Genomic DNA, 71,504 nt, shown 5'->3' with positions numbered 1-71,504 from the left:
TTGGCAATATAAGGATTTTCAATGCAATTCACCGCGCAATACATATAAATATTCTCTAGATCAAAATCAAGAACTCGATCAAGATTAAACTTTGGAACACCCTCAGTTATACGTTTCATTTCTTCATAACCCAAAATAAGGCTAAGCTCTTTATGATGCTCAAGGGTAATCAAATTATCACAATGTTTGGACACGACCTAATCATGAAACAAATAGCATTGGAGCTTTAAATGACCATGTTCATTGCAAAGTTCACAAGGGGCACGAAAAATATTGAATCTTTCAGCACATTCATCTAGCTCTTCTTGCAACAATTTAGTTTCTAAGCACTTATGCCTCTTGCAATATCTATCTTCCCTATTTGGTGTGTACTTACAAACCCAATGCACTCCACAAAAATTGACATGTTTATAGGAGACATTTTCATCATAACTAGTGCAATCATCATTAATATCATGGATATTCAAAGAATTCGTACTAACAACATTGCAATCATGCTCATCATTCAAATATTGAGTGCCAAACATTTTATAGATTTCTTCTTCTAGTACTTGAGCACAATTATCCTTTCCATCATACTCACGAAAGATATTAAAAAGGTGTAACGCCCCAGATGTAACTTTCCCTTTTTGTACTCCAACTCTTGTCGTTTCCGGCGTTAAGTTATATTTATTTCTCGGGTTCGGGTCTTTGTCTCCGTGTGTTTTTGTCTTTGTCATGCATCTCATATCATGTCATCATGTGCATTGCATTTGCATACGTGTTCATCTCATGCATTCGAGCATTTTCCCCATTGTCTGTTTTGCATTCCGGCGCTTCGTTCTCCTCCGGTGGTCATTTCTAGCTTTCTTTCGTGTGTGGGGATTAAACATTTCTGGATTGGACCGAGACTTGCCAAGCGGCCTTGGTTTACTACCGGTAGACCTCCTGTCAAGTTTCGTATCATTTGGACTTCGTTTGATACTCCAACGGTTAACCGAGGGACCGAAAAGGCCTCGTGTGTGTTGCAGCCCAACGCCCCTTCAATTTGGCCCAAAACCCACCAAACTCTGCTCCTTGTCCTAGAGCGTTCGATCACGATCGCGTGGCCGAAAACCGCACCTCATTTGGACTCTCCTAGCTCCACTTATGCCTATAAATACACCCCCTTCGTTTTCGGATCTCTCTCTCCCCGAAACCCTACCCCCTAAAAAAAAGAGGATCCCCGCCACCGACGGACACGTCCGCCCCCGGCCGGACGCGTCCGCCGCCGCAGCCCGTCCACCCGCAAGCCGCCACGTGGCGCCTCACCACCACCGCGCCGCCGGCCCGGGCAGGCCCATCGCCGGCCCCCCGAGCCCATCCGCCGCGCGCCCCCGCGCCCTCCTCCTCCCGAGCCGCGTGAGCTCGTCGCCGGAGCCCTCCGCCGCCTCGCCTGCCGCCCTTCGCCGTGGCTGCCGCCTCGCCGTCCGCCCTCGGGCGCGGCTGCCCTCGTCGCCGGCGGGTCCTCCGACGCCGGATCCGCCCGGCCCGGGTTTCCTCCGACTTCCCCGGCGCCTCTCCGGCGAGAGCTCCCGCCGCCGCGCCCCTTTTTTCCGGTGAACCTCGAACAGCTACAGTGCAGCACCGCGCCTCAGTTTCCGTGCGAAACCCTAGATCTGATCCGAGAGGTTGATTTTTTTGCCAAGTCCCTAGATTTTTTACTCCATATGCTCATGTTCGCGGCCCCGTAACTTTGCATCCGTAGCTCCGATTTGGGCATATAACATATCAAAATGTTCGCCTCGACGAGTACATCGTTTCATTCCATTGCATCATTTTCATTTCATCTCATCTTGATGCCCAAAATGCTGTTAGAAGGAGGCTTCGTGAGTTAATTGTCAGATCTGCTAGTTCATCTTAGACTTTTGTCATTTTTGCCATGATTATTGTGTGCATGCTATGCCTGTGAGTCCTCATATGTTTTGTTAAGGATTTTGTCTTATTTCCAGATTCAACCCATGCATTTTTAGGATGTGTGTGGCGACTTGTGCAAGCTTGCAAAGTGAGGCACCCGGTAGATCTGTTTTCAGAGACTTAGTAGTTTTCACTAAGTCTGGGATTATTTAGTTCATGATGCCATATGTTCAGCTTGTTTCCTAGTGATCCGTGCCTCTTTTGAGGATGATCAGTAAAGGAGTTTTGTTAATCATATTATGCTTTATCCATCCATGTCTTTGTTTGCAATTATGGAGCACCCTAGCTTGAGTCAATCGAGCTCTACTTTTGCTTCATGGTGAATCTGGGCAGATCGTCAACTCGTTTGCGATTTTGCCGATGTTATTGTAGTTGGTCCGTGCATGATATGCCATTGTTCTTGCCATTTCTAGCTTGTATTTTGTGCCTTCTTTATGGATGTATGCTTTCCTTGCCATGACTTGCACCGTAGTGAGTGCATCGAGCTCATTTACTTGCCTTCGTGAGTTAACTTTCAGCATGTCTCAGTTTTCACTAAGTCTGAAAACTGATTGTGTTTTAGCTATGTTCGTGTGCTTGTTAGTATATTTTGTGATCCCTTTTGTCCCCAGGTCACTTTGGGACTTTTGTTAAGCTTGTTGAGTAGCTCCAGGCCATGTTCTTACTTGTCTTAATCAGGTCATGTATCATGTTGTTTTGCTACTCCGAAGAGGGCTTCGTGATCTGAAATTTCAGACAAGTGTTAATTTCACCAAGTCTGGAATCTGTTTTGCATTTGCGTTTTTGCCATGCTTGTTTGAACCTCATAATGGATGAATTGGCCATGGCTCAGTGCTAGTCTTTTGTTAAGAATCTTGTGTGCATCCCTGGCATGTATTTTGTTGTCATGTTTGGTGGCTGTAGCATGTTTATTTCGTTGCATTTAGATGCCTACTTGCTGTAAATTGCAGACCGGAGTCATTCTTAAAACGCTTGCCATTTCCAAACCATAACTCCGATTCCGGCGTTCTTTATATCGTTTTCAAGAGATTTCATCTCATCTTTCCAGTGGCACACTTGGAATTCCAAGTTGAGGCCAGGTTCATGCATTTCCTGTCACCTCTTGCATTTTGCATCCCGCATCGCATCCCGCATAGCATATCATCATTTCATCATATTGCTTGGTCTTGCACGTGGTTGATTGTATCCTTGTTGCTTGTTTGTCTTGTTGGGTAGAGCCAGGAGACGAGTTCGCTATCGAGGAGCCCATTGAGTTTGCTTGTGAGGATCCAGTCAACTCTGTCAACTGTGCAGGCAAGATGATCATACCCTCGAAATCACTACTATCTTTGCTATGCTAGTTTGCTCGCTCTTGCTATGCCAATGCTACGATGCCTACCTTTTGCTTGTCAGCCTCCCAATTGCCATGTTGAAACTCTAACCCACCATGTCCTAGCAAACCGTTGATTGGCTATGTTACCGCTTTGCTCAGCCCCTCTTATAGCGTTGCTAGTTGCAGGTGAAGATTGGAGGCCGCTCCTTGTTGGAACATCATTTATTTACTTGTTGGGATATCATTACATTACCATGTTATCTTAATGCATCTATATACTTGGTAAAGGGTGGAAGGCTCGGCCTCTCGCCTAGTGTTTTGTTCCACTCTTGCCGCCCTAGTTTCCGTCATATTGGTGTTATGTTCCCGGATTTTGCGTTCCTTACGCGGTTGGGTTATAATGGGAACCCCTTGATATTTCGCCTTGATTAAAGCTTGTCCAGCAATGCCCAACCTTGGTTTTACCATTTGCCACCTAGCCTTTTATTTCCCTTGGGTTCTGCAGATTCAAGGGTCATCTTATTTTAACCCCCCGGGACAGTGCTCCTCTGAGTGTTGGTCCAAACCGTCAGCCGCCGGTGGCTACCAGGGGCAACTCCGGGCTGGCTGTGACGCCCCCGATTTAATCATACACTAATCATTCACGCAAACGTGTACGATCAAGATCAGGGACTCACGGGAAGATATCACAACACAACTCTACAAATAAAATAAGTCATACAAGCATCATATTACAAGCCAGGGGCCTCGAGGGCTCGTATACAAGAGCTCGATCATAGACGAGTCAGCGGTAGCAACAATATCTGAGTACAGACATAAGTTAAGCAAGTTTGCCTTAAGAAGGCTAGCACAAACTGGGATACAGATCGAAAGAGGCGCAGGCCTCCTGCCTGGGATCCTCCTAGCTACTCCTGGTCGTCATCAGCGGGCATCACGTAGTAGTAGGCACCTCCGGTGTAGTAGGAGTCGTCGTCGACGGTGGCGTCTGGCTCCTAGGCTCCAACATCTGGTTGCGACAACCAGGTAAAAGGGATAGGGGAAAAGAGGGAGAAAGCAACCGTGAGTACTCATCCAAAGTACTCGCAAGCAAGGAGCTATACTACATATGTATGCAATGGTATCAAATGGAATAAGGGTATCATATGTGGACTGAACTGCAGAAAGCCGGAATAAAAGGGGGATAACTAATCCTTTCGAAGACTACGCTTCTGGCAGCCTCCGTCTTGCAACATGTAGAAGAGGGAAGACTGAAGTCCTCCAAGTAGCATCGCATAGCATAATCCTAACCGATGATCCTCCCCTCGTCGCCCTGTGAGAGAGTGACCACCGGTTGTATCTGACACTTGGAAGGGTGTGTTTTATTAAGTATCCGGTTCTAGTTGTCATAAGGTCAAAGTACAACTCCAAATCGTCCTGTTACCGAAGATCACGGCTATTCGAATAGATTAACTTCCCTGCAGGGGTGCACCACATACCCCAACACGCTCGATCCCATTTGGCCGGACACACTTTCCTGGGTCATGCCCGGCCTCGGAAGATCAACACGTCGCAGCCCCACCTAGACCAACAGAGAGGTCAGCACGCCGGTCTAAACCTAAGCGCCCAGGGGTCTGGGCCCATCGCCCTTAGCACACCTGCACGTTGCGAACGCGGCCTTAAGCAGACCTAGCCTAGTGGCCTTCCAGTCCAATCCGGCGCGCGCCACTCAGTCGCTGACGTCACGAAGGCTTCGGCTGATACCACGACGCCGGGATACCCATAACTACTCCCGCGTAGATGGTTAGTGCGTATAGACCAAATGGCCAGACTCAGATCAAATACCAAGATCTCGTTAAACGTGTTAAATATCCGCGAACGCCGACCAGGGCCAGGCCCACCTCTCTCCTAGGTGGTCTGAACCTGCCCTGTCGCTCCGCCTCAAAGTAACAATCGGGGGCCGTCGGGAACCCAGGCCCACCTCTACCGGGATGGAGCCACCTGCCCCTTCAGCCCCCATGTCCGAACAGTATCACAGGTAATGTATCAATGTAGAGTATATAGTATATGCCCGTGATCACCTCCCGAAGTGATCACGGCCCAGTAGTATAGCATGGCAGACGGACAAGAGTGTAGGGCCACTGATGGAACACTAGCATCCTATACTAAGCAGTAGGATAGCAGGTAATGGTAACAAAAGTAGTAGCAAGGACAGGCTATGCATCAGGATAGGAATAACGGAAAGCAGTAACATGCTACACTACTCTAATGCAAGCAGTATAGAGAAGAATAGGCGATATCTGGTGATCAAAGGGGGGGCTTGCCTGGTTGCTCTGGCAAGAGAGAGGGGTCGTCAACACCGTAGTCGTACGGGGTAGCAGCGGCGTCGGTCTCGGTGTCTAGAGAGAGAAGAGGGGGAAGAAACAATAAATATAATGCAAGCATATGCATAGTGATGCATGACATGACAAGTTACGGCGTTAGAGGTGCCCTAACGCGGTAGTAGGTGATACCGGTGAAGGGGGATAACATCCGGGAAAGTATCCCCGGTGTTTCGCGTTTTCGGACCGGTGAACCGGAGGGGGAAAGTTGCGAGTTTGATAGGTTAGGGATGCGTGGCGGACGAACGGGCTGCGTATCCGAATTCGTCTTGTCGTTCTGAGCAACTTTCATGTTGAAAATATTTTAATCCGAGTTAGGGATTAAAAGATATGATTTTCTAAAGATTTTATTAATTTCTAAGATTTAATTAATTATTTAATTAATTCGAAAATGATTTAATGACATCAGCATGATGTCATGCTGACATCGGCAGTCAACAGAGTTGACTTGGTCAACCTGACATGTGGGTCCAGGGGGGCCCACCTGTCATCCTCTAATTAGGTTAATTAGGGTTTAGGTTAATCTAATTACAGTTTAATTAAACTTAACTAGTTAATTAAATTAATTAAACCGGATTAATTAACTTAACTAATTTCTTAATTAATTAATTAATTAATTAATAATTTTATTAAATCATTTTTATTTCTATTAATTATATTTATTTTATTTTTATCTTTATTTTAATTCCTTTTTTTTAATAAAACGTTCTGGGCACGAGGCCCATCTGTCATAGGCCCCAGGGGCCAATCGGGCAAACGGGCGGGCGGGCGCACAAGTGTGGTGCCCGTGCCCGAGTCCAACCACGGGCGCGGCCGCGGAGTGGCCGGCCGGCCGGTGCTGCGCCCTGCAGCGGCGAGCCGAGGCGGTGGCCGGACGTGGGAGGACGGCGCATGTGCGCGGCGAACGGCGGGGAGAGCGGCCGCAGGGGTGGGCGCGGCCTGGCGCCGGCGCGGGCGCCGGAGGTGGAGCAAGGGCGACTCGGGGGGGGCGACGGCAGAGGGGCGGGCACTGGGACGCGTTGGGAGGCGGCGGTGGCCGGAGCGTGCGGCAAGGCGAGGTCAGAGGCGAGCGGGCGCGGCAGCAGCGCAGCAGCATACGCGCGCGGGGGAGGCGATGCGCCATCGGCGATGGTCGAGCGCGGCCCGCAGGAGGCCGTGGCGGGCGCGGCACGTGCGTGCGCGGGTGGCGGCCGGAGCATGACCGGCGCAGGGAAGGGGGCAGTAGGTGCGGCCGGCCGAGCGCGTGTGCGGCGGAGCGGGGCAGAGGAGGAGGAGCAGCGCTCACGGTGGGGTTGTAGGGGTTCGGGGGCAGCGTGCTCGTGGAGGAAGGTGAGGACGCAACGTGGAGCGGCTCCGGCGAGCGGTGTCCGTCGGCGAGGTCAGGGCGTCCGGCAAGGCGACGGGGATGGGGCGGCTCTTGGCGACGGCGGGGAAGAACCGGGCGGCGTCGGGGTTCGGCGACGAGGGCGGATGTTGACGAGGCGGCGGGGTCGTGCCCCGATCCCGTTCTGGATCGGGAAGGGGGTGAGGACGGGGAGGCGAGCGACGGGGTCAAGGCGGCGATGGCGGCGGGGCCATGGCGCGCAACGGCAGCGGGAGGGGTCGGGGGCGACGGGATCGGGGCGTCGGTTGCCCCCAATCCAGATCCACGAGAGAGGGGGGGAACGAGAGGGAGACGTGGGGGCGAGTGGGTGGCGGCTAGGGTTCCGCTGGGGGTGGGGGGATAAGGGGAGGGAGTGGCCGGCTGGGCCGGGGGGGGGGGGGGGGGGGGCGGCCCGTTCGGTCGGCTGAGGCCAGTTGGGCCACTTGGCCCAGCGGGGGGGGGGGCTTTCTCTTTTTTTTTAGTTTAGCTTTTTTTTTCTTTTATTTATTTTCCTTTTATGTCTTTATTTATTTTAAAATACTTAGGCAGTCTATAAAATTGTGTTTATTACACCATAATGACCTATGTAAAATATGGCATCTCCCGAACACTTCTGTTTTAAATTTTGAAAAACTTTTATTGTTTGCTTTGATTTTGAAATTTGAATTCGAATGGGATTGAATCATCGCGAGGTTTACAACAGTAAGAGTGGTGACGAGGCATCATTAGCAGAGGTTACTGTAGCTTAATTACCCGGGCGTCACACTGGCCTACCGGAAGTTTAGACAATCTGAGTGTGCCCTCAGAAAGAGATATGTGCAGCTCCTATCGGGATTTGTTGGCACATTCGGGCGGTGTTGCTGGTCTTGTTTTAACCTGTCGAAGTGTCTTGAGTTACCGAGATACCGAGTCTGATCGGAACGTCTTGGGAGGAGGTCTATTCCTTCATTGACCGTGAGAGCTTGTCATGGGCTAAGTTGGGACTCCCCTGCAGGGATTGAACTTTCGAAAGCCGCGCCCGCAGTTATGGGCAGATGGGAATTTGTTAATATCCGGTTGTAGATAACTTGAACCTTAATTAAATTAAAATGAATCAACTGAGTGTGTTACCGTGATGGCCTCTTCTCGGCGGAGTCCGGGAAGTGGACACGGTGTTGGAGTAATGTTTGCGCAGGTTGTTCCTCTAGATTCTCGCTCATGCTTCGCTTTCTCTTCTCGCTCTCTTTTGCGAATAAGTTAGCCACCATATATGCTAGTCGCTTGCTGCAGCTCCACATATACATTTGCCTTACCCTTCCTATAAGCTTAAATTGTCTTGATCGCGAGGGTGCGAGATTGCTGGGTCCCTGTGGCTCACAGATTACTATAACTCCAGATGCAGGTCCAGGTGATTCCGCTCCATGTGACGATTACGAGCTCAAGTGGGAGTTCGACGAGGACTCTCAGCGTTATTATGTTTCCTTTCCCGATGATCAGTAGTGGTGCCTAGTTGGGGATTCGATTCAGGGCCTTGTCGCATGTTGGGTTTTCATCTATTTTGGCACCGTAGTCGGGCCATGAGTGTTTGTATGATGGATGTTATTCATGTACTTTGATGTGACGTGGCGAGTGTAAGCCAACTATGTATCTTCCCCTCTTATTATATATTACATGGGATGTTGTAATGATTGCCTGACTTGCGACATTGCTTTCCATGCGGTTATGTCTCTAAGTCGTGCCTCGACACGTGGGAGCTATAGCCGCATCGAGGGCGTTACAAAAGGTCAAGCGTGTGAGACAAACTCAATTCCATTTTTTATAGTTTTCTTTTATAAACTAAACTAGTGACAAAACAAGAAACTAAAAGATTTGATTGCAAGATCTAAAGATATACCTTCAAGCACTCACCTCCCCGGCAACGGCGCCAGAAAAGAGCTTGATGTCTACTACACAACCTTCTTCTTATAGACGTTGTTGGGCCTCCAAGTGCAGAGCTTTGTAGGACAGTAGCAAATTTCGCTCAAGTGGATGACCTAAGGTTTATCAATCCGTAGGAGGCGTAGGATGAAGATGGTCTCTCTCAAGCAACCCTGCAACCAAATAACAAAGAGTCTCTTGTGTCCCCAACACACCCAATACAATGGTAAATTGTATAGGTGCACTAGTTCGGCGAAGAGATGGTGATACAAGTGGTATATGGATAGTAGATAAAGGTTTTTGTAATCTGAAAATATAAAAACAGCAAGGTAACTAATGATAAAAGTGAGCGTAAACGGTATTGCAATGTGTTGAAACAAGGCCTAGGGTTCATACTTTCACTAGTGTAAGTCCTCTCAACAATACTAACATAATTGGATCATAAAACTATCCCTCAACATGCAACAAAGAGTCACTCCAAAGTCACTAATAGCGGAGAACGAACGAAGAGATTATGGTAGGGTACGAATCCACCTCAAAGTTATTCTTTCCAATCAATCCGTTGGGCTATTCCTATAAGTGTCACAAACAGCCCTAGAGTTCGTACTAGAATAACACCTTAAGATACAAATCAACCAAAACCCTCATGTCACCTAGATACTCCAATGTCACCTCAAGTATCCGTGGGCATGATTATACGATATGCATCACACAATCTCAGATTCATCTATTCAACCAACACAAAGGACCTCAAAGAGTGCCCCAAAGTTCTACCGGAGAATCACGACGAAAACGTGTGCCAACCCCTATGCATAGGTTCATGGGTGGAACCCGCAAGTTGGTCACCAAAACATACATCAAGTGAATCACGTGATATCCCATTGTCACCACAGATGTCCACGGCAAGACATACATCAAGTGTTCTCAAATCTTTAGAGACTCAATCCGATAAGATTACTTCAAAGGGGAAACTCAATTCATTACAAGAGAGTAGAGGGGGGAAGAAAACATCATAGGATCCAACTATAATAGCAAAGCTCGTGATACATCAAGATCGTATCACCTTAAGAACACGAGAGAGAGAGAGAGATCAAACACATAGCTACTGGTACATACCCTCAGCCCCGAGGGAGAACTACTCCTTCCTCGTCATGGAGAGCACCGGGATGATGAAGATGGCCACCGGAGAAGGATTGCCCCCTCCGGCAGGGTGCCGAAACGGGTCTATATTGGTTTTCGGTGGCTACGGAGGCTTCTGGCGGCGGAACTCCCGATCTAATCTCCGTTTTGGAAGTTTTAGGGTACAACGATATATATGGGTGCAAGAAGTACGTCGGAGGAGCCACGGGGGCCCCACGAGGCAGGGGGGCGTGCCCTAGGGGGGTGGGCGCGCCCCCCACCCTCGTGGGCAGCCCGTGTCTCCCCAGACGTGCACTCCAAGTTCCCTGGGTTGCTTTCCTTCCAAAAATAACTTCTCCACTTGATTTCGTTCCATTTCGACTCTGTTTGATATTCCTTTTTCTCGAAACACTGAAATAGGCATAAAACAGCAAATCTGGGCTGGGCCTCCGGTTAATAGGTTAGTACCAAAAATAATATAAAAGTGGAAAATAAAGCCCAATATTGCCCAAAACAGTAGATAATATAGCATGGAGCAATCAAAAATTATAGATACGTTGAAGACGTATCATCTTCCTGTGATCATCAATGTGATCCCCTGTCTGGTTCCTTCTTTCACCGAACAGGGTATCAGGGGCTACTATCTATACTATGACACTCTTCGGCAACTTATAAAACATACCTCAAAGCCTCTCATAAGGCTGATACAGGCTTCATTCAGTCCACTCTCGGTTGACTGAATCTTCTCAATGACCGCACCCATAAGGGCACGGTGTTCGTCAACAATGGAGGCGTCTCGTAACGCCACCAACAAAGCATCCGACACTTCTGGATGGACAGAGGTCGCCGGCGGAACAGGCACGCCCCTCCAGCCAAAGGAGGCTGCCTTCTTGATTCTGGAGCCGCATAAACCTCTGGAATCGCATCCGATGAGGAGCCAAACTCAGGGTCGCCCCCGCTGTCAGCCCCTATGGGAATCTTTTCCCCCACGTGTCCAGCCCCTATGGTTTGACCTCCAGGCGACGCCTTCACGGTTTCTTCCTTTCCTCCTTGGCCGGGGTCCTTCTGGGACAAAGCCTTGGTGTTATGCACCTGTTTGGAGGAAGGGGCCTTTTGGGGCGTCCCACTCTCCATAGCATTCGAGCTCAGCAGGTCCTCTGATGAGGATTGCTTGGTACGGGACCTCACCGGACTACCAAAAAATATGGCTTAAGGTTAAAATACTAAGCCACGATGAGTCCGGACGCTTAAACATACTCGGATTTTATGTACTTACAAGTTGACCAGGGGCTGGGCCCTGGGATCCCATGCCAGGCCGCTGTTGGCGGCGTCAGTGGACTCCTCCGGAAGAGAAGCCCTTCCCTTTTTGGGCAGTTCAGCCTCCAAGGGTGTGGAGCCCGTCCTCTTCCTCTTTCCCCTGTAGGGGATTCATCTTCCTCCTCCTTTTGATCCTCTTCAGAGGCGGAACGGGCATCAGAGCCTTCGGGTTTGGTGTCCGAAGTACCACGACGACGAAGGTCGCCCCGGGTCTTTTTGGCCTCCTTTTCAGCCGTCTTCTTTGGCACCTTGTAGGGCGCCGGGACCAGCATCTTCGTCAAAAGTGGGATGGCCGGGTCTTCGGGCAATGGGGCCGGACAATGAATCCGCTCCGCCTTCTTTGTCCAGCTCTGGGGGAGTTGAATAAACATGCATTAAGCGCTTCCTTTGGGTCATGCGGATAGAGAAGTTTGAAAAACTCACCGAACTTGCAGGGCGGGATAGTTGGTACCCGCGGTCTTCGGCGGAGTCTGACCATGACTTGCTGGACTTGAAAAGCACCTTCCAAATGTCCTCGTGCGAGGAGCCAAAGAAGCTTCGCAAAGTTTGGTGCCTGGCTGGATCGAAATCCCACAGATTGCAAGTCCGGTGTTGACAAGGCAGTATCCGGCGGACTAACATTACATGGACTACATTGACAAGTTAATGTTCTTATCTCCCATATATTTAACATGCGTTTGAAGCACCGACAGTTCATCGGATGAGGACCAGTCCAGGCCTTTCTTGACCCAGGATGTAAGCCGCAGAGGGGCGCCGGATCGAAACTCGGGAGAGGCGGACCATTCCTTGCCGCACGGCTCAGTGATGTAAAACCACTGCTGAGGGAGTCCTGGATTAGGGGGTATCCTGGATCGAGTTGGTGTGACTTCAGGAACTCCCCGAGGATCAAAATGAGGCACACTGCATAGTGCGGCGATCTAAAGCCTATAAAGTCCATGAGGGAGAGCTTTATAAGAAAAGCACTACCAGAGTCTTTCAAAGGTGCATCTCCGAAAAGGAAGGGCGGAACCTCCTGGCTGAAATTCATGCCGGACTCGGCGGTCATCACGCTGCAGCTCGGTCCCTTGTAAGCAAGGCGTTCCGTACATGCTTTTATTGGCCGACGGCCCGGGCAGACGCCCAGGACTTAGTCCAACGGTGCGTCGGTTGCCAGCTTTTTGCAAACCAAAGCCATATGCCACCCACCGCCCTCCAAACTATCCCCATCACTTGGCCCTTCACGGTCTGGGGGCTTGACATGGTTGGGCCCCTTAAAGGTGGAACCCACAAGAAAAAATACTTACTGGTCATGGTGGATAAGTTCACCAAATGGATAGAAGCCAAGCCTGTTAAGACGTCCGAATCCGGACCGGTGATAGACTTTATATCCGGGGTTGTACACCGTTACGGTGTCCCCCACAGCATAATCACTGATAATGGCACGAACTTTACGGCCGACGAGGTAAAACTCTGGTGCAAAAACATGGGCATCAAGCTCGATTATGCTTCCGTCTATCACCCACAAACTAACGGCCAGGTCGAACATGCAAATGATCTTATCATGAGTGGCATCAAACCCATATTAGTGCGGTCCCTTAAGGAATCTAATACGCACTGGGTAGAGGAGCTCGACTCCGTACTCTGGGGGCTGCGGACCACGCCGAATCGCACCACCGGATACACACCATTCTTCATGGTGTACGGCACAGAGGCAGTTTTGCCCTGCGACATAATTCATGACTCACCTCGAGTGCGCTTGTACGAAGAAAGAGAAGCCGAGCTCGATCGGCAGGATAGTTTGGACGCCTTGGAGGAAGAGCATGACGTGGCAAAAGCCCGTTCCGCATTCTATCAACAGCGGGCTCGAAGATACCAAAGCAGAGAAGTACGGGCCAAAAATTACAACGTTGGCGAATTAATTCTACGCCTGTCGGACAAGAAAAAGGACAAACTCAAGCCCAAGTGGGAAGGTCCCTTCATAATTGACCAAGTCCTGACTGGTGGAGCGTACCGCCTGCGAGATGCATCGGATAACCGACTCGAGCCGAACCCATGGAACGCAACCCGTCTCCGAAGATTCTATGCCTAGCGCCGGACTCTGTGCTCGTCTCCTTCCTCTGTCCATTTTGTATATACTTTCTATCTTACATTTCTCTCCTTCTCCCCTCCCTCTCTCTTATAGCCTTTAAAGGCTCATAAAGTGACGCGCTATCCGCGCTCATTAAACCCGGGGGCTTCTTTAAAGAGAAGCTTATTTATACGGGCTTCATGCCCAACACATGTGTCACACTTCCGCATGTACCTTTTATTCACCATTATATGCATCGATATGACTTAAGTTTTGGCCAAGCTGGGTTGCCTGACTCCTGTGCTTACCCCTACATTCCCGATTGTTCAGCTAGGTGGTAAAGGGAGCACCTCTGCGATTGTTACTGCCGGGTCAGCCGGATGTGTACCTCAGACTGGGTGAAGCCGAAAGCTAGCGTTCTTAAGGGAATATTCGGTCGGTGAACTAAAGATGATCTTTTTTTCACTTATTTATCTATACGCCCCCAGATGTTTTTCTTGCGTCTCTTTTCACAGAATGGACATGCACTTTAGGGCATGCCTCCCAGGGAAAGGAACCCCTAACGGAACTATTCTCCCTGGAAGATGTTTCTTACTAACCATGTAATATAACATAACTAGTTGGGCACTTGTCTGTTCAAGCACTAATGACCCCTACGCCTGGTCTCCATGCATACCCCGGTTCTTATATAACCGCGAGGGTATTCGGACACACTCCGGACCGTCAGGTCCCGAGGTTGAAGCGAAAAGGTCGGCCATGAAAAACGATCTACAATCCGGCTAGAAGGCATTACACATGTCAATTAAAATTACATAGTCAATCTGACTGATTGTATTCCTCTTCAATACCATCTAACAGGCTGTCTAGTTTATAGTCCTGTTGGGAATACTTTGCGGCCAATTCTACTTGGCTGTATACTAAGCTCACAGGGATCTCCTTCCCATCGGGCCCCACGGGTCCGACCTCGGCCATGTGGTTTGGGTCAGCCTTCGTGTACCGCGTCTTCACCATGGCCCAGGCCTCCCTGGCGCCTTGACGGCAGGTCGACATCTTCCACAATCGGAAGCGCCACCGCGCTCCCTTCAGCTTCTCTACAAGCTCTCCAAGGCCTTCGGGCATGGAGACGGATGGCCACAAGGCCTGGGCGACGCCTTGCATCACCTGCCGAACTCGCTCGTGCAGTTGTGAGAGCTCGGGAAGAAGGTCACCCGTAGAACCGGGCATTTCCTCTACAGGACGACCTGTGAGCATACCTACAGACATTACTCTATTAGTCGACTTCCTCGCCGAACTCTTTTTTCAAAGTTCGTTTAAGCACTTACTAAATATGCCGCGTCGAAGCCGCTGATTCTCCTTAACGGAGTCCAACAGTTGGGCACGAACATCCTTCAGTTCAACGCCCAGCCTGGTGTTGGCATCTTGGAGATCGTTCTTCTCCCGCCTCACCTTTGTCAGCACGCTCTCACCAGCCTTCAGCTGGCGTAGGAGTTGTTGCTTTTCCGGATTTAATCCGGCGCCATCTGCAATTTCATTTCTCAAATTTGCACCCACGCCGCACTTCGCAAAATACTTATCTTTTGAAGCATATATTACCAGAGGGGGTCTCCTTGGGCTCCCCTGCCGCGGCTAGTGCGGCCTTAAGTTGGGCTTTGCACTCTTCCAGCTCCTGGGATAGTAGGGTATTCTTTTCTATAAGAACCTGCATAACAAATGATCCTTAAATCAGTTATTCTAACTGTTTCAAGTCTCGGGGGCTACTGGTATATATATAATCACCAAAATTTTCTTACCCGTATGTCTTTTACATATTGCTCCGTGGCTCTGGCTAGACCATTTTGAGCGGCACAGAGGTACGCATCTCCCGAATTGAAGGCATCCAATGCCTCTTGGGAGAAATAAGCGTCGCGAAGAACTGTCCGGCGACGCCTGTGGTTCATGGCACTCTCCACCTCGGAATTGGTGGCAGACAGCCTGTCCGCATCCTCTGTTGGAGGAGCGTCCAGTGCGCGCCTTGTGTTTGCCTCCGCTTCCGGACCAGGCTTTGGAGCCTGGCTGGTGGAGGCGCGATTGGCAACCTCTTCGGATATAGTCCGGCGAGGTCTCTTCGTCCTGAAGAGAGCACGAGCGTTAATATGCCTTGAAGGAATAACACCTGGGAATAAGATGGTGCGCTATACCTTTGCGTCGGCGTATCAGTCCGGACCGCACTTCTTTTCAGCCCGCGGGGCCTTGCCGCCCCTCGTTGGCTAGTCGCCGCAGGCTCGGCCTCCTGTCTCAAGGACCTCCCCCGCAAAACACGGTTGTCATACGGCAATCGAAAACACGCGAGGATAGATCCCCTGTCAAAGTGCTAGGATTTCGGTCTTAGTTACCTGTGAGGCTGGGAGTAGCCCTGGGTAATCGGCCGTAATGGCCACCCAGGCGTTGTCCTTGCTCAATTGATGAAACACCCCATCAATCAGCTCCACAGATAAGTCCAGATCCTCTTGAGAGGCCGGGTCGAGGGACCATCCCGGATCCTCGGGTTGTGGAGGAGGGCTGTTTATTTCTTTAACAGCCTGGCACAGTTCCTGCGTTGAAGTCGTTTGACTGAATATTTAACGATGGGAATATAAAACGGATGGGCAAGTAAAAGTGTCCACTTACCCAACTTGGGGGATTGTACATAGAAAATCCACCCTGTGGGTTGACGCGGAGAAATTCCTCCTCTTCTCCCTTGTACAAAGCGGATAAGATCTTTATTAGAGCGGCAGCCGAATTCGTCCCCTTACGGCCGTGGCGGGTGGCGTCGTCCTCCTTGTTGAAGTCCCACATGGGGTGGCCTCTATACTGAAGTGGCTGCACCCCTCGCATGATGCATGCGGCCATGACCCCGATCATGGTCAGTCCAGAATGAGCTAACAATCTTATCCGGCCCATCAGGTAAAGAACGTCCTTGTCGCTTTCCCTCTGAGGGCTCCATGGACGCCAGCTTAGGCGCTTCTTTAGGGGAGCATTGTCGAACTCAGGGAGGCCGATCCGGACAGGATCCGGCAGCGGGATGTCCTCTATATAAAACCATTCCGAAGGCCAGTCCTCGACGCCTTCTTTGGGGTTCCGGATAGATATCCATTCCCGGCGATGCGCCACACTTCGGCTCCGCCCACTTGATATATTGACCCCTTCTGAGAACGGGGCACAAGGCAGAATAGCCTTTTCCACAGCGCGAAATGAGCCTCGCAGCCCAAAAACAACTCGCAAAGGGCTATGAAGCCCACGATATGCAATATGGAGGCAGGCGTGAGGTTGTGCAGCTGGAGGCCATAGAACTCCAGGAGCCCCCGGAGAAACAGATGAATTGGAAATCTGAGCCCTCTTATTAAGTAAGGGACAAGGCATACCCGCTCTCCTTTGGAGGGATTGGGGGCGCTCTCCGCTTGCTCTCCGCCATTATAGGTGGCAAGTCCGGCTCGAACCGGGACCATATAGGCCGGGGGGAGAAATCCCTTGGTCTGGAGCGTCACTAGATCGTTGTGCGGGATGGAGCATCTCTCCCAATCTCCAGGCTGAGGGCTGGAAGGGCGAGAGGAGGAGCTGCGGCGTCCGGCCATGATCGAATGGACCTCTGTCGGATACGCTCTGATGAATACTCGCGGAGGGGAGAAGGTGTGGTTTGGATCTAAATCCTCGTCCCCTTAAATAGGCGGCTCAATCACGCGGCTAGGGGTGTAAATGTAAAAATACCCTGACTTTTCGTATTCGTTTGACACGTGGAAGACGGCCATTATTGGGCGTAGAAGCCAAGGAGCGCTACATTTACAAGAAACCAGACATTATTCAACAGGTACACGGAATTTGGAGGAGAACCCGCCTTGCAATGCCGAAGATAATCTGCGCGCCTGACTCGTCGTCATTGAAGCCTGGTTCGGGGGCTACTAAGGGAGTCCTGGATTAGGGAGTGTCCGGATAGCCGGACTATACCTTCGGCCAGACTCCTGGACTATGAAGATACAAGATTGAAGACTTCGTCTCGTGTCCGGAAGGGACTTTCCTTGGCGTGGAAGGCAAGCTTGGCGATACGGATATGTAGATCTCCTACCATTGTAACCGACTCTGTGTAACCCTAGCCCTCTCCGGTGTCTATATAAACCGGAGGGTTTTAGTCCGTAGGCACAACAATCATACCATAGGCTAGCTTCTAGGGTTTAGCCTCCTTGATCTCGTGGTAGATCTACTCTTGTACTACCCATATCATCAATATTAATCAAGCATGAGTAGGGTTTTACCTCCATCGAGAGGGCCCGAACCTGGGTAAAAACATCGTGTCCCTTGTCTCCTGTTACCATCCGCCTAGACGCACAGTTCGGGACCCCCTACCCGAGATCCACCAGTTTTGACACCGACAACTGTTGTTGCCACTCCTTGACAGAATCATTAAAGGTTCCCGTTGGCCATATGACGTTGGGCATCTTGCTCACCATAGCGCCCCCTCACTCGGCGTGCTCGCTGCCCACCACCTTGGGCTTCACATTAAAAACGTTCAGCCATAAATCAAAGTGCGGCGGAATACGGAGAAAAGCCTCGCACATGACAATGAATGTCGATATGTTGAGGAAGGAGTTAGGGGACATATCGTGAAGATCGATCCCATAATAATACATGATGCCACGGATGAACGGGTGGAGGGGAAACCCTAGCCCGCGGACAAAGTGAGGGAGGAATACAACCCTCTCGCGGGGTTCCGGAGTAGGGACGATCTGTCCCGCCGTCGGGAGACGGTGGCTGATTTTCTTGACCAGATACCCGGCCTTCTGAAGCTTTTTGATATCCTTCTCTCGGACGGTAGAGGCCATCCATTTGCCTCCTGCTCCGGATCCGGACATCTTTGGAAGACCTTTTGTGGGTAGAGAAGGTGAACACTTGGGCTCTGGAGCTTGAGCAGAATTGAATGAATCGGGAAGAAGGCTGATAACCCACAAGTATAGGGGATCGCAACAGCTTTCGAGGGTAGAGTACTCAACCCAAATTTATTGATTCGACACAAGGGGAGCCAAAGAATATTCTCAAGTATTAGCAGCTGAGTTGTCAATTCAACCACATCTGGAAACTTAGTATCTGCAGCAAAGTGTTTAGTAGCAAAGTAATATGATAGTGATGGTAACGGTAACAAAAGAGTAATGAACGCAAAGTAATGTTTTTGGTATTTTGTAGTGATTGTAACAATAGCAACGGGAAAGTAAATATGCCGGATCAATGATGGATAATTATGCTGGATTCGGTTCATCATGTAACAGTCATAACATAGGGTGACACAGAACTAGCTCCAATTCGTCAATGTAATGTAGGCATGTATTCCGAATATAGTCATACGTGCTTATGGAAAAGAACTTGCATGACATCTTTTGTCCTACCCTCCCGTGGCAGCGGGGTCCTAATGGAAACTAAGGGATATTAAGGCCTCCTTTTAATAGAGAACCAGAACAAAGCATTAGCACATAGTGAATACATGAACTCCTCAAACTACGGTCATCACCGGTAAGTATCCCGATTATTGTCACTTCGGGGTTAACGGATCATAACACATAATAGGTGACTATAGACTTGCAATATAGGATCTAGAACTCTCATATATTGATGAAAACATAATAGGTTCAGATCTGAAATCATGGTACTCGGGCCCTAGTGACAAGCATTAATCATAGCAAAGTCATAGCAACATCAATCTCAGAACATAGTGGATACTAGGGATCAAACCCTAACAAAACTAACTCGATTACATGGTGAATCTCATCCAACCCATCACCGTCCAGCAAGCCTACGATGGAATTACTCACGCACGGCGGTGAGCATCATGAAATTGGTGATGGAGGATGGTTGATGATGACGACGACGATGAATGCCCCTCTCCGGAGCCCCGAACGGACTCCAGATCAGCCCTCCCGAGAGGTTTTAGGGCTTGGCGGTGGCTCCATATCGTAAAACGCGATGATTTCTTCTCTTATTTTTTTCTCCCCGAAAGCAGTTATATAGAGTTGGAGTTGGAGTCGGGGGGTCTCCAGGGGGCCCACGAGGTAGGGGGGCGCGCCCCTACCCTCGTGAGAAGGGTGTGGGCCCCCTGGTCTTCATCTTTGGAGAGGATTTTTTATTATTTATTTTAAGGTATTCCGTGGAGTTTCAGGTCATTCCGAGAACTTTTGTTTTCTGCACATAAAACAACATCATGGCAATTCTGCTGAAAACAGCATCAGTCCGGGTTAGTTCCATTCAAATCATACAAGTTAGAGTCCAAAACAAGGGCAAAAGTGTTTGGAAAAGTAGATATGACGGAGACGTATCAACTCCCCCAATCTTAAACCCTTGCTTGTCCTCAAGCAATTCAGTTGACAAACTGAAAGAAATAAAGAAAAACTTTTACAAACTCTGTTTTCTCTTGTTGTTGTAAATATGTCAAGCTAGCATTCAAGTTTTCAGCAAAGATTATAACTAACCACATTTGCAATAATTCTCAAGTCTCATGATTACTCATATCAATAACATAATCAACTAGCAAGCCATAATAATAAATCTCGGATGACAACACTTTCTCAAAACAATCATAACATGATATAACAAGATGGTATCTCTCTAGCCCTTTCTAAGACCGCAAAACATAAATGCAGAGCACCTTTAAAGATTAAGGACTGACTAGACATTGTAATTCATGGTAAAAGATATCCAATCATAGTCACACCCAATGTAAACTAACAGCAATGAATGCAAATGATAGCTGCGCTCTCCAGCTAGAGCTTTTTAATAAGAGGGTGATGACTCAACATGAAAGTAAATAGATAGGCCCTTCGCAGAGGGAAGCAGGGATTTGTAGAGGTGCCAGAGCTCGGTTTTAAAATAGAGGTGAATAAAATTTTGAGCGGTATACTTTCATTGTCAACATAACAACCAAGAGATGGCGATATCTTCCATGCTACACACATTATAGGCGGTTCCCAAACAGAATGGTAAAGTTTATACTCCCCTCCGCCAACAAACATCAATCCATGGCTTGCTCGAAACAACGAGTGCCTCCAACATACATCAGGTCCCAGGGGGAGTTTTGTTTGCAATTATTTTGATTTAGTTTGCATAAAGCATGGAATTGGGCATCCCGGTGACCAGCCCTTTATCTCGTGAGTGAGGAGCGGAGTCCACTCCTCTTGAGAATAACCCGCCTAGCATGGAAGATACAGACAGCCCTAGTTGATACATGAGCTATTCGAGCATACAAAACAGGATGATTATTTGAAGGTTTGGAGTTTGGCACATACAAATTTACTTGGAACGGCAGGTAGATACCGCATATAGGAAGGTATAGTGGACTCATCTGGAATAACTTTGGGGTTTAAGGAGTTTGGATGCACAAGCAGTATTCCCACTTAGTACAGGTGAAGGCTAGAAAAAGACTGGGAAGCAACCAACTAGAGAGCGACAACAGCCATGTACATGCATTAAAATTAATAAACATTGGATGCAAGCATGAGTAGGATATAATCCACCATGAACATAAATATCGTGAAGGCTATGTTGATTTGTTTCAACTACATGCGTGAACATGTGCCAAGTCAAGTCACTTAAATCATTCAGAGGAGGATACCACCCTATCATACCACATCATAACCATTTTAATAGCATGTTGGCACGCAAGGTAAACCATTATAACTCATAGCTAATCAAGCATGGCACAAGCAACCATGATCTCTAATTGTCATTGCAAACATGTTTATTCATAACAGGCTGAATCAAGAACGATGAACTCATCATATTTACAAAAACAAAAGAGGTCGAGTTCATACCAGATTTTCTCATCTCAGTCAGTCCATCATATATCATCATAATTGCCTTTCACTTGCACGACCGAATGATGTGAATAATAATAAGAGTGCACGTGCATTGGACTAAGCTGGAATCTGCGAGCATTCAATAAACAGGAAAAGACAAGGCAATATGGGCTCTTTTGTCAGATAAACAATAATGCATATAAGAGCCACTTCAACAATTTAATCATGGTCTTCTCCTACTGACCCCCAAAGAAAATAAAAGAAATAAAACTATTTACACGGGAAAGCTCCCAACAAGCAAAAGAAGAACATGAAATCTTTTGGGTTTTCTTTTTTAATTACTACTACAAGCATGGAAATTAAACTAATTAAAAGCTACAACTAATTTTTTTTGTTTTTCTTAAGGTTTATTAAACACACAAGAAGAAAGCATAAAAGGAAATAAACTAGCATTGATGATACAATGAAAAAGTATGAGCACCGACATCTGGCAATGAGTGTGTGTGAACATAAATGTAATGTCGGTGAGAAATACGTACTCCCCCAAGCTTAGGCTTTTGGCCTAAGTTGGTCTATGGCCACGGCTGGCCTGGCTGATATTCATAATAATAGTTGTTGGGGTCGTACTACGATGAGGAAGAAGAAGGCTCCGATTGCCACTGGCTGGCAATCATCTCCGGATCCCACTGATAGTTAGATTGTCATGAAGGATCAAATTGTGGTTCCGGTTCTGGATCCTTGGCTGGTGCAGGGATCCGGTAGGCGTGGATAGCCGTCAATGGAACAAGGTACTTGCCTACAGTCAAATCAAACAAAGCAGGCGCAGGCAAGGTAATGGTCTCAGGATGATGTTTATTAAAGAATTGATATTTAAGCTCTCCTGCCCTATTCTTAACAATAAAATCATGTGCCACCATACTTTTATAATCTAAATAAATACGAGGCAGCACTTTTTCCTCCTTCTCAGCATGCCTAATAGGAATGTTAAAATGTGCAGCTAGGCGTGTAGCATAGATGCCTCCAAAGATGGGACCCTTAGTACGGTTCATACTTAACCGTCTAGCAATAATGCCGCCCATACTAAAAGTGTTATCACTGTATAAACCTTGGAGCAAAATAATAATATCAGGGATATTAAGATTTCCACAGTTTCCGCGATCAATTAAGCAACGACTAGCAAATAATGCAAAGTAACGCAAGACAGGAAAATGTATGCTAGTGATTCGTGCATCGGAAACCTTCCTAGTTTCCCCTACAGTGATAGTATTAATAAATCCATCCACATCATCATGATGTGGTTCTTCTATCTTGCCCCCAAAAGGGACTAAACAAATCCGACAGAAATCATAAAGTGACATCTCCTTATGCTCATCATATAAATGAAACTCCACCGTAGGTGGTGAGTTCCTAGAATGAAAATGAAAGTTTTGCACAAAGGTATTTGTGAGCAAGAGATACTGATCGCATTGGTCGTGGAGGAAAGCGACGAGGCCTGCATTATGAGCCAACTCATGAAAATCTTCATAAATCCCGGCTGCTCTTAAGAAATCCTCAGAAGGCCATTCACACGCCCGAACCTCCGCGGTGCGTGGCAAATTATACTTAGGCTTCGGTGCCTTTGCCTTCGAGCTTTGGCTCGACGAGCCCCTCAATAATGTCCTCATCATTTTCTGAAAAATTCTGTAATTTTTAGTAACTTCAAAATAAAAGTAAACCAAACTCAATAATATTGATAGCAACTACTCCTACAAGTGCCTAGGGCCTATATCATGCATCAAAACTACTTTTGACCATATAAATTTGACATGCAAGCTCAAGAACAGGGTCACCTAAGCAGCAAAAATTTGCAATGAATAAAGCACTAGAACAAAAACTAATTGGACCAATGGAGGAGTCACATACCAAGGAACAATCTCCCCAAGCAGTTTTGTGAGAGGTGCTTTGAGCAAGGAGATCGAAAATGGCAGCAAAACGAGCTTGGACTCGGGTTTGAGTTGGTTTTTCGTGTTTGGGGGAGGAAGATGAAGTGTGTGGCTGAAAGAATAAGTGGAGGAGGACCACCGTGGGCCCACGAGGCAGGGGGCGCGCCCTAGGGGGCGCCCTCCACCCTCGTGGCAAGGTGGTTGGCCCCCCTGGTGTGTTCTTTGTTCCATAAATCCTCAAATATTCTAGAAAAAATTATATTTAATTTTCAGGGCATTTGGAGAACTTTTATTTTTAAGGTATTTTTATATTGTACGGATAATCAGGTAACAGATAGAAAATTATTTATTTTAATTTTATTTCAACTAAATAACAGAAAGTATAGAAAGGGTACAGAGGGTTGTGCTTCTAGTTTCATCCATCTCATGCTCGTCAAAAGGAATCCACTAACAAGGTTGATCAAGTCTTGTTAACAAACCCATTCCGATTAACATGAAACCGGAGAAATTTCGAATAACACAAGGTTACCTCAACGGGGATATGCACATCCCCAATAATAAGTATATCATATTTCTTCTTGATAGTAGGAAGAGGAAATTCAAAACCTCCAAATATAATCGATGGAATTTTTTTGATAGAATTGATACTATGAACTTGAGGCTGTTTCCTCGGAAAGTGTACCGTATGCTCATTACCATTAAAATGAAAAGTGACATTGCCTTTGTTGCAATCAATAATAGCCCCTGTTGTATTAAGAAAAGGTCTTCCAAGAATAATAGACATACTATCGTCCTCGGGAATATCAAGAATAATAAAGTCCGTTAAAATAGTAACGTTTGCAACCACAACAGGCACATCCTCACAAATACCGACAGGTATAGCAGTTGATTTATCAGCCATTTGCAAAGATATTTCAATAGGTGTCAACTTATTCAAATTAAGTCTACGATATAAAGAGAGAGGCATAACACTAACATCGGCTCCAAGATCACATAAAGCAGTTTTAACATAGTTTCTTTTAATGGAGCATGGTATAGTAGGTACTCCTGGATCCCCAAGTTTCTTTGGTATTCCACCCTTGAAAGTATAATTAGCAAGCATGGTGGAAATTTCAGCTTCCGGTAACTTTCTTTTATTTGTAATAATATCTTTCATGTACTTAGTATAAGGATTTGTTTTGAGTATATCAGTCAATCGCATACGCAAAAATATAGTTCTAATCATTTCAGCAAAGCGCTCAAAATCCTCATCATCCTTTTTCTTGAATGGTTTGGGAGGAAAAGGCATGGGTTTCTGGACCCAAGGTTCTCTTTCTTTACCATGTTTCCTAGCAACAAAGTCTTTCTTATCATAACGTTGATTCTTTGATTGTGGGTTATCAAGATCAACAGCAGGTTCAATTTCTACATCATTATCATTACTAGGTTGAGCATTATTATGAACATCATCATTAACATTTTCATTAGGTTCATGTTCATTACCAGATTGAGTTTCAGCATCAAAAATAGAAATATCAATTGGATTATCAGGTGGTTCAGCAATAGGTTCACTAGAAGTTTGCACAGTTCTATCATTTTTCTTTTTCTTCTTTTTAGAAGAACTAGGTGCATCAATTTTATTTCTTTGAGAATCTTGCTCAATTCTCTTAGGGTGGCCTTCAGGATACAAAGGTTCCTGAGTCATTCTACCAGTTCTAGTAGCCACTTTAACAACATAACCATTTTTCTTACTATTCATCTCATCGAGCAATTCTTTTTGAGCTTTAAGTACTTGTTCTACTTGAGTGGTAACCATAGAAACATGTTTGCTAACAAGTTTAAGTTCACCTCTAATATTAGCCATATAATCACCTAAGTATTTAATCATATCAGCATCTTGTTTTAATTTTCTACCAAAATAAGCATTGAAGTCTTCCTGCTTAAACATAAAATTATCAAACTCATCCAAGCATTGACTAGCAATTTTAGTAGGAGGGATTTCAGCTTTATCATATCTATAGAGAGAATTTACCTTTACTACCTGTGTCGGGTTATCGAGGTCTAGAGTTTCTTCAATAAATAAAGGTTTAAGATCATATATTTCTTCATCATGCGGTAAATTGATACCATGTATTTCTTCAATAGGAGGTAAATTCTTAACATCTTCAGCTTTAATACCTTTTTCTTTCATAGATTTCTTTGCCTCTTGCATATCTTCAGGACTGAGAAATAGAACACCTCTCTTCTTCGGAGTTGGTTTAGGAATAGGATCATTAATTGGAGCAGGAGCTGCCTCAGGAGCTGGCTTAGGAGGTGCCCAATTATTTTCATTTGTCAACATATTATTCAATAAGATTTCAGCTTCATCCGGTGTTCTTTCCCTGAAAAGAGAACCAGCACAACTATCCAGGTAATCTTTGGAAGCATCGGTTAGTCCATTATAAAAGATATCAAGTATTTCATTTTTCTTAAGAGGATGATCAGGCAAAGCATTAAGTAACTTGAGAGGCCTCCCCCAAGCTTGTGGGAGACTCTCTTCTTTAATTTGCACAAAGTTGTATATTTCTTTTAAAGTAGCTTGTTTCTTATGAGCAGGGAAATATTTAGCAGAGAAGTAATAAATCATATCCTGGGGACTACGCACACAACTAGGATCAAGAGAATTAAACCATATCCTGGGGACTACGGAAATATTTTAAGGATATAAAAATAGCAAGATCTCTCATCATTAGTGAACAGGGTGGCTATATCATTTAATTTAGTAAGATGTGCTACAACAGTTTCAGATTCATAGCCATGAAAAGGATCAGATTCAACCAAAGTAATTATATCAGGATCAACAGAGAATTCATAATCCTTATCAGCAACACATATAGGTGAAGTAGCAAAAGCAGGGTCAGGTCTCATCCTAGCATTTGGAGATTGCTTATTCCATTTAGCTAATAACCTTTTGAGTTCATATCTATCTTTACAAGCTAAAATAGCTAAAGAAGCATCTTGATCAAATAAATAACCCTCAGGAATAACAAGTGATTCTTCATCATCACTTTCATCTTCATAATCGGATTCAATATTTTCAATCTCTCTAGCCTTAGCAAGTCGTTCCTCTAGAAAATCACTAAGTGGCACAGTAGTATCAGGCATAGAGGTAGTTTCATCATAAGTATCATGTATAGCAGAAGTAGCATCATCAATAACATGCGACATATCAGAACGAATAGCAGAAGCAGGTGTAGGTGTCGCAAGCTTACTCATAACAGAAGGTGAATCAAGAGCAGAGCTAGATGGCAGTTCCTTACCTCCCCTCGTAGTTGAGGGATAGATCTTGGTTTTTGGATCTCTCAAATTCTTCATAATGATAAGCAAATATAAATCCCAAGTGACTCAAAGAATAGATCTATGCTCCCCGGCAACGGCGCCAGAAATTAGTCTTGATAACCCACAAGTATAGGGGATCGCAACAGCTTTCGAGGGTAGAGTATTCAACCCAAATTTATTGATTCGACACAAGGGGAGCCAAAGAATATTCTCAAGTATTAGCAGCTGAGTTGTCAATTCAACCACACCTGGAAACTTAGTATCTGCAGCAAAGTGTTTAGTAGCAAAGTAATATGATAGTGATGGTAACGGTAACAAAAGAGTAATGAACGCAAAGTAATGTTTTTGGTATTTTGTAGTGATTGTAACAATAGCAACGGGAAAGTAAATAAGCGTAAACCAGTATATGGAAAGCTCGTAGGCATCGGATCAATGATGGATAATTATGCCGGATGCGGTTCATCATGTAACAGTCATAACATAGGGTGACATAGAACTAGCTCCAATTCGTCAATGTAATGTAGGCATGTATTCCGAATATAGTCATACGTGCTTATGGAAAAGAACTTGCATGACATGTTTTGTCCTACCCTCCCGTGGCAGCGGGGTCCTAATGGAAACTAAGGGATATTAAGGCCTCCTTTTAATAGAGAACCGGAACAAAGCATTAGCACATAGTGAATACATGAACTCCTCAAACTACGGTCATCACCGGTAAGTATCCCGATTATTGTCACTTCGGGGTTAACGGATCATAACACATAATAGGTGACTATAGACTTGCAAGATAGGATCTAGAACTCTCATATATTGATGAAAACATAATAGGTTCAGATCTGAAATCATGGCACTTGGGCCCTAGTGACAAGCATTCAGCATAGCAAAGTCGTAGCAACATCAATCTCAGAACATAGAGGATACTAGGGATCAAACCCTAACAAAACTATCTCGATTACATGGTGAATCTCATCCAACCCATCACCGTCCAGCAAGCCTACGATGGAATTACTCACGCACGGTGGTGAGTGCTACGTCTTGAGCTTGCGTTGGTTTTCCCCGAAGAGGAAGGGATGATGCAGCAGAGTAGCGTAAGTATTTCCCTCAGTTTTCAGAACCAAGGTATCAATCCAGTAGGAGGCCATGCTCAAGTCCATTGTACCTGCACAAAACGATAGCTACTCGCAACCAACGCAATTAGGGGTTGTCAATCTCTTCACGGTCATTTACGAGAGTGAGATCTGATAGATATAATATTTTTGGTATAAAGATGCAAAGTAAAAAGTAAAAGCAAAGTAAAAAAAGCAAAGCGAGATTAAAGTGATGGAGATTGATATGATGAGAATAGACCCGGGGGCCATAGGTTTCACTAGTGGCTTATCTCAAGAGCATGAGTATTCTACGGTGGGTGAACAAATTATCGTTGAGCAATTGACAGAATTGAGCATAGTTATGAGAATATCTAGGCATGATCATGTATATAGGCATCACGTCCGTGACAAGTAGATCGAAACGATTCTGCATCTACTACTATTACTCCACTCATCGACCGCTATCCAGCATGCATCTAGAGTATTAAGTTAAAAACAGAGTAACGCCTTAAGCAAGATGACATGATGTAGAGAGATAAATTCATGCAATATGAAATAAACCCCATCTTGTTATCCTCGATGGCCCCTTCTATCACTGGGTAAGGACACCGCAAGATCGAACCCAAAGCTAAGCACTTCTCCCATGGCAAGAACTACCAATCTAGTTGGCCAAACCAAACGGATAATTCGAAGAGACTTGCAAAGATAACCAATCATACATAAAAGAATTCAGAGAAGATTCAAATATTATTCATAGATAGACTTGATCATAAACCCACAATTCATCAGTCTCAACAAACACACTGCAAAAAGAAGATTACATCGAATAGATCTCCACAAGAGAGGGGGAGAACTTTGTATTGAGATTCAAAGAGAGAAGAAGCCATCTAGATACTAACTATGGACCCGAAGGTCTGAGGTAAACTAATCACACTTCATCAGAGAGGCTATGATGATGTAGAAGCCCTCCGTGATGACGGCCCTCTTCCGGCGGAACTCCAGAACAGGCCCCAAGATGGGATCTCGTGGATACAGAAAGTTGCGGTGGTGGAATTAGGTTTTTGGCTCCTGTTCTGATCGTTTGGGGGTACGTGTGCATATATAGGAGGAAGAAGTACGCCGGAGAAGCAACGACGGGCCCACGAGGCAGGGGGCGCGTCCTAGGGGGGGCGCACCCCCCACCCTCGTGACCGCCTCTTTTGTTCCTTGGAGCAGGGTCCAAGTCTCCTGGATCACGTTCGGTGAGAAAATCACGTTCCCGAAGATTTTATTCCGTTTGGACTCCGTTTGATATTCCGTTTCTTCGAAACACTGAAATAGGCAAAAAAACAACAATTCTGGGCTGGGCCTCCGGTTAATAGGTTAGTCCCAAAAATAATATAAAAGTGGAAAATAAAGCCCAATATAGTCCAAAACAGTAGATAATATAGCATGGAGCAATCAAAAATTATAGATACGTTGGAGACATATCAGGCATCCCCAAGCTTAATTCCTGCTCGTCCTCGAGTAGGTAAATGATAAAAAGAGAATTTTTGATGCGGAGTGCTACTTGGCATAATTTCAATGTAAATCTTCTTAATTGTGGTATGAATATTCAGATTAGAAATATTCAAGACAAAAGTTTATATTGACATAAAAATAATAATACTTCAAGCATACTAACAAAGCACTTATGTCTTCTCAAAATAACATGGCCAAAGAAAGTTATCCCTACAAAATCATATAGTCTGGCTATGCTCCATCTTCACCACACGAAGTATTTAAATCATGCACAACCCCGATGACAATCCAAGCAATTGTTTCATACTCTAACTTTTTCAAAACTTTTTCAATCTTTATGCAATACATGAGCGTGAGCCATGGATATAGCACTATAGGTGGAATAGAATGGTGGTTGTGGAGAAGACAAAAAGGAGGGGAAGATAGTCTCACATCAACTAGGCGTATCAATGGGCTATGGAGATGCCCATCAATAGATATCAATGTGAGTGAGTAGGGATTGCCATGCAACGGATGCACTAGAGCTATAAATGTATGAAAGCTCAAAAAGAAACTAAGTGGGTGTGCATCCAACTTGCTTGCTCACGAAGACCTAGGGAAATTTTGAGGAAGCCCATCTTTGGAATATACAAGCCAAGTTCTATAATGTAAAATCCCCACTAGTATATGAAAGTGACAAAATATGAGACTCTCTATATGAAGAACATGGTGCTACTTTGAAGCACAATATATGAGACTTGCTATATCATGGTGCTACTTTGAAGCACAAGTGTGGAAAAAGGTTAGTAGCATTGCCCCTTTTTATTTATTTTCTTTTGGGGGGGGGGCCTTCTTTTTTTCTTTGGCCTTTCTCTTTTTTTATTGGAACAATGCTCTATTGAATGATGATCATCACACTTTTATTTATTTACAACTCAATGATTACAACTCGATTCTAAAACAAAGTATGACTCTATATGGATGCCTCCGGCGGTGTACCGGGATATGCAATGAATCAAGAGTGACAAGTATGAAAGAATTATGAACAGTGGCTTTGCCACAAATACTATGTCAACTACATGATCATGCTAAGCAATATGACAATGATGAATGTGTCATGATGAACTAGATGGTGGAAAGTTGCATGGCAATATATCTCGGAATGGCTATGGAAATGCCATAATAGGTAGGTATGGTGGCTGTTTTGAGGAAGGTATATGGTAGGTGTATGATACTGGCGAAAGGTGCGGTATTAGAGAGGCTAGCAAAGGTGGAAGGGTGAGAGTGCGTATAATCCATGGACTCAACATTAGTCATAAAGAACTCATATACTTATTGCAAAAATCTAGAAGTTATCAAAGCAAAGTATTATGCGCATGCTCCTAGGGGGATAGATTGGTAGGAAAAGACCATCGCTCGTCCCCGACCGCCACTCATAAGGAAGACAATCAATAAATAAATCATGCTCCGACTTCGTCACATAACGGTTCACCATACGTGCATGCTACGGGAATCACAAACTTTAACGCAAGTATTCTTTAAATTCACAACTACTCAACTAGCATGACTTTAATATTATAACCTCCATGTCTCAAAACAATTATCATGCTTCAATCTTTTCTTAGTATTCAACACACTCAAAAGAAAGTTTCACAAATCTTGAATACCAAGCATATTATTATTAATCAAATTACCATGTTATTTAAGACTCTCAAAATAATTTAAGTGAAGCATGAGAGATCAATAGTTTCTTTAAAACAAATCCACCACCGTGCTCTAAAAGATCTAAGTGAAGCATATAGAGCAAAATTATAACGGTCAAAAGATATAAGTGAAGAACATAGAGCAAAATTATCTAGCTTAAAAGATATAAGTGAAGCACATAGAGCAAAACTACTTAGCTCAAAAGATATAAGTGAAGCACATAGAGTATTCTATCAAATTTTAATTCATGTATGGCTCTCTCAAAAGGTGTGTGCAGCAAGGATGATTGTGGCATACTAAGACACAAAGACACAAATAATACAAGACGCTCCAAGCAAAACACATATCATGTTGGTGAATAAAAATATAGCTCCAAGTAAATTACCGATGGAAGTGGACGAAAGAGGGGATGCCTTCCGGGGCATCCCCAAGCTTTGACTTTTTAGTGTCCTTGGATTATCTTGGGGGTTCCATGGGAATCCCAAAGCTTAGGCTCTTTCCACTCCTTGTTTCATGATCCATCAAAAGAATTCACCCAAAACTTGAAAACTTCACAACACAAAACTCAAAATAGAAAACTCGTGAGCTCCGTTAGCGAACGAAAACAAAAGACCACTTCAAGGTACTGTAATGAACTCATTATTTATTTATATTGGTGTTAAATCTACTGTATTCCAACTTCTCTATGGATTATAAACTATTTTACTAGCCATAGATTCATCAAAATAAGCAAACAACACACGAAAAACAGAATCTGTCAAAAACAGAACAGTCTGTAGTAATCTGTAGCTAGCGCAAGATCTTGAACCCCAAAAATTCTAAAATAAATTGCTGGACGTAAGGAATTTATCTATTAATAATCTGCAAAAAGAATTAAATAAATATAAATCTTTAAATAAAAATGACAGCAGTTCTCGTGAGCGCTAAAGTTTCTGTTTTTTACAGCAAGTTCAACAAGACTTTCCCCAAGTCTTCCCAACGGTTCTACTTGGCACAAACACTAATTAAACACAAAAAACACAACCAAAACAGAGGCTAAATAATTTATTTATTACTAAGCAGGAGAAAAAAGCAAGGAATAAAAATAAAATTGGGTTGCCTCCCAACAAGTGCTATCGTTTAACGCCCCTAGCTAGGCATAAAAGCGAGGATAGATCTAGGTATTGCCATCTTTGGTAGGAAATCCATAAGTGGATCTCATGATAGTTTCATATGGTAATTTTATTTTATTTCTTGCAAAGTGTTCCATGCCCTTTTTTAGTGGAAATTAAAATCTAATATTCCCTTCCTTCATATCAATAATCGCACCAACTGTTCTAAGAAAAGGTCTACCAAGAATAATAGGGCAAGAAGGATTGCAATCTATATCAAGAACAATGAAATCTACGGGCACATAATTCCTATTTGAAAAAATAAGAACATCATTAATCCTTCCCATAGGTTTCTTAATAGTGGAATCTGCAAGATGCAAGTTTAGAGAGCAATCATCAAAATTACGGAAATCTAGTAAATCACACAAAGTCTTGGGAATAGTAGAGACACTAGCACCCAAATCACACAAAGCATAAAACTCATGATCTTTAATTTTAATTTTAATAGTTGGTTCCCACTCATCATAGAGTTTTCTAGGGATAGAAACTTTCAACTCAAGTTTTTCTTCATAAGATTGCATCAAGGCATCAACAATATGTTCGGTGAGGGCTTTATTTTGACTATAAGCATGTGGAGAATTTAGCACGGATTGCAACAAGGAAATACAATCAATTAAAGAGAAACTTTCATAATTAAATTCCTTAAAATCCAATATAGTGGGTTTAGCAACATCTAGATTTTTATTTCTTTCAATCCCACTTTCATTAATTTCATCATTAAGATCTAAATACTCCGAATTTTTAGAACGCCTTCTAGGTAAAGGAAGATCATATTCAGTTTCATCAAGATTAATATTGCAAAACAAAGATTTAATAGGGGACACATCAATAACTTTTAGATCTTCATCTTGATTTTCATAGGAATTGGAGGAACACGCTTTAATAAAGGCATCTTTGGAAGCACGCATCCTAGCGGTTCTTTCTTTGCACTCATCAATGGAAATTCTCATGGCTTTAAGAGACTCATTGATATCATGTTTAGGAGGAATAGATCTAAGCTTTAAAGAATCAACCTCAAGAGAAATTCTATCAACGTTTCTAGCCAAATCATCAACTTTAAGCAATTTCTCCTCAAGCAAAGCATTAAAATTCTTTTGTGAATTCATAAACTCTTTAATACTATTCTCAAATTCAGAGGGCATATTATTATAATTTCCATAATAGTTGTTGTAGGAATTCCCATAATTATTAGAAGGATTACTAGGATATGGCCTAGGATTAAAATTCCCTCTATAAGCGTTGTTGCCAAAATTATTCCTACCAACAAAATTCACATCCATAGATTCATTGTTATTCTCAATCAAAGTAGACAAAGGCATATCATTAGGATCAGAAGAAACACTCTTAGTAGCAAATAATTTCACAAGTTCATCCATATTTCCACTCAACGCATTAATTTCTTCTATCGCATGCACTTTTTTATTAGATCTTTCAGTATGCCATTGAGAATAATGAACCATAATATTATCTAGGAGTTTAGTAGCATCTCCTAAAGTGATTTCCATAAAAGTGCCTCCCATGGCCGAATCTAAAATATTTCTAGAAGCAAAATTCAATCCGGCATAAGTTTTTTGTATAATCATCCACAAATTCAAACCATGAGTAGGGCAATTACGTATCATTAATTTCATTCTCTCCCAAGATTGTGCAACATGTTCATGATCAAGTTGTTTAAAGTTCATAATATCGTTTCTAAGAGAGATGATCTTAGCAGGAGGAAAATACTTAGAGATAAAAGCATCTTTGCACTTGTTCCATGAATCAATACTATTCTTAGGCAAAGACAAAAACCAAGCTTTAGCACGATCTCTAAGTGAAAAAGGAAATAGCTTCAATTTAACAACATCATTATTGACATCTTTTTTCTTTTGCATATCACATAAATCAACGAAGCTATTCAGATGAGTAGCGGCATCTTCACTAGGAAGGCCGGCGAATTGATCTTTCATAAAAAGATTCAACAAAGCAGTATTAATTTCACAAGGTTCAGCATCGGTAAGAGGAGCAATCGGAGTGCTAAGGAAATCATTATTATTGGTATTGGTGAAGTCACACAATTTAGTAGTATCTTGAGCCATCGCGACAAACAAGCAATCTAACACACAAGCAAACAAAAAGGCAAGCGGGCAAAAAGAGGCAAATAGAGAGGGAGGATAGAGAGAGAGGGCGAATAAAACAACAAGGGTGAATTGGGGGGAGAGGAAAACGAGAGGCAAATGGCAAATAATGTAATGCGAGAGATAGAGATTGTGATGGGTACTTGGTATGTTGACGGCGCCAGAAATCCTTCTTGCTACATCTTGAGCTTGCGTTGGTTTTCCCCGAAGAGGAAGGGATGATGCAGCAGAGTAGCGTAAGTATTTCCCTCAGTTTTTGAGAACCAAGGTATCAATCCAGTAGGAGGCCACGCTCAAGTCCCTCGTACCTGCACAAAGCGATAGCTACTCACAACCAACGCGATTAGGGGTTGTCAATCCCTTCACGGTCACTTACGAGAGTGAGATCTGATAGATATAATATTTTTGGTATAAAGATGCAAAGCAAAAAGTAAAAGCAAAGTAAAAAAGCAAAGCAAGATTAAAGTGATGGAGATTGATATGATGAGAATAGACCCGGGGGCCATAGGTTTCACTAGTGGCTTCTCTCAAGAGCATAAGTATTCTATGGTGGGTGAACAAATTACTGTTGAGCAATTGACAGAATTGAGCATAGTTATGAGAATATCTAGGCATGATCATGTATATAGGCATCACGTCCGTGACAAGTAGATCGAAACGATTCCGCATCTACTACTATTACTCCACTCATCGACCGCTATCTAGCATGCATCTAGAGTATTAAGTTAAAAGCAGAGTAATGCCTTAAGCAAGATGACATGATGTAGAGAGATAAATTCATGCAATATGAAATAAACCCCATCTTGTTATCCTCAATGGCAATGATACAATACGTGACTTGCTGCCCCTTCTGTCACTGGGATCTCGTGGATACAGAAAGTTGCGGCGGTGGAATTAGGTTTTTGGCTCCTGTTCTGACCGTTTGGAGGTACGTGTGTATATATAGGAGGAAGAAGTACGCTAGAGGAGCAACGAGGGGCCCACGAGGCAGGGGGGCGCGCCCTAGGGAGGCGCCCCCCACCCTCGTGATCGCCTCTTTTGTTCCTTGGAGCAGGGTCCAAGTCTCCTGGATTACGTGCGGTGAGAAAATCACGTTCCCGAAGATTTTATTCCATTTGGACTCCGTTTGATATTCCGTTTCTTCGAAACACTGAAATAGGCAAAAAAACAGCAATTCTGGGCTGGGCCTCCGGTTAATAGGTTAGTCCCAAAAATAATATAAAAGTGGAAAATAAAGCCCAATAGTCCAAAACAGTAGATAATATAGCATGGAGCAATCAAAAATTATAGATACGTTGGAGACGTATCAGTGAGCATCATGAAATTGGTGATGGAGGATGGTTGATGATGATGACGGCAACGAATCCCCCTCTCCGGAGCCCCGAACGGACTCCAGATCAGCCCTCCCGAGAGGTTTTAGGGCTTGGCGGCAGCTCCGTATCGTAAAACGCGATGATTTCTTCTCTCTTATTTTTTCTCCCCGAAAGCAGTTATAGAGTTGGAGTTGGAGTCGGGGGTCTCCAGGGGGCCCACGAGGTAGGGGGCGCGCCCTAGGGGGGCACCCCCCACCCTCGTGAGAAGGGTGCGGGCCCCCTGGTCTTCATCTTTGGCGAGGATTTATTATTATTTATTGTAAGGTATTCCATGGAGTTTCAGGTCATTCCGAGAACTTTTGTTTTCTGCACATAAAACAACATCATGGCAATTCTGCTGAAAACAACGTCAGTCCGGGTTAGTTCCATTCAAATCATACAAGTTAGAGTCCAAAACAAGGGCAAAAGTGTTTGTAAAAGTAGATACGACGGAGACGTATCAAAGGCGTGGGTGAAAGGAGTGCATCTACATACCCTTGTAGATCGCGCGCGGAAGCGTTCAAGAGAACGGGGTTGATGGAGTCGTACTCGTCGTGATCCAAATCACCGATGACCAAGTGCCGAACGGACAGCACCTCCGCGTTCAACACATGTACGGTTGGGAGACGTCTCCTCCTTATTGATCTAGCAAGGGGAAAGGAGAGGTTGATGAAGATCCAGCAGCACGACGACGTGGTGGTGGATGCAGCAGGATCCCGGCAGGGCTTCGCTAAGCGCAAGCGGGGAGGAGAGGTGTTACGGAGGGAGAGGGAGGCGCCAAGAGCAAGGGGTGCGGCTGCCCTCTCTCCCCCCTCTTTATATAGGGGCCTTGGGGGGGCGCCGGCCCTAGGAGATGAATCTCCAAGGGGGCGGCGGCCAAGGGGTGGCTTCCCCCCCAAGCCAAGTGGGGGCGCCCCCACCCCTAGGGTTTTCCAACCCTAGGCGCAGGGGAGGCCCAAGGGGGGGCACACCAGCCCACTAGGGGCTGGTTACCCTCCCAATTCAGCCCATGGGGCCCTCCGGGATAGGTGGCCCCACCCGGTGGACCCCCGGGACCCTTCCGGTGGTCCCGGTACAATGCCGGCGACCTCCGAAACCTTCCCGATGGCCGAAACTGTACTTCCTATATATAAATCTTTACCTCCGGACCATTCCGGAACTCCTCGTGACGTCCGGGATCTCATCCGGGACTCCGAAAAACTTTCGGGTTACTGCATACTAATATCTCTACAACCCTAGCGTCACCGAACCTTAAGTGTGTAGACCCTACGGGTTCGGGAGACACGCAGACATGACCGAGACGACTCTCCGGTCAATAACCAAAAGCGGGATCTGGATACCCATGTTGGCTCCCACATGCTCCTCGATGATCACAACGGATGAACCACGATATCGAGGATTCAATCAATCCGTATACAATTCCCTTTGTCAATCGGTACGTTACTTGCCCGAGACTCGATCGTCGGTATCCCAATACCTCGTTCAATCTCGTTACCGGCAAGTCACTTTACTCGTACCATAATGCATGATCCCGTGATCAACCACTTGGTCACATTGAGCTCATTATGATGATGCATTACCGAGTGGGCCCAGAGATACCTCTCTGTCATACGGAGTGACAAATCCCAGTCTCGATTCGTGCCAACCCAACAGACACTTTCGGAGATACCTGTAGTGTACCTTTATAGTCACCCAGTTACGTTGTGATGTTCGGCACACCCAAGGCACTCCTACGGTATCCGGGAGTTGCACAATCTCATGGTCTAAGGAAATGATACTTGACATTCGGAAAAGCTACAGCAAACGAACTACATGATCTTTGAGCTATGCTTAGGATTCGGATTTGTCCATCACATCATTCTCCTAATGATGTGATCCCGTTATCAATGACATCCAATGTCCATAGTCAGGAAACCATGACTATTTTTTGATCAACGAGCTAGTCAACTAGAGGCTCACTAGGGACGTGTTGTGATCTATGTATTGACACATGTATTACGATTTCCGGATAACACAATTATAGCATGAACAATAGACAATTATCATGAACAAAGAAATATAATAATAACCATTTTATTATTGCCTCTAGGGCATATTTCCAACACTTTTCTGTAAGTTCAAGAATCTCTCGATTTGAGTCTAAGGAGTTGCATACGACTCGGGCCAATCTCGGGCAGGAGAATTGGGAAGGGTTCCACGAGTCACGAACAACTCAAAGACTGCGACCATCCACCTCCCTGAGGCATTCCTAACATACGACTAGATCGTGTTGTGTTGAGGCGACTTGACCTATTCAGAAAACAATGTTGTTGGTTTTGTTCGTGTACGACGGCCTTCACTATAAGAATATTGTGCACCCCCCCACCGGGGGGCTAAGTTTGCTTACAATTGCACGACTAAGGATACTCCCTATTCGAGAGTTGTTTTCATAACAACATGTATAAAATGCATATGTAATGTGACTTACCCTTATGGGACACGACGTTTGGCTCACAGGTGCAAATGCTCTTGTGGGTGAACAGTAAAATCGTTTAGAATGGTAAAAAATCCAAAAAAAACTGAAATTTGTTGTGGTGTGTGATGCCTTTGCCAAATTTTGTGGTGTTTGGACATCTCATTAGCTCTCGGCGAAAAGACAAATTTCGGGCGTGTGTGAAACTTCTGAAAACAACGCTATTCAGAGTTCATTTTGCCTTTTTTGCCACGAATTACTCGACTGTCACTTATGCACAAAATTTTGCACGGACCTGATACACTCAAGAATTTTGCATTAAGAAAATCAGATCTTTTTTCAATGTTTCTGCTACTTCTTTATTTACTGTTCACCAGGTACAGATGAGCCCGGGCACGGAATTGAATTACTGGATTTTATGTGGTTTCTGATCCTCCTCGGTTGCAGATGATGTTGTTGTTTCTATAAATACTATTCTACTCAAATGCAAACATCATTTGGCCATAACAACATTTCACTACTAGGGTGTCCTCATGTTAACCATCACTCGCAATATTTTCAAGTACTTTATGTTACTGTTGGTTAGTCGTCAGTTTGTAGAAGTGCATGTTTTTTTTGAAAGATCCAGTAAATTGCTGGCTTGATTCAGATTAAGCAGAAAGCAGCAAAAGAACAACATGGTGAAGATCTGAGGATCAAAAGAGAAAGGAAAAATTGCGGCCCTAATAGCTGCAGAGAGCTACACCCACCACAAACAACATGACTACACAACCGAAGCACCTGTCCTAAGCTAAGCATCACCACCGCGTCTCGAACAACGCCGATCACCTCCGAAGACAGCATCAGCTCCCACTGCAACTTCCCTCGCCAACGCACCATCCACCCTGGAAGCAGGGGGGAAATGGCGGGACTTGGTTGATCCCAGGAAGAGCTTCGCCTTGGACTCATCGATGATTTTGTACATTGCGTCTGGAGCTTCACCTTGAACAGCGGCGAGCACTGAAGGAGCGCCGCAAAGAGCTTCCAGGAAATGTCTCCAAACGTGATGCTACCAACAGAGGAACGACGTCAAACACGCCGCCATCACACCGATCCAACACCGGACCTAGGATTTCGTCCGGAGATAAACCACCATCCGAGCACGAGGAAGATGCCGACACATCTCAGGTGACGCCTCCAAGGAGGAAAATGACACCCACATGCACCATCGCCACCGGCCTCTGGTCGTGCAGACTTTCGTCCGTATCGCCGCACACCTTCGCTCATGCCCACAGAAGCTCGTCCATGCAGTCTCGCACCGCCACCGCCGCAGAACCTAGTCGTAGAAGCCATGGAGTCGTGGTCCACCCCGCCCACAGTGAGCCTACAGTGACCAGATCAGTCCCTGTATCCCGCATCTATCACGGCCGGAGCCGCCTGCTCCAGCATAGCTAATGCAACCAAAAGACCGATCTGATGAAGGGAGGCGGGCAATATATTTCAACACTTCCCCTCACGTCTAGTCCATTTTAGTCCTTAGACGTGGGATCGTTGTAGGCCGCAGAATCGTTTTTATTTAATACTGTGTTGGCAGGGTATTGAACTCAAGACCTCTTGGCTCGGATACTATATTGAATTCATGCTCTAGCCAATGCAACATATAACAGTTCAAGAAGGAGACCATATAACAGTTATTGCGGCATATAACACCCTACACACGTAACATATTGGATGTTGGGCAATCGCCTGTGTAGGGTGTTAAATGGGAAAGCCCATATAACAGTTCATCATTTGCCAGCTATTGCGGCATGTATACTACTTTTTTCAGCATGTTTTTTTTGTTTCAGACTTTATTTTATTTGCTTAAATTTTAAAAATTGGCCATAATATATATATATATATGATATATATATATTCATGAATTAAAAAAATATTCCTGAATTTAAGAAAAACTTCCCTAAAATTCAAAAAACTCATGAGTTTTAGAAATACTCATGAACTTAATATTTTTCCCAAATTTGAAATGTGTTCATGAGTTTTAGTGTTCACAACTTTAAACCGCATTTCCTTTTTTTCGAATGGCAAGAAATATTCATGAATTTAATAATTTTCTGAATATATTTTTTCCAGGAATTTTGAAAAGTATTCCGAATTTTAAAAATGTTCACAGATTTTAAAATATATTCAAAAAATTCATACAATGTTTATGAACTTTACAAAATTCCCGTGTTTCGTATACATTGGTGAATTCAAAAAATATTCCTGAATTAAACAGAAAATAGTAAAAATAAAAATTGGAAAAACCAATAAAAGCATAAAAAAAGAAACATGAGAAAAAGAAAAGAAATTAATGATGCGACATACGTGGTAGTGGTGGGGTGTGCGCCCGTCTATTCCTCAGGCCAAGCTCAAAGGCCAAGCTGACGTGTGGGTGTCCATGGCGAGTTGAATAGGACGCTAGTGCAGTTGGCAGCCTTGTCGTCATGCGCGATGTAATCAGTTCTACGACAACGAGGATGAAGATCTCCCACCTTTTGAAATTATTTGTCGAAACAAATGGATGTATCTAGATATGTTTTAGTCTACATCCATATTTATCCATTTATACGACAAATAATTCCGGACGAAGAGAGTATAACATGTGGGCCATTATAATCGATGATAGTAGACTATAATCCCAGTTGGTAATGATTTTTTCCCCGTGCATCAACCAGGGCCGGGATCGATCGGGATCAGTGCGCAAAGGGTATCGATTCCCGGGATTGAAAGGTTAAGGTTCAGTTCCCACGGGCAAGTTCGGCGGAGTGGTTTTGATTAGCGTTTTGACTGATGTGGCACCTACATATAGGTCTGTCACGTGCAACATCACTATTTTTGTTCATAAAGTTGCATAAATTTATTTCATAAAGGAAATATGAAATAAGATCTTTTGTGTGTGTGTGCAAGAAACAGTTTAATTCAAGCAGCAATCAATCATCTAGCACGTCAGAAACCACTTCTTCACAGAGCTGTACTCACCGATCCCGATCGATCCTGATCTTGACCCAACAACTTCCAACCAAACAACAAGCACTTCACAGTACGATTACACGTTGAACTGAGCTTTCAGTTGGTCTCCAAAGCTGACGGAAAAGATCTTTCTGATTGCGAAACAGTGATGCAACAGCAACCCCCTGAAGACTGGAGGCTCGACACGTTTTATTGGATGAGGCCACTCGATCACCCCTGCTTTCCAGAGCCAAGGAAGGGGCAGGCCTGCGGCTGCGCGTCGGCACCTGACGCCGACACCGTAGCCGCCTCGCGGAGCCTCCCGGCGAGCGCCGCCGCCTCCTCGTCTTCCTCCTTGGGGCCCTTGACAAGCCCCGCGAGCAGCTCCCCCGGGTCGTAGAACACCTCCACGTCCTCCGCCCGCAGCTGCTCGTCCACCTTGAGCACGGCGACGCCGTAGAACTCGACCTTGTCCCCGGTGGGGGCGTTGCCCTTGTAGGGCCCCTCCATGTGGCCCCAGTGCCGGAACTTGAAGGCGATCACCGGTGGGCCGGAGTAGACCTTGACGACCTCCCACGCGAAGCCGCGCGGGAAGGCGGAGCGGAACAGGTCGTGCGAGGACTCGAACGTCTCGGCGGCGGCGTCGTACGCGCCCGTGGCCGGCAGGATCGGGCTGGCGAGCAGCGCGTTGTAGCTGCCCATGGCCAGCGTCTCCTCCCCCGTCAGGGCCCGCCCGCCGTTCACGGACAGGGTGAACCGGCCGGGGCTCACCGACTTGAAGTCCCCGATGCGGGCCTTGTGCGACAGCTCCATCTCCCACGTCTTGATCGCGTTCTGCACCGTCTCCTCCAGCGACCCCTTCGCCCACTCCTGCAAAGAAGGGACAAGAAACACGCGTGTGACGCACCGGTGCATGCAGATGCGGCCACCGGTTTGCCGCGAGGCCGCGACAAAGAGGCGTTCTTTCCCCGTCGCAGAAAACAAGAAGCGTGGCGTTCCTTCCACACGACGGACATAGGACGCGCGTGCGTGTGACGAACTGAAGATCGACGACGAAATACCTGAGTCCTCCCGGCCTCGAAGAGGCTGTTCACGGCGTCGTACGTGGGCGGCGCGCCGTGCCGCCACACGGTGTTCTTCTCGCCCTCGCCGGCCAGGTGAGACCTGTACTTGTCGCCGCCGGAGGAATCTCCTGCCGGTGCCGCCATCAGATCAGACGCGCACGCTGAGAGCCTGAGACACTCAACGGATGGTGACGAAGGTGCTGAGTGCTGAGTGCTGTGGGTAGTCTCACGCTCGCCTTTGAATGCAATTATGGATGGCTGGATGGGTGGGTGGGGTTTTTAAAGGTGTGCGTCGGAGGGTATACAGGCTTGTTTATCTGACAGATGAACGTTTTTCCCTCAGGAAACCAATGTAGATGCTGCGCGTGTATATATGTCTTTTGCCTTTTGCCAGCCAGGCCATTGTTACCCGCCTTAAACTTTTTCTTCGATGAAAAAACACTCGGGAATTAGTGGTTGCTTAGACAATTTGTGGAGATATATTACTACTGTTACTGTCTTGATTGATGGAGTAAAAGAAATGTAGGTTTGACTACAGAGGTTATTTATCCGACGGAGAATCTTTTTGACACTTCGCTTCTAGACCTTGGCCACCCAAATTGACTGTCGCAAACTTATCTCAGCGCTTCATCTGCTTCTCATGGGTGATCACCACCTTCCTCATCTTACCCCTCTACTAAGAAAGGCACTAAAACTCAAGACCAAAACTCCCCTTATACGCACTGAAAAAAAAAAGATAAAGTTATTTCGTCCTGTTAAGCTTACCGCCCTACGTTCTCCCCGCCCCCTCCCTGTTTTAAGTTTCTTCCTTTTATCTTTTGGGTTTCTACTAGACTAATAAATGTTTACTAAATATAAGATCATTTGATCAATGTTTACTAAACATGCCGAATAAAAACGTAGTATTTCCTTTGATAAACTAATATGAATGTTTACTAAATATAAAAGTCCCACTTTTTTTCTATATCACATAAAAAATCTCACTAAATCTTTAACATCATAAATGTATAAACAATGGCGGCGCAATTGCAAGCTAACCTTACTGCAGCACAGATGCAATTGTCTAGTACCACTAAAAATAGGGTCAAACAGCGAACCAAGTTGTGATTGAATGGTCAGAGGAACCGACGAGGCGCCTACGATGACTTCTTTTTAAATCTTAAAATGATATGCCGGCTCAGTCTCTCGAGGATGTTCATTGGATAGGGTGTACTGGAGCCACTAGGGATCAGTATTCCTTGCTTGCTATCGGGCTAATTCGTAGTCGTAGCACTAGAAGCATGGAGAATGGTTAGATGAGTATGATTGAGATGTTAATTATATTATTATTATTATGGTGGGGTAAAAGTATTCAAGGCTTGACTACCGGGGTTATTTAACTGACCGAGAATCTTTTTGACCCTTTGCTTCCTGACAATGGCTACTCAAATTGATTGGGGAACATCACTTAACGCAAACTTAACTCAGCTTTTCATCTTCTTATGCCTGACCACACCACCTTCCTCACCTTAGCCTTGTACCGCCTACAGCTCGAAGACCAAATACCATTAAAAAGTTTTTTTATTAGAAAAGAAGATTACCCCGGCCTCTGCATCAGATGATGACAGCCCCTTTATGAATCAAAGTATCCAAAAGGTCTATGATTCAGAATAAGCTTGCTCAGAGGTGAAAAGGTAAAAAAACAAGTAAAAAGTGCCACAGCAGATGAAAACAGGACTAGATGACTAAACACCTATCCTATTATTACTGGACCGCCATCCAAACCGATTGTACATATCCGAGCTACCATCTTTCATCGTATAGACCAAGTAACCAAAGACTCCCTGACTCCCTGGCTTCCACTAAAAGGATTGCAGCTCGAAGACCGAATACCACTAGAAAATTAGGGCCGAGTTTAGCTAATTCTTTTCGAAATGGAAGGATGAGCCTAGCTACTGAATTATCTAGCAATTTGGTTTTATCGCCTCTACCTCTATCGGTCTATCTTATTTTTATCTTATTTTATAAGAATGGTTATCCCCAGCCTCGTCTCTGTTGCTTTGCATCAGAATGATACATGCAGTCATATTATTAAGCAAAAGGTTCAAATAAATCTGAGATCCGGTACAGGCTCATAGTCGACCAGTCTATCTTGCCACCTTAAAACATGCACTCCTACCTCCCTAGATTGTCGACAATCAACATTGTGGTCCAACCCACGCTGATCCCTATGATTAGCGCCTTGCGTTGGAGGATAAAGCGCCCAGCTCTTTTTCAATTTTCTGCTCTCTTTTTTCACTGTAAGTGCCTGCATGAGAGTCTACCATTGTAGACGCCCTTATCAACCAAAAGGTCCAAATAGATCTGAGATCCGATACAGGCTCACAGTCTATCAGCCTATCGTGCCACCTTAAAACATGTACTCCTACCTCCCTAGACTGTTAGACAATCGACATCATCGTTGTCCAACCCACGCTGATCCCGCTCGCCGCTAGCCAACAGAACCTAAGCCGCCATAGCCATACTATCCACCGTCCAGTTGCTACCCACGCACAAACCACATGCATGGGCATCGCCAGATTCTATCATATTCTTGATGGTAAATCACGATATAATATGCACCCGGCCACTAAGCATCTCTGCGGAGTACGAGGCCCGTGAGGACATCTGACATTCTGAGTGCATAATATATCTACCTGGCCGGCGGCTAAGCCTCATTAACAAGTACAAGCCTGATCACTTTCTCACAAGCAAACATTTGTACGTAGCTCAATTTGAGCTCATTATTTAGTAAAAAAAGGAGCATGCCCCTGACGGCTACAATGATACCGGTCACCCGCAACCCCTTTATGTCGTTTTACCCTTTTGTCGACAAAGAAAAAGGCCCCTTTACCTCGGTAAAAACAAAGCAGGATCTATCAAGCAACTAAATCACTTTCGGTGCCACACTGTTTGTAAATCCGATCACACGTACTACAGGGAACAAAGAACGCACAATTTAAATCTGGATTGATACTGATCTAAAATATCTTATATTAGTTTACGGAGGGAGTAAGAATTAACTGAGGATGCGTTGAAACTTGCTTGACTCCATTTTCCACTAAACGTAGGACACAAAGCTTGGTTCATATCAGTTGTAACTTTACAAGGCACATATGATTAAACCTCCTCAATGCCAATGGTTCCCTCGGACATATACTGACTTCTATAAAACATCATATTCATGAAATCAAACTCAGCTTGATCCTTACTAAACGATCCATCCGGCCGGGCAAACCTCTCAACCCGGTTTTTCTTTCGCTAATTGCTCGCTTTCTTGTGAAAAAAATAGCCGTGTTGCTATCTCCTTCAACCAACCATTGGACACTAGGCCGCTGCCACCACATTATTTCTTCATCAGTTCTGGAATATGGCCTTTGATTTTGATTTCTTCATAGAAGGGTCCCACCCTATCCCTAATAGAAGGGTCCCACCCCCAGCCCCCAGTAGTGCATGTAGCTCCGCCCCTGCGCTGGTGTATAAGCGTACGTATATGAAGAGATACATCCATTTGTCCATTGGCCGAGACAGGCCTGGGACAACTAGGGCTATAGCCTCAGGCCCAGTAACAACTTTCCTTGTAATTTTTCTGTACAAAGTATAGAAAATTATAGAAGTTTATCATTCAGCATAGCACAACTCCCGGCATAACCTGCTTCTAGCTCGGCCACTGCATTTGTCTGACAAATATTTTCGGACGAAGAGAGTACGATTGAGCACATGACCATCCTCAGTTGGTTTAACACCCGCGTGATACCCAATTTCATCCCATAAAAACAAGACGGAAAATTGAACCGCCCAAAATCCGTGGTGTTGGGGCAAGTACGTAGTACGGGCGCTTGGGGTTCCGACGAGCCGGCATGGGCATCGGTTTTTGTGGGAATCTCGCCGCAGCGCCGATGATTCAAGCCACGCCCACACGTACCGATTGCTTGGTTGGGTCCTGTAAACGACTTATGCATGTGGCATGTATGCACGTACAGACGCCACCATCGTCGGCGGTGTGCCACGTACGGAGGGGCAACAAATGCTCCTGCAGCGTATAGACGAGGATCTTCATCTTCTGCAGGAGATAAAATATTTTTCTTTTGAAAAAGCAAGAGATAAGTTTGAGCTGGCGGTGGACGGCTACTGCGTTGACAAACATATCCAAGTCCAAGCACAAGAGCGATGACTGCCTTGCAGCTACGTACGCACATTAGCCGGGACGGGGACGGGGAGAACGACCATGTTGTTTATTCTCAGGATGACGACACCTCTTTCGCGTTGCCGCTGGAACAAGCAAAGTGGCGCTCGAGCTGATTGCAAGATGACATGAACTGAAAATGGACGAACATGGATAAGCTGGGGCCTCAAGCAGCTAGTCTCCGTATCTTATACGTTGCTTTGCGTGTTTGAACCTCCGTATTCCGTCATCAATGGTAACGGAATCCGCCGAGGGTCGCTTCGAACTAGTATAAGTTTAGTTTGTCTTGTGGGGAAGAACTATATTTTTCAGAGTACGCCAATGATTGTACTGTCATATTTTTATACAGAAGACAACAAATAGATTGGCAAGTGAGTCCTCGACAATGCCATGCAATCACACTGACTACACCAAACCAAAGGATGATTTAAACTAACTACTCGGTCCGTTTCAAAAAAAAAACTAACTACTCAGGAAAAGCTATGTACACCGTACCGGCCTCCTTTCATGCCTTCAACTCGTCTAGGGTGTGATCTACAAGGGTGGGGAACAGGCGGTGCATGTCTCTGTTGTTGCAGCCCCAAGCATTTCGAAGCGTCCATGTCTTGTTGGAAAGATCTTATAAATTCATTTCGTCTCGTTTGGAGCTTGAGGTCTGTTTCATTTCACGCTTAAAAGTTAAAAGGTACTTCATCCGTTCCTAAATATAAGCCCTTTAAGATATTTCAATACAAACTATATACAAGCAAAATGAGTGAGTCTACGCTCTAAAATATATCTATAAACATCCGCATATAGTCCCTATGAAAATCTCTAAAAGGGCCTATATTTAAAACGGAGGGAGTAATACACTTGCGTCCAGAGGAGTACCTAGGAGGTGGGAATAAGTGTGACTTAGTGTAAACATATTTTCTGATGCAAGGACGGTAAAAATGGTTTTACACATCAAATGCCAGGAGGAGAACAAAGACTTCTGAACTTTTCACTAGGCACACCTCCCAGACTCTTTAAACTTTATAGAACCTGTAAGTTTTCCTGGCTTACAACAAAAACTTGGAAGCTGAGATGATGTTAAACAGAGTCAACAAGCTAATGAAAGGCTTACCAGAATGTTGCACGTCATCTAATAAAATGTTTACCGGAGTCCAAATCTTTGGCAAGCAAGAAGGTATGACATTTGGATAACGTCTACTACAAATACCTCGCTTTCACGTGTGGAATAATCTTGCTGCCCATGTCAGCAGTGGTTATAAAATAAAGAAGAAAGGGTGAAAAGTCGTAAGGAGCATACCATCCTCAAGAAAGATGCGTTATTGATCAGTTGATCATGACCGAAACATACTCTCTCTGTCCGAAAATACTTGATATCAAAATGGAAAAAGGGATATATCTAGAACTAAAATACGTCTTAGATACACCCCTTTTATCTATTTTGATGACAAGTATTTTCAGACGGAGTACGTCTAGATACATCCTTTTTTATCCATTTTGATGACAAGTGTTTTCGGACGAAAGGAGTATAAGGTTAAAAAACCAGTCACTTAAAACTCCCGCAACCATCCGGACCGTGCTGTCCAGACGGTGGAAGCCATCCTACGCGATCATGTATCGGTCCGCGGGGCGGTCTGAACGCGATTTCTACCACAAAACGGAGACAAAAGTGGGGGAGGTTTGCGGGAGTCCGGACACGCAAAACGTACGAATCCGACACCCCAGGCCCACCCAAAACCCTTCCCGAACCCCGCGACTCTATCCTTCCCATTTTATCTCCTTCTTTCTTTCCTTCTTGCCGTCGCCGCCGCTCCACCATCCCGGCCACCATGCCACACCCCTGCTGGAAATCCGCGTCTCCATCACCTCCGGCGATCCAGCAGGGTTGCCCGCCGCTTCTCCTCCGTCTCCGTTGAACCCCCTGTCCTCCGACCGCCCCGCCAGGTACCATCCTCTACCATGCACGACAATTGTTCGATGAATCACCGGAGCTGAAAACAGTTGTCCCTTCTTGTTTGTACCAATGGATTTCGATTTGGAGTACATATACGAGCAGTATGTTGAGTTCTTCTGACGGCTCGTCGGAGGAGTACTTCGATAAGACGACAATGATGCAGACGGTCCTTGAAGACACAGAGCATGCGGAGGAGCATGTTCTCAATTTTAAGGGCTCGATCAAGGATCATCGAGTGCTCAACCGCAACAGGGCGTGCGGGCATTTGACACAATGGCCGACTACTTTGCCCCCAATGCACTATTCGCTGACCATTTTCGCCGGCGTTTTCGAATGCGCAAGACTGTCTTCGATCGTTTGTATCATGGCGTCCGATCCTACAATGACTACTTCATCTTGAAGAAGGATGTCGTGGGAACGATCGTCTCTCTAGTTACCAGAAGTGCACGGGCGCACTCCGGATGCTTGCATATGGCACGGCCACTGATTCGTAGGACGAGTACCTACGGATGTCTGAGAGCACATGTGAAGATGCATGGTCAGGTTTGCAACTGCCATGGTCGAGGTGTTCAGACCTCAGTACCTGAGAGAACCAACGATGGCAGACACCGAGAGGCTCCTGGCAATCTCAGAAGCAAGGGGGTGACCATGTTTTCTTGGATCTCTTGACCGCATGCATTGGAAATGGAAGAATTGCCCGAAGGCTTTACAAGGGCAATATCAAGGTCATGTTAAGAAGCCCACAATCATTCTTGAAGCAGTTGCATCACATGATCTTTGGATTTGGCACGCTTTCTTTGGCATGCCCGGGTCTCACAACGACATCAATGTGCTGCAATGATCGCCGTTGTTTGTGAGGCTGGCTGCAGGAAAAGCTCCTCCTTGCCATTATACTGTCAATGGACATGAGTACAACATGGGCTACTATTTGGTTGACGGTATCTATCCTCCATGGGCTACCTTTGTCGGCACCATCTCAAACCCAATTGGCCAGAAAAAGGCTCACTTTGCCCAAAGACAAGAAGTAGCTAGAAAGGAACTTTACCATCCAGGAGCTTCAGGGACTCCCGCGACACCCGTTTGCCTGGCAATGGTTGCCAGCGACAGGGCTCTCTGGGGGCATCCTGTTGGGGGTTCGGGAGGATCTGTTCTTGGTTAAGGATATGGACCGAGGGGAATTCTTCCTGAGCATGTCCGTCACTGACCGGCGATTAAACCTCAGCTGGGAGGTGATCATCTTCTATGGCCCGGCTGATCACGGGCGGTCAGCGAACTTCTTGGTTGAGCTTCAGGATAAGGTCGCTCGCTGCCCTACACCGGTAGTGGTGGTCGAAGACTTTAACCTGATCCGGATTGAGGCTGACAAGAGCACCCCTAACGTGGACCGGCGGTGCATGCGCATGTTCAAGGACTGCATTGCGGATATGGCCCTACGGGAGATAGCTCGCGTAGGGGCTAGATTCACATGGACAAACAAGCAGGCGGACCCGATCCGGAGCTTGCTGGATAGGGTCCTGGTGTCTGTACAGTTGGAGGTCATGTTCCCGCTTTGCTCGCTTTGGGGGTTCACGCGGATTGGGTCTGACCATGCTCCCCTGCTATTCTCCTCTGGGGAAGGGGAGCCACCATGGGCGATACACTTCCATTTCGAGCCATCCTGGTTATTGCAGCCAGGGTTCTTTAAAATGGTGCGGGACTAGTGGGCTGAAGTCATGGCTTCTCCGCCAAGGTCTTTCTGCGCCACGGACATATGGCATCACTGCAGCAAGGCCCCCCGCCAGTTCATGCGAGGGTGGGGAGCCAACCTTGGTGCGGACCTTCGGGCTCGTAAAGGGGAGCTGTTGGACCAGATTAAGGCCCTAGATGAGGAGGCCGACTCGACCGGCCTCTCGGTTGATGACTGGCTCCGGCGGTACGCCCTTGAATACTCGTTGATGGAGATACTCAAGGGTGAAGAGCTATTCTCGCAACGACACGGGGGCCAGAAGTGGCTGCTTGAGGGTGATGTCAATACCGCATACTTCTAGGCGATCGCCAATGGGCGTTGTAGGAAGTGCTCCATCCCGTGTCTCTGGGAGGGGGACACCCTCCTACAATACCCGGACGAGATTAGATCCCACATTCACTCCTCTTTAAGGAGCTCTTCACGGCGGAATCCCGGGATGGGGTGTCCCTGGCGGAGGACTTCTGGCCAGCTGCGGACAGAGTCTCTGAAAGCGAGAATGCGGAGCTGTAACGCCCCGAGACCGATGTGCCAGGTGTCTTCCAGTTATTCACTGTTGTTGCCTTGTCATTGCTTGTGTGTCATGCATTGCATGTCATGTCATCATGTGCATTTCATTTGCATACATATTTGTCTCATGCATCCGAGCATTTTCCCCGTTGTCCGTTTTGTAATCCGGCGCTCCTATGTCACCCGGTGTCCCTTTCTACCTCTTTTCGTGTGTGAGTGTTAAACGTTTTCGGATTGGACCGAGACTTGTCATGCGGCCTTGGATTACTATCGGTAGATCGCCTGTCAAGTTTCGTGCCATTTGAACTTCGTTTGATACTCCAACGGTTAACCGAGGGACCGAAAAGGCCTCGTGTGTTGCAGCCAAACACCCCCCCCAAAGTGGCCCAAACCCCACTTAAACCTCCTCCATCATCTAGAGCGTTCGATCACGATCGCGTGGCCGAAAACCATACCTCATTTGGACTCTCCTAGCTCCCTCTATCTATAAATATGTGACCCCCTCCGAAATTCGCGCAGATGAAACCCTAAAAATTCCCCCGCTCGTCGCCGGACATGTCCACTCCGCCGCCGGACGCGTCCACCCCGCCGCCACATCACCCGGACCAATCACGCACCGCCACCTCAGCCCCGCCGCCGCTCTCCTCCAACCCGCGTCCGCCACCTGTCACCGCCGCCTCTCTCCACCGCGCAGGCCCGCCGTGCCCAGATCCGGCCCGCCCCGGGCCGCGCCGGGCTCGAGGGAGCCCGTACCTCGCCGGCCTCGCCTCCATGCTCCGCCACCTCGCCGGCGTTGACCGCCGCCTCGCCGCGGCATCTCCCCGCCACCACGTCGCCGGCCACCGCCGCGCCTGCACATCGCCGCGCCGCCTTAACGCCTCGCCGCCTCGGGCGACCGCGCCACCGCCCTTCGCAGGCAAGCGTCGCCGCGTGCCGCCCCGTCTTTGCACTGTTCCGGCCGCGCGCTCCTCCACCGCCTCACCGGCGCCGCCGCGCCCTGCGCCTCCCCGCCACCACCGGCGCCGGATCCGGCGAGATCCGTCCGGATCCCGCACCCCTGTAAGCTTCCCCGCAACTCCGGCGAGCCCCCACGCCTCCGGCCTCCTTCCTCGTCTGCTCCGGCGACGTACTCCGGCGAGATCCCAAAGATTGGATCAGATCCACCAATCCCGCGATCCAAACGGCCCCCTCGTCCCGGATATCCTCATCCCGCGTTGACTTTTCGCGGAGGTAAATTCCACCAAGTCCCCGAAGTTTCCAGATTCATATGCCCATATTCATCGCACCATAACTTCCTCATCGTAGCTCCGATTCGTGCGTGTAGCATATCAAAATGTTTGTCTCGACGAGTACATCATTTCATCTCATTGCATCATTTTCATTTGAGCTCATCTTGATGCCCGAAATGCTGTTGGAAGAGGGCTATGTGATGATTATGTCAAATCTGTTTCAGCAAATGGCCTTTTGTCATTTTTGCCATGATTGATGTGTGCATGCTATGATCCTGAGCTCTACTTGTGTTTTGTTATATGCCATGCCATTTTTACAGGGGTGTATGCCATGTATTTTTGTGATCTTTGTGGTGACTAGCACAAGCATGCAAAGTAGCTTACTCGATGATGCCGATTTCAGGGACTTAGAATTTCACTAAGTCCTTGCATGTCATTATTTTTATGTCATATGTTCATGTTGTTTCCTAGTGATCTGTGCCTCTTTTGAGTATGATCAGTAATGATGTTTTGTTAATATTGTGGTGCTCTACCCATCCATGTCTTTGTTTGCAATTGTGGAGCACCCTAGCTTGAGTCAATCGAGCTCTACTTTTGCTATAAAATGTTCCTGGCAGATTGTTAACATGTTTAGCGATTTTGCCGAGCTTGTTGTTGTTGCTCCGTGCATGCTATGATGGTGTTCTTGCCATGTCTAGCTTCTATGCCATGTCTTCTTGATGGGTGTATGCTTAGTTTGTCATGCCATGTTCTGTAGTGAGTGCATCAAGCTCGTAAACATGCCTACCTGTTAACTGTTTTGCCATGTTCCAGTTTTTCACTAAGTCTGAATCTGTTTTGTTTTTGCTATGTTCACATGCTTGCAATTGTATTTTCTGATCCCTTTTGGCTCATGGTCACTAAGGGACTTTTGTGATGTGCTTAGAGTAGCTTCATGCCATGCCTTGTTTTGCCATGATATGTCCCTGTAGCATGTAGTTATCGTGCTCTAAACATTGCTTCCTGATGATAAATTCCTGACATGTTGTTAATTTCACAGTCTAAAACATGTTATCATTTGCACTTTTGTCATACTTGTTTGAACCTGTTAATGAGTGAATTAGCCGTAGCTCAGTGTTCATATTTTGTCAGGCATCATGAGTGGATCCCTGTCATGTATTTTGTTGTCATGTTTGAGTGCAGTAGCATGTTGTTCTTGATGCATTTAGATGGTCTCGTGCTGATTATCGCAGAACGGTGCCATATTTGTTTTGCTTGCCATTTCCAAACCGTGCATCCGATTCCGGTGATCTTTATATCGATTTCGACCGAAATCAACTCCTCTTTCCAGTGGCACTCTTGGATTTCCAAGTTGAGGCCAGGTTCAATCATTTTTTTTCAAATCATGCATATGCACCGCATACCGCATCCCGCATATCATGCCATGTTCATGTGTTGGTTGTTTACTATGTTGTGTGCTTCTTTCCGGTGTTGCTTCTTCGGGTTGGTTTCGTTAACGTCGCGTTTGTGAGGAACCGTTCGACTACGTCTGTTTATCTTCTTCATGGACTCGTTCTTCTTCCTTGCGGGATTTCAGGCAAGATGATCATACCCTCGAAATCACTTCTATCTTTGCTTGCTAGTTGCTCGCTCTTTTGCTATGCCTATGCTGCGATACCTACCACTTGCTTATCATGCCTCCCATATTGTTAAGCCAAGCCTCTAACCCACCTTGTCCTAGCAAAACGTTGTTTGTCTATGTTACCGCTTTGCTCAGCCCCTCTTGTAGCGTTGCTAGTTGCAGGTGAAGATTGGAGTTTGTTCCTTGTTGGAACATGGATATTTTGTTGGGATATCACAATATCTCTTATTTAATTAATGCATCTATATACTTGGTAAAGGGTGGAAGGCTCGGCCTTATGCCTGGTGTTTTGTTCCACTCTTGCCGCCCTAGTTTCCGTCATATCGGTGTTATGTTCCCGGATTTTGCGTTCCTTACACGGTTGGGTTATAATGGGAACCCCTTGACAGTTCGCCTTGAATAAAACTCCTCCAGCAAGGCCCAACCTTGGTTTTACCATTTGCACTAACAACCTACCACCTTCCCTTGGGTTCTGCAGACTCAAGGGTCATCTTTATTTTAACCCCCCCCTCCCGGGGCAATGCTTCTCCAAGTGTTGGTCCGAAATGGGCAGCCTGCGGGGCCACCTCGGGGCAACTCGAGGGCTGGTTTTACTCGTAGCTTGACCTATCGGGTGTGCCCTGAGAACGAGATATGTGCAGCTCCTATCGAGATTTGTCGGCACATCCGGGTGGCTTTGCTGGACTTGTTTTACCATTGTCGAGGATGTCTTGTAACCGGGATGCCGAGTCTGGTCGGAATGTCTTGGGAGAAGGAATATCCTTCGTTGACCGTGAGAGCTTGTGATGGGCTAAGTTGGAACACCCCTGCAGGGATTGATCTTTCGAAAGCCGTGCCCGCGGTTATGGGTAGATGGGAATTTGTTAATGTCCGGTTGTAGAAAACCTGAAGTTGATCTTAATTAAAATGCACCAACCGCGTGTGTAACCGTGATGGTCTCTTCTCGGCGGAGTCCGGGAAGTGAACACGGTGTTGGAGTAATGCTTGACGTAGGTTGTTCTAGGATCACTTCTTGATCATAGTTGTTCGACCGTGCTTTTGCCTTCTATTCTCACTCTCATTTGCATGTATGTTAGCCACCATATATGCTAGTCGCTTGCTGCAGCTCCACCAAATATGCTAGTCGCTTAAATAGTCTTGATCGCGAGGGTGTGAGATTGCTGAGTCCCCGTGACTCACAGATACTTCCAAAACCAGATTGCAGGTGCCGATAAAACCGTGCAGGTGACGCAACCTAGCTCAAGGAGGAGCTCGATGAAGACCTTGTTTGTTATGTTGTTCCGTTTTTCAGTTGATCGGTAGTGGAGCCCAGTTGGGACGATCGGGGATCTGTGTAGCATTTGGGGCAGTCTTCTTTTATTTTGGTTCCGTAGTCGGACCTTGTGTGTATCTGGTTGTTGTAATGCTTTATTCATGTAATTGTGTGAAGTGGCGATTGTAAGCCAACTATGTATCTCTTTCCCTTATGTATTACATGGGTTGTGTGAATATTACCTCACTTGCGACATTGCTTTCAATGCGGTTATGCCTCTAAGTCGTGCTTCGACACGTGGGAGATATAGCCGCATCGAGGGCATTACAGGAGCTTACAATCCCACTCTCCCCGGAAGAGGTGGGTAGGGCCATCGCCTCTATGAAGGCGGGGTCGGCCCCGGGGCCCTACGGCTTGCCAGTGGTCTTCTTCCAAAAGTTCTGGAACGTATTGAAACCGGTCATGCCAATGTTCCATGAGTTCTATATTGGAACCTTTGACATGTCCCGAATAAACTATGGGGTCATCACCCTTATCCCCAAAATAGTTGGGGCTACAGATATCCGCCACTTTCGACCTATCACGGTGATTAATGTGCTTGAGCGCATTTTCTCAAAAGTGTGCGCGACCCATCTAGCCCCTGTAGCAGAGTACTTGGATCACCCCCTACAGACGGCTTTTCTGAAAGGGCGGCGGATCCATGATGGGATTCTGGCCCTTCATGAGATTATTCATGAGGTCAGGACGCGTGGTCATAAGGGTGTCTTCCTCAAGTTGGACTTCCAGAAGGCCTGTGATCATCCGGATTGGTCCTTCTTGAGGTTGGTACTTCAGCGTCGGGGCTTTGATGACAGATGGTGCTACTGGATCATGTTGTTGGTCCGATCTGGTAGGACTGCGATCAATATCAATGGCGAGGTGGGGCCTTTCTTCACGTCCTCTGTGGGAGTGAAGCAAGGCGGCCCGATCTCTCCTCTCCTCTTCTACCTCGCCGTTGACGCCCTGGAAGGCATCCTGGATAAAGCTAGGGCGTCTGGCCACATATGAGGGGTTGTTGGCCATTTGATCCCAGGGGGTGGGGTCACCCACCTCCAATATACGGACGATACCATGATTATGGTGGAAGGGTCGGCCCTTGACATAGTGAATCTTAAGTTCCTGCTCCTCTGCTTTGAGGCTATGTCAGGACTTAAGATCAACTTTGATAAGAGCGAGGTCGTGATTTTAGGCTTCCCGACAGATGAGCAACAATGGATTGCGGATAACTTGAACTGTAGACTGGCATCATTTCCCATCACTTACTTGGGAACGCCGATGGCCGACTCGAAGATTCTAATGAGTGCCTTCGATCCGTTGGTAGAACGAGTGGCGACGCAGGCCGAGCCCTGGCGCGGATGGTTTACATCCAAGGGAAGTAAATCGATCCTTATTTCTGCTAACCTTGCAATTCTCCACATGTTCTTGATGGGGATGTATATCCTACCGGAGGGCGTCCATGGCTCCTTCGATAAGGAGCTCACGAGGTTCTTCTGGCAGGCCGCAGACGGCCGCCAGAAGTATCACATGGTTAAGTGGGCAGATATCTGCAGGCCCAAGGACCATGGTGGTCTGGGCATTATGGCCTCTCGTTGCATGAACGTTGCACTTATGCTACGATGGGTATGGCGGATCATGCATGGCGAGGGAGGGTTGTGGCTACGGCTGATTCAAGCAAAATACCTAAGGGAAGAACCCCTCCTGGCATGCTCCCGACCGGGAGGTTCCCAGTTTTGGCGATCCATCCAAAAGATCAAGGAGGATATCCTCCTTGGGATTTCCTTCACTATAGGTAATGGGGACGGGACCCAATTATGGTTAGACCCATGGATGGGTACCGAGCCCCTTGGGGTAGGTTTCCCTACCCTATTCTCTATCTGCACGGACCCATCTATCCTAGTTTCCGCGGCAACACGATCGGGACAATGGGATATCCGGTTCCCCCGGATGTTTGGGCAAGCAGAGCATGCCGAATGTACTAGACTGTTGGCAGCTCTGCAGCCAGTGTTGCCGGACTATCCGGACACTGTATCGTGGCGGCTCTCACCTTCGGGGTGATTTTCCGTCAAATCCGCATACAAGGCTCTAGGCCGCCTCCTCGTTATCCCTTGGCTAGCTAACTTGTGGAAGGCCCCCATGCCCTTGAAGATAAAGATCTTCGTTTGGCAACTTCTTAGAAATCACCTCCCTTTGTGGACCGAGGTGCTCAAGCGACAGGGTTCGGGGATGGATTTTGCCCTTTATGCAGGGTCCCTGAGACTGTGGCCCATATCATATTCTCGTGCACGGCGGCTCGGGTCCTTTGGCAGTTCGTCCGTGAGGCACTAGGCCCCGACTGGGAGGCCCTGGATCTCGTGGATTTCCTCCAGGCTAGGGCTACCATGTCAGGACGACACCGCCGCATATTCTGGCTGATCTTTGTGGCCATGTCATAGATTCTTTGGATGACAAGAAATAAATTGGTGATTGAGAAGGTGTTCCCTAGGCAGGCAGCTGACTCTTTGTTCAAATTCCTTGCTTTTATGCAGCAATGGCACCCGCTTACTAGGCAGCACAATTGTGATCATTTAGACACCATGTTGGATGCGCTCGTGGATTCGGCACGTCGGCTTTCGTCAGCTTAGCTTCACCCGTAGACAGCCACTAGGTGGCCTTGTTTTGCTTTTCTCTTATGTTTCTCTTTGGGCATTATTGTGTTGTTGCCCCAGTCGTCGCCTTTATGGCTTATCTGGATGTTGGTTGTATGGATCTTTGCTTTATCTATAAAGCGGGGCGAAAGCCTATTTCGAGGATGTCGAGAGGGTATTTGGAGTTCTTCAGGCCCGTTTTGCAGTTGTCCGTGGACCTGCAAAACAATGAGATCTGGAGACCTTGTGGAAGGTGATGACATGTTGTGTGATCATGCACAACATGATCGTCAAGGAATTTGAGAACATGGATGATCCTATCCAACTTCTGGACCAGAATCCAACCACATTCGAGGAGTTTATTCAAATGCATCAACAAATTTGGCATCGACCAACTCACGAGCAGTTCAAGGAAGATCTAATTGAGCATCAATGGGCGGTGAAAGGGGACAACAATGTTGGGATCTAAAATATTTGAACTTTTTTAAATTTTAACTAGTGCTGCATGCAGCTATTTGAACTTATGTGCCCTTTGCATACGGCTACTTGATCGGGCAGACTGGGAAAAAATCCAGAAGGCCAGATGTATGCGGCTACGGATGCGGAAGGTTTTTTGCGGGTTGCCGTTGGAGATGCCCTTAGGCGTCTTTGATTCAGATGTACTCCCTCCGTTCTTGAATACAAGTCTTTCTGGAGATTTTACTATGGACTACATACGGATATATATAGACGTAGTTTAGAGTGTAGATTCACTCATTTTGCTTCGTATGTAGTCTCCTATTGGAATCTCTAAAAAGACTTACATTTAGGAACGGAGGGAGTATATTTTATTATGTTAGAATCTCAAATAAACATTTATTATCAAACAGGGGTATTTGGATTTTAAGTGATGAATGTAAGAGGACAAATACCCAGATGGACAATTTTGAAGGAAAAAGAAAAGGAGGAACTGTGTTGTGATTGTGCCTATAAATTCTGTGCAATTTGCGTGATTCCACATGACCCAGTCCCAGCAGCATAACTCACAATATATTTACACGGAAAAACCAGGGAAGCATGAAAGCAATCAGTAAGCAAGCTAGCAAGAAGTTGCAAAATGGCTGCCGCCTCCAGCAAGTGTTTTCCCTCTCTACCATAGCCCCGTTAGTTGCCATTCTTCGCCCATGCCATTCCTCCATGAATTTTTTCACTTCCACGCCAGTAATGTTTTTGGCCTCTGAACCACAAATTTCACAGCGCCTGTGTAGTAATTAAAGTTTTGCATTTCTTAGCCACTTGATGCAAGTTTCAGAGAGATCACAGGACAAATTGATAAAATTGTTAAAGCATGAGAATTTGAATAACTGCAGAGACCCTGGTAGTTGGCTAGTTGCTAAGAAAAATGCTAACTGAATTAAATGTAAAAGGTTTGGTTCGCCTACGGATTTTTTTTGGTTGATACAAGATTGTTAAAGCATGAGAATTTGAATAACTGCAGAGACCCTGGTAGTTGGTTGATTTGACCCAGCCAAGAGAAAAAGACAATTGGGTTTATCTGATAAAAATATCTCATATCGTCAATGCCAAAGGGAAGCCACTCACATGTCGAGAGTGACATAAAGGCTTAGATAGTCACGACATACAAGAGGGTGAAAAGCATAATCCCAGCCAGCATCCAGAAGGAACGAATTTAGTCCTTTGCTTCATTCAGGACAATAACCCTTCCACACACACAAAAAAAAAACACAAGAGATTCTATACTGAGGTGGCTACCAAGCAACACCCCAGACATTTTCCGAACGTCCAGTCCAACCTAAATCGTCATTTCAAAAAGCAACAGCGAGTGAAGCTCGGCCAAACCTAAGACGCTAAAACTTTGCCGTATCAAAGAAGCAAGATCGCTACATTCTCTTCTCTCGTAGCAACTTTGGCTCAGTGGCTAATAGCGATAACTGTTCATGTTGCCCTATGAACTCTGAAGCTTTCCCCTCTATAACATAGAATTTTGACCCTATGGCCATTCAGATTTCAGAACGAGCACTGTATTCCTGACTTCTAGTCTGCTAACTTCAAGATCATTCACATTTATAAAACGGCAACTCCTGGCCTAGGAGGGAGAAGCCACACGCCCGGTGCGCTTGTACGGCATTCTGCAAGGAATTACAACAAGCAGCTAGCATACACTTCGGCGACAACTCGTACCGCGTTGGAAACAAGCGAGCAACACGGCGCAGCAGAGGATAGAGCGAGCCAGGGAGGTCTTACCTATCGCCCTTGATCCGGAACCACGCCTCGGCGCATTGTCGGTGCGCGTGGCCGAGCTCCTCCTTGCAGCAGCAGCCGAGCCGGATCACCTCCGACCCGGGCCCGTCGCCGCCCTCGGGGCTGAGGTGGCAGATCCGGCACGCCACGCCGTGGGTCGCGCCCCCCGCTTCGAGGTCGACGTCGATGGCCGCCGACGCTGGCGCTGGCGCCGAGTCGACGTCGATGACCGCCGCCTCGGCATTCGCCGTTTCCGCCCCGCCGGCCGCGATCTGCGGCGAGGTCACGACCGCCGCGGGCGCGACGGCCGCATCTCGCCGCATCGCTCTCGGGGCGAAGCTGTCGGTCGCGGGGGCTGCGGCGGGAACAGGAGGCGGTGTGATAATACGTGGTGCGTGCGGCGGGACGGTTTGGGTGCGTCGCTACGCTATGGACGCGGGAGGGAGTTGGGTCGAGCCGGCCTGCACACGACGCGCGTGTCATCAGTTCATCACTCTTCCCTCAAAAAAAAAATCAGTTCATCACTCATCACGGCCTATCTGCCGGCTCGGCACGGTATGCCCGTACAAGCACCAGGCGTCCGTCGATCCGGCCGGACAACCTGTGGTGGCTGTGTTGCCGACGTGGTCAGGACTCAGGAGTGCTGATGCTTGACCGGCACAAGTCATGGACCATCCAGCCATCCACGCATATTAGGGCAAGAACTATGCTGGCAGCACCTCCAGCCAGCCACATCAGCACATAGAGTTTCTTTTTAAAGTAACCATATATATTTCATTAAAAAAACGGAATACAAAGAGTACACACTATGTCGCCACAAGAGACATCTCTACTCCTAATATCTTAGTTGGTAGGTCGCGTTTCGGGTTTTATTTTCGTCCCACCTCACCCGGTCTTTTTTTGGTACTTCTTTGATACTTACTCCCACCTCCCGCTCAGCCGAGATGATTTATTTTCGTACTCCCTCCCACCTTTCAGGTAGTTCCCTCCACGCAAAAAAAAATCAAACCAACCAATCTCTACTTCTAATGTTTGGTAGTCTCCATTCCGGGTTTTTTCGTCCCACCTTCAATGGTTTTTTTTTCGTCGGCTTTTTTTCGTCGGTTTTGTTTCGTCACATCCCGCTCCCACGCCTTCGTCCACCGGTTTTCAGAATCGCAAAGGAAAAAAGTTCTCTCTCCTCTCACCAGCGGCCTCGATCTGGGATCGACAGGGACGCCGCCATCGCCGCCGCGGATCCCACGGCGCCACCTCGCCACCGCTGGTAGCCATGGCGCGGTGTCACCCCGCCGCCACCTCAGCCAAGCACCGCGCCGCCCCTCCAAACCCTAGCCCGCCCCCTCCTCCCGCCGACGGATCGCTTCCGCTCCTCCACGCGGCGAGCCGCGGCAACCTCCGCCTCTTCAAGAGTACGTGGGCGATTCCGGGCGGGTTTTGTTTGGATCTGGGAAGCACTGACTCTCCCGTTCGTCGCGTCGCGGGGTTGGTGAGAGATCTGGATCAGGGCAGGGGCCGTCTTAGGGAGGTCGTGGAGGCGGCCAAGGACCAAGGTCTCGTGGCGCTGTACTTCGCTGCCGGGAAGGGAAGGCCACGGGTCTGCAGGTACCTGGTCGAGGAGCTAGGGGTTGATGTGGACGCCGTCGACGATGGAGGTGCGTGCCTCTGCCGTTTAATTTGCCTCTAAACTGTAAATGTGTCTGAACTGTACTCCTATATGGCTCACGTTCAGAATTGGGCTATAGGAAACTGTATGTTGACCAGGAATTTACAACCGTCATGCTATGTGGATCTCGGCGGCGGCGGCGGCTCCTCCCTCTACCCGCCCGCCGCGCTACCACCTCATCTCGCGCTCCTGGCATGCCGAGGGGGCGAGAGGAGTAAGAGAGCAGGGACGAGTGCGCAGAGGAGAAAGATGCTTGCCGCGAAGCTGCCAAGCGGGAAGACAGATGAGGAGCGACACTTGCGGAGGCGGCCGAGATCGGGTACTACATCTTAGATCTTCACCGTCGTCTAGGTCAGGCCTCCCTCAGATGCCCTGATCCTCCATCATCAGGTTCTCCATCTTCATAGATCTCGCCCTCCCTTAGAATAGTCTGATCTCTTTACTTTTGGGTTTCTAACATATATGATTGCCTTACTACCAAGATTGCTCTGACTGTGTCTTGGTATTTACTTAGATGAAAAGATCCAGTTCTTTGGCAACATGCAAAGCTGCCGGTGGTTGTTTGATCAATTGTGTGAGGTATCTCACATGGCACCTGAATGCGTATTAATGGTGTCAATCTGTATCTACATGTCGTGTGGTTCAAAAGCCAAAAAGGAGCAGCAGGATGGCCGGTCCAAGCTTGAGCAGATTCTGTGTTGGGGTTCGATGCTGAAATTCATTAGATTTCAGTTCTGTATACTTTCAGGTTGGTTGCCAATGAAATAGACTGTCCAAGGCGCCTGAAGAAAATGTAATCCAATGGTAACACAATTAATTATTTGAAGTTGATTAAAAAATACACAGAGGGTGGCTCTGCTTTGTCTTCTTCGATTACGAGCTCCTAGCATGTTTATTTATTTATTTCCCTCCAGTCGAAATTGCGCCATTGCTGGCCCTTCCCTTCCGATCCGACGGAGCACTTGCTGCCTCGTGTAACGCCATTTAAATTTGTGCTTGCAGGTGACTGAATCCCGCCGAGTATTATTAGGCGGAGGAAGGGACAGAAACAGGGCACGCCACTCTGCATTTTTGGTCTCGCCAAAACGACTTCAGTATCAGCCAGGGGGCTGTGCATCACTGGGAATTTTCCATTTGGAAGGTCCAATTCCTGACCATGATGCTATATGAACCGCAACCTGGAACAGTGAATCCTGATCACGAATGTGCCCGCGGCGCAAGAGAGGAGGGGGCATCAGCTTGAGTACAGCCAAGTGGCGGGACAGACAGGCGCGATGGCAATGGCAATGGAATTGGCCGACAAATTGCTACTGGTGCTCCAGAGCTACTCGCTGCCAGTTTGGGCCATGATAATCTCGGGGCTCTTCGTCGCCGTATCACTCTCGCTGTCCATCTACTTGCTCTTGAACCACCTCTCGGCCTACAAGAACCCAGAGGTCGGTTGCTTGTTATCATCAGTCGGTGTTGAATTTCTTATTTTCTATACAGCAGGGTAAATTGTTGCTGGAGCTGTGTTCGTGTTTGGACTCACCGCTGCTCCGTTTCTTCTTTTCCAGGAGCAGAAGTTCCTCGTCGGCGTCGTTCTGATGGTGCCGATATACGCAATCGAGTCGGTAAGGTGGCTATGCCATGTCTTGTTCAAGTGCGCGGTCACAATGTTGTTGGCTGGGAGAGGTCGATCCAGCCGTTAACTCTTGGCGTGGACCAGTAGGTTCAATTTCAGCTTTTACGTAATCTTTGTGTTGATTTCTTTTGAATTGCAAAATCATTTGCTGATACTTTTCTCCCCTTTCAGTCATAAAATGTAAGGTGATCTTCCACATTTAGTCCGATATTTTGTTCATACCTTGATTTTACTTTCAAACCGCCTTTTCTTTTAAGATTATCAAATGATATCTTTAACTATTTTATAAGGTACAGTTTCAAATTTAGTCTGAGATTTTTTTATCGTACTTTGAGTTTAGTTATGTGTTATAATTGATATAGTTCTTAGCTAATTTGACAAACAATGATGGCTCCAATGCCTATGTCGCTTCTTTGCTACAAAATGTAAAATGTGATTTATCTTTTGCCGATCTTCGTCAAAGTGTTTTTGTTTATACATTGCAGGACCCCATAACCCAATAGTATTAGGTTTGGATGGCTTTCCAGGGATTGAAGTGGTTGGAGCTGCAGGCCAAACTCAAATTATTTGTTTTTTCAGTACCATTTGTTAATTCAATTGCAAACATTGTGCTAATAGGTAAAGCTTCTGTTATTTACACCTTTTTTATTTAACAAAATTGAATGTACAATTAGGCATTTAAGTAAGTTTTCTTTGTGTAGATACACCATCTAGCCTTACTCACGCCCAACTCTTTTTATCATTCATTTCCAACTATATTTTTCACTTTGTGTAGATAAAGACATGTCCCAATCTTCTTGGTCTGCTCTATGGTATGCATGAATCTCTAAGAATAATGTGGAATCATCTCATCTTCATGCTACTTCGCCAAGCAAGCTTACATATTTTTTGATCTATAGTTCATTTTTAATACAGGAGGCGATCTGAATTAAAGGAAGAACTCTATGTTGTCTGCTTGAATCAATTGTTCATCTCTACATTAACGAATAGGTATGGAGTTGCTTACTGTTACTTCAAATTATCAAGATTGTCTAATACTTGGTATTTAGTGATTAACATACCACTAAATATAATATCTCAGTTGGTAGTTTCCGTTCCGGGTTTTTTTTCGTCCCACCTCCCATGGTTTTTTTTCGTCAGATGACATTTGTTTTGTTATTTCTGATTAGAGCTTACTGTGTCCATGTATAAATATTTTTGGGAGCATACTATGACATTTTTGTGCCACGACACATTTGGTTTAAGTTTTTTAGAGCAAATAGGTGTATATATCATGATAATCATTTTCTAAGCATGTTCATGAAAATTACGTTTATGCTGGATCATTCCGAATTTTACTAACCTTGCCGGTAATGCATCTGTGCATGATCTTAATTGTTTGAATATTATCATTCAACATGAATGGGTGGCCTCACAACCAATATATAGTTGTACCCCAGTGGAACAACTTCATGTTAAACTGATGTACCAATCTGGCATATTGGCCCATCTGTACGTGGGAGGTTTTTTGGTGATATAATCATGCAGGTTAACCATCCATGCAATTGAAGTGACACGTCTAGATTTTTGGGGAAAAGCTGTTGTATATTCCCCGCATCTGCTCTTCATTGTCATAGCTACTTTGCTACCTCCCTGCAATCTGTATGAGTTGTGCGGTATGAAGCTTTGAGTGAGAACACGCCTGATATGATTTACTTCTTTCTGCCCTGAATTAACAAGATGCTCAGTAACATTGTCTTGAAAAATAATGCATGCGAATGTGGATGTCAGATTGTTTTAAGGATTTGATTATGGTAGTTTTACCTATGACGATAACAAAATACAAAACACACACGAGTACTACTGAATTATGTTTTTCTATAGGTCATCAGATATGTTTGTGGAGGCGTTGGCTAGCAAATTTGTTAATTTTTGCACATAGTATCCAATTAGGTTTGCTAGATTTATTTTTTCGTTCTATTAGTTGCAGGCCTCATATGATAACTTGCTTTCCTTTTGCCCGCAGGATCTTCACTAAGATATATCGAGCAGAGCTCATCACAACATCTTGTGACGTTCTCAACCATGTTATCCTTCACGATAAACATATTTTGAGGGAGACAAGAGAGCATCCAAGCACGACCATGTTGAACTTGATGTCTTGCTGCAGTACAAGCGGCTGTTGTCCCTTGATCCAGGTATGATTTCTGAAGATTATTTCACTAATTAGCTATACCCAGTGACCAGTGTAGATCTGGCACGTCCACTTCTAAATGAACAAGATATTTCAAGGTGATGCATCGTGTCGTGGTCGTTGTCTGTGCTATCCGTCTTCCTCATTTGTGCTAATTTGATTACTCTTTTTTGAAGGCAGTGCATCGTCGGGTTTCTCATAACATGTTGGTAGATTTTATTTATTGTCTTCTTAAGAAATAGATCGACCCAAAACATTGTTCATATTTACAGGTTTATTATTTTCGTAGATTTATAATCCAAATACATGACCCACTACAAGATTACGAGCTTGGAGTCGTCCTTCTTGTTTAGGAGGGCAGATTTGGTACTAAACACTTAATTGGTGTTGATAGACTTGTACTGTGAAAAATAATGGTAATATGAACAGACTGATAGTGGTACACATAGGGTGATAAGGAGTTATTATTTTCATTCCTATATGCAACTTTTCTGGAACTAACCAATAGCATTGTGCTGCCAGAACACCGTATGCTTAGTACTGATTAAATTTTATTATCAGCAAGTCGTATGCCTTGGTTTGGTGGTGCACACCGCAAGAGCTCCTTAAATTTAGGGACCCATCAAGCCATAGTTTCATGGTTCTCAAGAACATTTATCTCGAGAAAATTCCAAATATTTTGGTACCAAATTTGTCTTTTCGTCATCCCATTTTTCTGATGTAAGTTGGATGACCTTCATTCAGTTAGAAGTATAAGAACCGCAACAGCTGCTGAAGGGTTTGATTAAGTTAGAAAAAAACTTCCACAAAATCTTGTCACCAATAAAATTTACCTATAAAGGAATCATTTTAGAAAATAGATACAAGATCCTTATCAGTTTGAGATGTTCAACTCCCAACTTGTCTTCTTTGTTCTGTTCTGTGCAAGTGTATCTTGTTGATTATGTGGATGGTGTACTTGTACATACTAAAATTGCGGACAAAACAAAGTGATGGATGGTCTACAAGATGATATTAATGAATTAATCTTTAGGGTAAAATAATCTAACCAAGATGCATCTGTTTAGTTTGAAATAATATTGCCTTCAAAATGTATGAATGCAGTCTTCGCATCTAATGTTGTAGAATCAAACATTGATGTTGCCTTACTAAGCATGTGTGTAAATTCTCTTGGGGAGAAAAAAATATTCACTTGCAATTTGCAACATTGTCCTGAAAATACATGAGGTTCACACATATAATCATCTGTTTTATGTGGTCTGTTATTTGTGATCAATGCAAATGCTTAGGATTTTTAAAAGCGTGATCAATGATCTCTATTTATATCAAGATAACTAATGGAAAACTGTCTTCGACAACTTTAAACCTAACTCTCGACACATTCAAACTTATAAAGTATGGTACCATCTCATATGATGAATATTACTTTGGCGCACACCTCGTCCCCCTTGATAGCGGCGGTGGATCGACATGAACACTAGGGGAGGGGATCAAGGCAGTGGATCGACATGAACACTAGGGGAGGGGGTCAAGGCGGAGAGCGGGGCGGTTGGCGGGGGACTCCTCCTTGGCTGTCTGTACGGAAGTATGGTGTGAAGGACAGAGGGTGCCATGGTGACGATGAGGTGGGCGCCATCTGATTTTAAAGGAGTGAGCTTCCGGGAGAAATGTCTTGCTATGGCGGAAAACCAAGCGGGAAGGGCAGGGTTCGACGGGAAAAGGGAAGGGTATATTGTGGGGTGAGTTTTTTTTTTGGACCGAGTGCTGGAGACAATGTGGTAGATAGTCCGGACGTGGACTGTCCAGATGGTTGGATTTTGAGGAGCCTGCTGGAAGCTTGTTTGATATCCTACACGTTAGGACGTATGCGGGAAAAGGGAACTTCAACCTTGGAGACGACCTAATCGTTTCGTTGATTCATTTATGTGAATCGTAGCCCGTAGCAACGCACGGGCGTTTTACTAGTACTACATAGAGTAGATGTTTTGTAATATTGCATCAAAGACTTCACAAGAAAGTAAAACTAGAAAAAAAACGCAAAGGAGGAAGCCCGACGCCCTCCCCTGCTCTCGGGTCACTCCTCGCGGGCGTCAAACCCTAGCCCCTCCAGGCCTCCATCTCCTTCCTTCTCCTCCCCGCCGCCACCCGAGGAGGTCGTCGGCGTTCCTGCGTGGCTGCCGGTGAAGGTGGCGGCGAGGTCCCTGCTGCCTGCGTCTCGTCAGGGAGCTTTGGTACGCTGAGGCGGCGGCGACCTCGTCCGGCGGGTGGCACTACAGGTGTTGGCTCGCCCTCCCGGTCACGTGGGCGGTGGTTGGGAGGCGGTGGCTTCTCGCGGCTTGGTCTGCCTCGGCGGCTGCGCCAGATCTGGATCCCGGCGCGCTGCTTCGGCCACATCCGCCCTCGCCGGCTGCGAATCCGGCTGTCTCCGGGTCCCATGCTTCCAGACCGGCCAGTGGGCGTGGTGGGGGAAGATCTGGGAGGGGAAACCCCCGGTCGACCTCCCGTCGACCTCGATGCCAATGGTGGCGCCCTGTTTTCCCCGAGGGGGGCGCTCGAATTCCTCCTTTCCCTCCTCCCTCCTCCTCATCCCGAGTGAAAACCTTGGATGCATGCGACCAGGCGGCAGTGGCGCTCCGTCGTCGTGATCTTCTTGAAGATGCCGCCTTGTGATGGGTGGAGGGTTATGGATGTGCGTCGAGTTGTCTGCGTCCATGGCAGCTGTGTGTTTTTCGCAGGATGTCATTGGTGGTGGGTGTGTGGTCGCCTTCCCGCACTGGCCGTTGTGGTTCGCTGTCAGGTGGCGTTGTGGGTTTGCTGGCCGGTGGTGGTGCTCTAGTGGGGCGAGCAAAGATGAGGTCTCCCCTTCGGCAATGTGTGAGGAGAGATGGTGGTCTCTCCTCCGTCCCCAGCCTGTTGTCCTGACTCTTGCGACGGTGCTCATTCCCGCGGTCACCCTCCATCTCGTGTGTCTCTTCGACCTATGCACGCGTTGTAATTGTCTTTAGTGGCACCTGTGTGTGACCTTCTCTAGTTAGCATATTGGTCTAGATGCCTCCTCTTTTCACTCTTTGTATCAAGTTTGTACCAATGTTTGCAACACCATTGTATCCCCTAGCCGGTTGATGACTCCATTAATTTTAAGTCGGGCATGATGCCTTTTATTTAAAAGAAGTAAAACTAGAATTTCACTCTGGGAGAATCATGTGCCACGCCGAAATGTCATCCACCATTATATTTCGCAGTCACCGAGGCAACACGAGAGAAATACGAGAGTTGTCGTCATATTCAGATCTGGAGGAGCACCTTCACATACAAGGATGCTTTTCAAGCCGATGAATCGGACCGCCACAAGCGACGAGACCCAGGCTTTGTGGCACATCGGCTAGGGCTCTTCCCTATGTCCGCTAGATCCCAGCGCCATCAACATCATCTGACGTGGTCGAAGAAGAGGAATGTCACTACTTGTCGCCATCCACGCACCCCACTGCAAGACACCAAACACAACTGCAATAGTCGACGCCAACACCACCCGGGAGGGTGTCGTGCGTCGACCATTGGGCACAAATCTCACTGGATCTGGAGACCGGCAAGAAGACCGAGCCGCCTGCTCCTCGTTGCCGACCATTAGAACATCACTGAGATGGAGGAAGAGCAAAAGCAGATTATTCGAACACGACGCCGTCTCAACCTATCCTATCTCCCTACTGAAGAGAAATTGCCAGGGTCCCCATCCACTCCCGCCGCTGAAGCGGCAGACAAGAAGGACGAGGACCCACGACGACACTGATGTCGAGAGGGAAGGCGGAAGGTCGCCTTCGATTGCCTCTCTAGAGTGGTTTCCAGAGAGCGAACGAAGCAGTTTTGGTAGGTGGCATCAGCACATAGTGGTAGGCGGCATCAGCACATAGAGTTGAAGCACCGTCCAGTTTCACTTTCATCCAACGCACAGGTAGCCTCATGAAGTGAGCCACGATGGATTGGTGAGCTATATTGCCTATGCATCTAGACCACGTCTCTTTCTCCCTTTTCTTGCTTTTTCCGCTCAAGCGACTGGCTCCTCCGCAAGCTACACTGACATATTTGAGGCATTCAATTTTAGTCCATGGTGGCATCCGAACCTACTTGGCTCATGGGACAATAGATCTGGGGCTTTGTGTTGGAGATGCTGAAAGGATCGATATAGTTGACTAAAGAGGGGTGAATAGACAACTAACAATTTTTAGCTTTTCTTTACCAAATTAAACTTTGCATCAAAGTAGGTTATCTAGATGTGCAATTAGATGAGCAACCTATATGATGCAACAACAACAAGCACACAAGCAAGCAAGGGAAGTAACACAAATAAGCTTGCACAAGTAAAGGTACGAGATAACCAAGAGTGGAGTCGGTGAAGACGAGGATGTGTTACCGAAGTTCCTTCCTTTTGAGGGGAAGTACGTCTCCATTGGAGCGGTGTGGAGGCACAATGCTTCCAAAGAAGCCACTCGGGCCACCGTATTCTCCTCACGCCCTCACACAATGCGAGATGCCGTGATTCCACTATTGGTGCCCTTGGAGGCGGCGACCGGACCTTTACAAATAAGGTTGGGGCAATCTCCACAACTTAATCGGAGGCTCCCAACAACACCACGAAGCTTCACCACAAGGGACTATGGCTCCGTGGTGACCTCAACCGTCTAGGGTGCTCAAACACCCAAGAGTAACAAGATCCACTAGGGATTAGTGGGGGAATCAAATTTCTCTTGGTGGAAGTGTAGATCGGGGCCTTCTCAACCAATCCCGAGCAAATCAACAAGTTTGATTGGCTAGGGAGAGAGATCGAGCGAAAATGAAGCTTGGAGCATTAATGGAGCTTTGGGGGAAGAGGTAAGTCTTCTTGGAGAAGAAGACCCCTTTATATAGTGAGGGGGACACATCCAACCGTTATGCAGTCCGCAGCCCGCATCTGGGCCGTACTACCATAGATGGAGCGGTAGTACCGCTGCCACAGCGGTACTACCGATGTGGCAAGCGGGCATAGGTCAACCAGGGCTGAGGAAGAAGAAGTATGCGCACACGAACGGTACTACCGCCCTGCGGGCGGTACTACCGCTAGTGATCGGTACTGCTGCTCCCTACAGCCGCTGGAAAAACAGAGGAGGGCAACAAGTTGTGTGGCAGTGGGAGCGAATGTAGGAGCGGTACTATCGCTTAAACAAGCGGTACTACCGCGCCCTACTGTCGTCCCTACTACCGCCCCATGCGTGGTCTTTTACGAAAACCCGACACGAAAAAGTCGAGACCACAGCAGGGGTGGTAGTACCAGCGGTACTAACAAGCGGTACTACCGTCGGTCGGCGGTACTACCGCCCTGGCCGTGGTACTACCGCCCTGGCCGTGGTACTACCGCGTAGCACAAGGCACCCCTTGTTTTGCACAACACGGAAATGCCAACAGGCAGGAAGACAACGAGGGTGCAAGGAAAAAGTGTACGTGATGATTCCACCCATACTCTTTCGAAACGGATCCCCTCTTGATAGTACGATTATCCCTACGACTCAATTCCACCAAAAAGAAACGAAGGAAAATAACCCGTCCAAAGTGAAGTCCTCGAGGGGAACAATCACAAAGTGCCCTTATAATAGATCACCTGAAACACTTAGTGCACACGATTAGACTGCAAACGTATTGTCATCAATCACCAAAACCACTAGAGGGATAAATATGCCCTTACAATCTCCCCCTTTTGGTGGATTGATGACAACACGGGATTTGCACAAAAAGTGACTGAAAATAAGCAAACCCCCTTCTAACAAAATATAGACGGGCTCCCCCTAGAGGTGTGCACCAAGGAATTAGCATGAAAAGCTGTGTGCACATCTTTGGGATCAAACTCCCCCTATATTTTGTAGGCAGGCAACATCCTTGCATATGAAAATAACAACAAGTACAACTAAGCAAGGACGAGCATGAGGGCAATAATATAAATGCTGAGGATGAAGCCTCTCACAATATAATAGGGTACTTGAAACTAAAGTAGATAGGATAGGGTAGTTCACATATGTCTTACACCATATGGTCTTGCTCACAGCCGAAAGAAAGCAAACGAAAACGAACGAACATAACGAACACAAGACACGAAAACACGAATACGAGACACAAGAACACGAACACGCCAACACAAGACCTAAGGCAAATCCCTAACTCTCCCCCTTTGGCAGCAAGACACCAAAAGGGATGACACGACCCACGATGGTAGTAGGTATCCATGGCATCACCACTCATGCTCCCTCTCCTCCTCCTCAGAGGCCTCTGCAGTACGGGGAGAAGCACGAACTCCGGTGTCCTCCTCAGTGTCAGACCACGGGCAATGCACTCTAATCCAAGACTCCCCATCAGTGATCCGCTCCTCAGAGCCATCAGCAACCTCAAGGCCAACCTGTCTCATAATGGCCTTGTCACGACGACGAGCCATCTTGGCCTCCTTGTGAGCCTTGTACTGGCCCTTCGCCTGGAAGCAGAACAGACGCTTCATCTTCTCCTTGAGTTTCTTCGCCTAAGAGGGCTCCTCAGATGGGGGCTCATACTCCGGCCCATCTTCATCCTCCTCCTCATCATCAGATAGGACAGTCTCCTACACAGGAGGTGCCAGAGTAGACGAACTCCACTTCTTCTTCTGACGCAGCTCGATAGTGTCATGAGACACCATTTTGTCTGTGACAAGCTCCTCATCTGGAAATTAGGCTGCCTAAGTGTCCTTGATAAGCTGCATAAGATAGGGGCCATAGATGATGCACTTGCGCTCCATGACAGCAGAGTGAAGCTCAGACCACATCACATGTGACACATCCAGCACCTGCTGAGAGCCCTGATGTTCTTGATAGAACAGAAGCATGTCCACAAGGTAAGAGTGCACCTGATCCAAGTTGCCAATCTGAGGGAATAGGG

The 71,504-nt window shown here is 46.4% G+C and overlaps 4 protein-coding genes across 10 annotated transcripts; 2 read left to right on the top strand and 2 right to left on the bottom strand.

Moving 5' to 3' along the window:
• Window positions 1-40,590: 40,590 nt before the first annotated feature.
• Window positions 40,591-42,074, bottom strand: LOC125548583 (pathogenesis-related family protein). Its single transcript, XM_048712154.2, has 2 exons — window positions 41,727-42,074; window positions 40,591-41,535 (listed from the first exon to the last, which is right to left on the bottom strand). Exons 1-2 carry the CDS (start codon window positions 41,871-41,873, stop codon window positions 40,897-40,899), a joined length of 786 nt encoding a protein of 261 aa, XP_048568111.1. The 5' UTR covers window positions 41,874-42,074; the 3' UTR covers window positions 40,591-40,896.
• A 6,967-nt stretch (window positions 42,075-49,041) lies between these two features.
• On the top strand, window positions 49,042-49,578 carry LOC147980284 (uncharacterized). Its single transcript, XM_087515545.1, has one exon. The coding sequence runs from the start codon at window positions 49,042-49,044 to the stop codon at window positions 49,576-49,578; it is 537 nt and encodes a 178-aa protein (XP_087371671.1).
• Window positions 49,579-57,807: 8,229 nt separating this feature from the next.
• On the bottom strand, window positions 57,808-59,645 carry LOC125548582 (uncharacterized). 2 transcript variants are annotated; one of them, XM_048712152.2, is made up of 2 exons: window positions 59,121-59,624; window positions 57,808-58,115 (listed from the first exon to the last, which is right to left on the bottom strand). In XM_048712152.2, exons 1-2 carry the CDS (start codon window positions 59,438-59,440, stop codon window positions 57,899-57,901), a joined length of 537 nt encoding a protein of 178 aa, XP_048568109.1. In that variant the 5' UTR covers window positions 59,441-59,624; the 3' UTR covers window positions 57,808-57,898. The 2 variants fall into 2 exon arrangements, with proteins under 2 accessions (XP_048568109.1, XP_048568110.1); XM_048712153.2 differs by lacking the exon at window positions 57,808-58,115 and adding an exon at window positions 58,143-59,005 and having other exon boundaries at window positions 59,121-59,645.
• Window positions 59,646-60,237: 592 nt separating this feature from the next.
• LOC125544686 (protein LAZ1-like) lies at window positions 60,238-66,016 on the top strand. Of its 6 annotated transcripts, XR_015619200.1 has the most exons (9): window positions 60,240-60,769; window positions 60,860-61,170; window positions 61,295-61,528; window positions 61,783-62,216; window positions 62,337-62,487; window positions 62,890-63,022; window positions 63,180-63,216; window positions 63,320-63,394; window positions 64,410-66,016. XR_015619200.1 is itself a non-coding variant. In XM_087547484.1 (5 exons), exons 4-5 carry the CDS (start codon window positions 62,055-62,057, stop codon window positions 62,469-62,471), a joined length of 297 nt encoding a protein of 98 aa, XP_087403610.1. In that variant the 5' UTR covers window positions 60,240-60,769; window positions 60,860-61,170; window positions 61,295-61,528; window positions 61,783-62,054; the 3' UTR covers window positions 62,472-63,313. The 6 variants fall into 6 exon arrangements, 3 of the variants coding, with proteins under 3 accessions (XP_087403609.1, XP_087403608.1, XP_087403610.1); XR_015619199.1 differs by having other exon boundaries at window positions 62,337-63,022; XM_087547484.1 differs by lacking the exons at window positions 63,320-63,394; window positions 64,410-66,016 and having other exon boundaries at window positions 62,337-63,313.
• Window positions 66,017-71,504: the final 5,488 nt, after the last annotated feature.

This window comes from Triticum urartu, chromosome 3A, assembly GCF_056163025.1.
Source record: "Triticum urartu cultivar PI428250 chromosome 3A, HENAU_Tu73, whole genome shotgun sequence".
Classification (NCBI taxonomy): domain Eukaryota; kingdom Viridiplantae; phylum Streptophyta; class Magnoliopsida; order Poales; family Poaceae; genus Triticum; species Triticum urartu.
The sequence above is the reverse complement of the archived record's forward strand: the minus strand, read 5'-3'. Positions and strand labels throughout refer to the sequence as shown.

Coding starts and splice junctions, on each gene's coding strand:
- LOC147980284 (XM_087515545.1), top strand. CDS start 49,042: ATGGACCGAGGGGAATTCTTCCTGAGCATGTCCGTCACTGACCGGCGA.
- LOC125544686 (XM_087547482.1), top strand. CDS start 60,388: ATGGCGCGGTGTCACCCCGCCGCCACCTCAGCCAAGCACCGCGCCGCC. Junction 60,770..60,859: donor GGACGCCGTCGACGATGGAG/GTGCGTGCCTCT, acceptor ATTGGGCTATAG/GAAACTGTATGTTGACCAGG.
- LOC125548582 (XM_048712152.2), bottom strand. CDS start 59,440: ATGCGGCGAGATGCGGCCGTCGCGCCCGCGGCGGTCGTGACCTCGCCG. Junction 58,116..59,120: donor TTCCGGATCAAGGGCGATAG/GTAAGACCTCCC, acceptor ATTACTACACAG/GCGCTGTGAAATTTGTGGTT.
- LOC125548583 (XM_048712154.2), bottom strand. CDS start 41,873: ATGGCGGCACCGGCAGGAGATTCCTCCGGCGGCGACAAGTACAGGTCT. Junction 41,536..41,726: donor TCGAGGCCGGGAGGACTCAG/GTATTTCGTCGT, acceptor CCTTCTTTGCAG/GAGTGGGCGAAGGGGTCGCT.